This window comes from Odontesthes bonariensis, chromosome 10, assembly GCF_027942865.1.
Source record: "Odontesthes bonariensis isolate fOdoBon6 chromosome 10, fOdoBon6.hap1, whole genome shotgun sequence".
NCBI classification, from domain to species: domain Eukaryota; kingdom Metazoa; phylum Chordata; class Actinopteri; order Atheriniformes; family Atherinopsidae; genus Odontesthes; species Odontesthes bonariensis.
In genome coordinates, this window is record NC_134515.1 from 11,291,846 (window position 1) to 11,363,934 (window position 72,089).

The 72,089-nt window shown below is 38.8% G+C and overlaps 1 protein-coding gene across 1 annotated transcript; it reads left to right on the top strand.

Moving 5' to 3' along the window:
• Window positions 1–463: 463 nt before the first annotated feature.
• Window positions 464–48,363, top strand: tafa5l (TAFA chemokine like family member 5, like). Its single transcript, XM_075476244.1, has 5 exons — window positions 464–1,436; window positions 16,571–16,720; window positions 27,691–27,818; window positions 44,674–44,717; window positions 47,052–48,363. Exons 1-4 carry the CDS (start codon window positions 1,340–1,342, stop codon window positions 44,695–44,697), a joined length of 399 nt encoding a protein of 132 aa, XP_075332359.1. The 5' UTR covers window positions 464–1,339; the 3' UTR covers window positions 44,698–44,717; window positions 47,052–48,363.
• Window positions 48,364–72,089: the final 23,726 nt, after the last annotated feature.

Below are 72,089 nucleotides of genomic sequence, written 5' to 3' on the forward strand. Positions count from 1 at the left end.
TAAATGTTAACTGTCGTCCCACACCATGCAGCCCTTGAGGCTTTTTCCACCCATGAAACAGGGCAGGAAGACATGGAGTAAGGTAACATTTCAGAATGTGGTGGCAGTAGTTGGTACTGCTCCGTGTCCCCATAGGTTGGGATGGGACTTCATGAGTATAAATAAGCATCATCATCTGCAGTTTGGGATTTATTGCCTTGGAGCTAAAAGTTTTTTTCTCACTTTGAGGAAAGAATTAGGACACCGTGTTCGTGTGTGAGACAGTGAGGGAGACAGATTATTTGGACACACTAACTCAAGCCAGCTCAGGATGCTGCCGCGACAGTAACATTTCCTGCCATAAACTGAAAGGGGGGGGGGGGGCATCCTCCTCAGTGCTGCCTGCATGCAAATGGGGTAGATCGGGATGGAATAAGGGAGGTTTAACACATTCAGTTGTGCCCGACACTTGACTTTGAGAGGAGATTTGTAACCCCCCCACCCCTAGTCAAGAGCAGACATCATCACTGCGATTTTTTTTCCAGAACTTCTACAAAACAGCTCACACAGGTGACAATTGTTGCCAACTTCATTGCACAGCTAAGAAGTGCTTTAGATACAGAGGGAGTGAGCAGCGTGAAGCCGCCGCTGCTTCTTTGACGTGACATTTCGCTGCGCCGCTGTGCATATGTGGCCACATGTGACGCATTTGCGTCTTTAGCTGTATTTTCAGGAGCAGGGGGTTTAGGGTGCATTGGACTGTCCCGTTTTCCGACAAGTTTCCGTGCTGGTTGGTAGGTTTGGCATGTCCACCGCAGTCAACTTGCGCGTTTCTCCGTAGCCACTCAGAACCCGGCTCCTCGGTGCAGAAGTTGTTTGGGAATAACAAAAAGAGCAGTGCAGGGCGCAGAGGACGAAAACCATAAGTGAGAGCCGCGTTCAATGGGTGTTGAGCGGCTGAATTTATTACCAGCATCATCAGCATCTCCGTGAGAAGAACAAAAACTGCGGGGGACTGCCGCGGCTGACTCCCCTTCAACTACACACTTCCAGTTTTTTTTTTCTTCGCACAAGCCTGCCAGTGAAATTCTGCTCCACAGTTGCGCAAACTTGGCCAGATCCGGTGACATTTTCGCCTGTGTGTGTGTTGAGCAGCCTGGATGGATATGCGGCTCATCGGGGGAATTTAAAAAGCAAGGGGGGATTACTATCAGTCCCTCTTCTATTATAACCTCAAAATGGATGCCTACGACAGGCTCTGGGGAAGCCACTGGATAAGCCACTCTTCCGCTGATCTGTTTGACATCTGAGCGGCACAAGCGTTCAAAGTTTGGATAATCTAAACGGCTGAAGGTGTAGGATGCAGTCTGGAGCGAAGACACTCTCTGCAGGTGGAGGTGCGTCACTCTGCTGCCTACTTCTCCTCTGGCTCATCTACTCCCATCTGCTTAGAGAGGGTAAGGACGTTAACAGCTTTTTATTACTTTGCCAGCAGCAGCATTGTCGCTGATGGGTTGGGATGCAGCTGCACACAGTGTGGTCAGATCCTGTGATTCTGAGTTAAAATCCTTCCAACATCCAATAAAACAGCCTGTAAGGTATCCATGCTCATCTCTCGGTCTATTTATGGTGACCTCCTTGAACCTTACGGCATTTTTACGATATGATATATTATATCTACAGTAATGTTTCCAACCATTGCATAGAAACTTCATTGTTTTTGTCTGTCTGAGAGCATTTTTAGATGACTAAGAGCTTGAGACCATGTTATACACAATAGTGTATATGAATGCAGATTAAACTTTGATCTGTGATTTGAGAAATAATCATTTCAAAGGTATTTTGAACAGCTGGATATCAGTTCTACTCCTCACTTTTCCCATTCATTATTTTCATTGATCATGCTTTTTGCTACTATGGGGGAGCAAGAATAATATGTGTCCATATCTGAGTGTCAGGTGAAAAAGCAACCCAGTTTGATATTTGCTGTTCCTGCTGCAGTCAGAGAAAGACATGATTTCTACCCTCAGAGTTTTGTCATTTCATTCAGTTTAAGGTTATATTCACCCTCTCTATGCGTTCCCTTTGAATGATACAGCCACTGGTGCAATTACACCTTCATTCTGACACAGACTAGAAAGCAGAAAGATGTTTCCCTGCACTTCATTGGCTGCTTTCCATGACAGACTGTTTTGGATTCAAGTGCCATCAAAGGCAAATAAAGCAGGCTTAAAATACTGGAACTTGTTGGGAGATGTTGTACGCTAAGTTTGTAGATTAGATCTTTTAATCAAGCGTTGGCCAGCAATATAATTACCACTGTGGAGGAGGGATAGTGCCGACATCAATGTCTATGGCAGCCTGCCGGTTAAAGGAGTAGACTCTGATGTGAAAAATGAACTGCCTGTGTGTTAAAATTTGCTTCTTTTCCCTCTATTTCCTTCTAATTTTCCTTGTTTTCTCTCAAAATGCTCCTTTCACCAGTCTCTTAGTTTTGTCCCTGAACTGCCCTCTCAAGCTTCTGCATTTTATCAGAGGAGCCAAAGCAAACCTTTTCTCCCCTCAGCCATTTATTACTGACTCGTTTTCATCTGAAAATGATCTTATTATCACTTTATTTAACATATCTCTCAATCAATCTCTTATGAACCTTTCTATTCTTCATATATTCACAAAATAAATTGACTCTCCAAAGTATGTCCTGACAGTTAAACCTCTAGATATGGTTTGAGGGTTGACACTCCCCATAGGTTGCTCACTACAATTTCCAGTTCTGAGATGAATTTAAAGGATGGAGTGATCTGCACATCTTCAAACCTTACTAAAATCCTCAGTTGAAACTGGCTGCTTTTACCAGTCAGTGAAGCTGTGAAAGCAGTTCTGACCACTAAGGCTTTGTTATTCCATCAGTCTCTGTAAGACTTTACAGTAAACCTTTTACTATTTATCACCACACACCACTGATTTATCCAAAGCCTCCCTTATTTTCCATGCCTTCACAATCTCCATAACTCATCTGTTCTGGTGGCAAGGACAGAAAATCAAAGCACAGCAGCCCCTATCTGTTCATGCCTTTGGGCCAGCACAGGTCACGATGAATGGCATGTCAGCAGCACTCAGCGGTGCCAGATTTAACAAAAAAAAAAAAAAGAAATTGGGAATGTTTGGATTTCCTTCCTGGATCACATGTTGGTTCAGTGGTACAGTTGAAGAATAGCAGCAACTCCTCTCTGATTTGCAATCCTGAAATCTTTGATGTGATGTCAAAAAGGAGGGGAGGTGGAGCCTGGACAGCTTGCCCAGAAGACATTTAAACATTGTTATTGCCAAGAAAACATGTAAATTTAAAGCATCAACATTTAAAAAAATGTTTCAAATGTCCAAATATCACCTGACAGTTTGCTCTCTAACGTCTTGTTTTTGGATTTCCAGCTGAAAATGTTTAGCTTTTTTGATGTTTTCACATAGAATTGAGTTAGGCTATTATGTGACAGAATTGTGGTGACCATTATCATTGCTCCACTGACCTGTTTTATTGCTCTGCTTTTGTTTTCAAGCCCACAAACTCTTTCTTTTCATCAGTTTTACCTCGAGCAGTGGCATGTAATTGTTTTTGGTAGAAAACTCTTGCTTAGACTATTAGAATTAACCATGTGATGACATCATCTCTAAATAACACAGAGAATCTTTTTCCACTTGTGTTTCTTCAGGGTGCATATTAGACAATATATTTTCCACTTAATTGTACTTTTATTTACCAGTATTAGTTGGGCCCTACCACCCACCCAGCATCAGATGGTAGACAAAGTTAGCTATTTTTGATAAAGAAAGTTCAATAATCAAAAGTTATTTGGAGCAACATTTTTGGCATTAATTCAAGGTTAATTAAAGACCCAAATGCAGGATGTATAGGAGAAGACTGGAAACAGGTAGTTGATGAAAATATCTTTATTCTAAATAAACAAAAAGCAGGAATAGTAAAAATGACAAACTGAAATCTAACAAGTAACAAAACTCAGGTGAAAACACTGGTTGGACTTGCGGACAGACAGAGGTCAGCAAGATGATCTGGCACTGAACACAGGAAAACCTGAAGAATATATCCTGAGGGAGGTGATTTCAAACAAAGAGCAGGTGAAGCGATCCGTAATTAAAAACCAGCTATGATACAGGAAGTTAACTAACCAGAAAACACGACTCAATGTAACCAAAGAGCAAGAAGATGAAAAAAACAGGAAAACCAAGAAACCAAAAGACAGCCCTTTTGTTCATCCCTGTTGTTTTAAATAAGCTTTATACATTGGATTGGAAGACAAAGTCAAAACAAAAACACACAAAGTTATAGACCATGGCAGTTTTACTGCAAAACCAACATGTTCCCTTTTCAGCTCATCACATACTGATGCTTGGTCAAGAGCTCTTTGTTTAGATTTTCAGTGCACAGATTACCTCTTTTCTATCACTTTCAGATAACAGGGAACTACTCTCCAGCACATGTTGTGGCTCTAACTGAGTGACTGGCTGTGCAAATGGTAAGCGGCAACAGGAAAGCATCATTCTACAGCTCTGGCATATCAATAAGTAACACACACTGCACATCCAGGTCAGAGGGGAAGAGAGGGATGAGCACCCCGGCTACCAAGAATAGAACTTATGGTCAAGTTCAATCTTGAGATTCCGTATTTCTTTCATATTTCTTCTTTATTTTGACTTCTGATCTTTATTTTGTCTTCTATGCTATACTAATGTACTACTTTGTTACAAATGAAAAGTATTTGCTTAAGGTTAGACGACACAACTAACTGGTCAAGGTTAAAAAGCATAATGTTGTTGATAGTTTCAGAGAAATTTTACATATTGCCATGACAATACATCCTGTGACTGTTACGTTACTAGCTCTAACCCTGCATGTCCAAAAGTAACTCTGAGGGAGTCCTCTGTGTTCAAAATGGATGCAGTGGGCTCCTGACAAAGTGTCAGTATGTAACAGATTGGGAATGAGAATGGGCGTGATGTAGTGTGAAGAATTTTTCCAATAAAAAGCATATGAGCAATGATTATATGAGTCCTGGATAGGGACAGGAGCCACGGAGTCTAGAGACAAGTGGTGACAGTGATAGGAAATGGCTAAGGTGCCCAAGAACACTCACATGTGAGGTGGAAGAAGGAGGTCTGCACAAAAGATGGTCTGAAAGGCAGGGTGACAGAATTATGATAATATTTAAAGAATACTGATTGGTTCAGGGAAGACAGTCAAAACGATTATTGGACGAGAGCAACAGGGGACGGAATTACTTTGACTGTGTGTGAAAGCAGAGTGACAGATATAATTTTACAGCAGGAATAACCCATGTTAACCCCCGAGAAATAGGGGCAGAATGACAGAGATTTTCTTTGTTGAACTTGCAGATAAACTATTTTCGATTCTTTTTTCTCTATAGTGTATGGGGCAAGGAGCTTAAAGAAGAAAGAAACATTTTCTTCAGATATAATGTTGCTTTGTGTCTGCAGAATGTAAAAAAATAGGCAGCTGTTCATGGGACTTCAATGGATAAGAGTCATTGTATTTGAACGCAGCATTATGTGTCTTGCAGTTGGCACTCAGTTGTATGCCTGATCACGTATGATGACATCCTCATTTCCTGCCTAAACTCATAACAAACAAATCATAGTTCGAAAGCTGTCCCATGACTTATGAATAAGCACAGGTGGGGACGGCAATTCTAAAACTCTGGTAACAAACAAATGCGTTTTGTTTTGCACAAAAAAGTTAGCTATTTAACAAAAGAAAAACACATTTCTAACACCATGCTTCAGACAGAAATGGAGATTTTGATATACATATATATGTATATATACAGTACATTTTTAAATTTAGAAAAAAATATGTATCTAAAATGTATGTCTTTCATTGAAAAACATATACCATATTATGTTTTGTAATACTTTGGTAATAATTTGGTCTTTGGCTGTTGAAAATCTTCAGCACAACTGTGTCAAAAGTCATCTGATTAATCTATTTTTTTTGTTAGTAGCCATCCAGTTCTGCATGTCAAGCCTACAACACATTCCTATAAGATGGTAAGGGGGAAATTTAGGGTTAGTAATGAGGTAATAAAAAAATGATGTCAACATTTGAAGGGATTTGACATGGCACAAAAGCAGTATTCACAAAGGTGGAGAGAAAACTTCCAGTTTTTCAACAAATGCATGAGTAAATCATTGAAATATTTAAAAACAGTGTTCCTCAAAGAGAGATTAGAAGATATTTATATACTTCTTATTCTACAGTTCATATTGTTAATACATATTTGAGGAATCTGCAGAAAATTTAGTATGCAAAGGGAAAGGCTATCTCTGATCTCTCAGACGACACTACATCAAGAATCGTCATTCATCTATGGCTGATAAGACGACCTGGGAAAGGAATTACAAAGGGAAACCTTTGTTAAGCACTACAAAACAGAGTTACATTTGCAAAAATGAAACCAGAAGTTAAACTTGTCCAGGGGCAGCATTGATTTCTTTGGGTTTGGAAGCATCTGGGACGGATCATCACACAATAAAACTATGTATTGTGGTCGGACAGAAACATTAGAAAGTGGTTTAAAGCTTTACTGTCCAAAGTTTTCTTTGTAATGTATTGCAGGCTTTAGATGCAAAAATGGATGTTATGATGGCATTCGTTAACTGCACCATGTTTGTTAATTTAGCTCTATCATATATTCTGTATATATTGTTTTCTATTTTTTTATTCAGAAAATCTAGAACTGGTAAACATTGCATCAGCAAATGTATGTAATGAAACATAAGGTGGAAAAAGAAATCACTAGAACTAATCTATGAAAGCATATCCTATATTTGAGGTTGTATCAATGCAACACACAGCAATGCATCTTTTTCCAGCTTTTTTCACGTCATAATTACTGTGTCACTTTGATTTGTTTGAATAATCCAATCACTGCAACAATCTATCCTGTCAGCCCGCTATGCTGCACAAGCTGTCGATGAAAAAGACAGCTCACATTTTATGAAATATGTCTACAGGCTGTGTCACTAAATTTTAAAGTGACTCACTGCAGCCTTACAATCACTAGAGATCCATTGATGACAGACTCACACACTCCAAATGTCTTTCACAAACCAGAGAGATTCCCTTTTGGTAAATTATGCTCTCATGGTTACTTTTCCATTTTTTTTAGCAAACCAGCTCCTTTGTGAAATACGTTGAGTAATTTTGGAACACCAGAAGGATGAATTTAGAAATCCTTGGTTGTCCACCCAAGCATTAAAACTAATCAGAGAACTAGAGAATTACTGATATTTCGAATTGAAAACCATGATTTTCATTCCTTTCTTTTTCAAGACAGAGTTAAGCATGCAAAGGGGAGACTCACTTAGATTATGACCCCGGCTGTAAATCGTAAGCAAATCACAGTGGCCTGCTTCGATAAGGCGGTGGAGCTTTAAAAGTGTGAGCATCTTTATTGAACAAAATGAAAAGAATTTTTACAGCTAAATCAATTTGGCAGCACACAAAGCTCAAATTTCATAGCTCCCTGAAAATGAATTCTTTCTAGCCGTCAGCTTTGACCTCCCTTGTGGTTGAGTATAGCGCACTGCTCAGTATCTTTCTGAGTTGTTATTTTCTCTGCAGAGATCTCTGGGCTTGAAACTGCTCCATCATTGGCAGAGTGGTATAAATGATTTGACTTACGTTCCCTCAGTCTTATGTCCTGCTCTATTTTCTGCCTGATGCTGTGATCATATTTTCTGAGAAGGCTGTGATTGAACTTTAAAGCTGCAATCCATTCTATCACACATTACTGTACAGCACTTATGGAGCCATAATAGTCTGCTGATGCTCACCATTTTCACTGTGTTTGCATTAATGACAGAGGCCATCCTGCAGGGCTTTCTGAGTGAAATTTGAAGTGAGTCACTGTGACTTTACAGTGTTCTCTGCATTACAGTCATCAAAGCTGTTGTTTACTTTTGCAAAGCATATTCCACATTTACTCTTAATGCCTCAAACCGGTATTCATCCAGAACCACTTATCTCATAACTCTACATTATGATATATCTGCAGCTCTGCTGGGTTACTGCAGTAGATATCTACTCAAAGCCACCATCTTCATGTGTTCTCTACCACAGGACAGACCTGAATTACACAGTTTGTCCAGTTAGCAGGGCTTATATGTAAGGGGAATGTTTTCTATTTAAAAGCTGCCCTTGGCAATGTCACACAAGTGTTGCCTACAAACTGTGCAAAATAACTGAGCTGCAAGGATCTAGAAGTCCTGGAAGATGTAACTTTACAGAATGCTCGTTTCTTCCACTGAGAAAAGGAAACAGTCTAAAGCTGTTGAGTCCCTTTTTCTCCCAGGGGTGCACCGTCCCTCTGCTTCTACGCAAAGTTTCAATCTGACATTCCCTGTGGGTGGAATAGTGCAACTACCTGACATGTGAATTAGATTTGTAACAAACAGAGCACAGCGCCAGTGTCCAAGTTGTTTGGGGTGCTGTGCTTCTCTCTCTTTCTGTGCAGCCCAAGTGGGTACTTTTGATTGTATAAACATCATGCTTCATGCAGCTTTAAAGATCGTCAAACTCAGACATAATACTCATTCGAACATGACAGCTTTTTTTTTTTTTTTAGAAAAGAAACTGGCGTGATCGGGATGTGAAAGCTGGAAGTGCTCCTGAGCACAATACGTGGCAGGCTGAGTGCTGTTCAAATAAAGAAGCTTTGTCCTGTATTAATACAAAACATGCCCGTCTTCTGTAGAAGCCCCTCTAGCTGCTCCCACTTTTCCCCCATGCCATTGTTCATCACTAATTTCAGACTGCTTTAGAGTTATTTTTCTACTCAGAGACCATAACACAAGCAGAGTTGTTCACTTGCATATAGATGGGAACACTGTTGTGTATTCAGATGGCATGCAAAATCAAGTGTTGGTATTCCCCAAAAACAAATACATTAATATAACACGCATGATTCGCTCCACTGCTCTGCTGCCCTACTTGCTTAGCTGCAGAAGATCACTGTGATGTTCGGGAGCTTGTAGCATGGGGTCATTCAAACATCTGCCTCTCTCACCTGGTGTCCTAATACATGATACCTACTGCGCCGCACACGTCAAGTGATGTTAAGGTAATGAGATACACTTGGCTGCGGCTGCCTTGACTAGCATATGCTCAGTAACGTAAGATTGCTGTTTGATGTCATCCTGTGTTCCTGTTAACAGACAGAGCTGTGAGATTAGAACAGATGTGAAGAAAAGGTTAAGTCTTAGCCCTACAGTCAAAATGAAAGTGGCAACGTTAGATAAATCATTAGAAACTTACTGAGATTACATTTTTATTTGTGGCTTTGAGTTTATTCATTTTTATAAAGACTAAAACAGCATTAATGGCAGATTGGTGACTATCATAGATTAGGTGTGCTTATGTTTGCCGTGAGTGGTGGAGAAATAATAAACAGAATAATTGTTCATGAAGAGGCAGAAATGGCAGATACGTTTGAAAAGTCAAACAACTCATGAATTTACTATTTCAACTTCAATTCAGCAAAAATTTGCACACAATCAAAAACTGATGACGTTTTTATTTTTTTTTATTCCTATTCCTAATTTCATGAAATAATTCAAAACAACTATGTTGCTCTCCAGCACAAAACAAGTTAAAGAATTGTATTATTACTGTGTTTTTTTCACTCTTTTACCTACAGGTATGTAGCTTAAGTTTCAATATATCAGCACGTCAACATTTACCATCTTCATATGTCTTGCTAAGTCACAAACGCCATCCACGTGTATCTAGTGTTGATTTGGTGGCAAACTCTTGAAAGGATGAAGAAGGGGATGGCAGAAGGCACTAATCTGCAGACCTTCATGCCAAAAATCAATGTATTGAGACTACTCCTGCACATTTTAGACAGTCACTTCACCTGTCTCCATCTTTTCTCACTCACTATTCCTTCCATTCCTAATTTTCTTTCATCATAGATGGTTAGGATTAGATGTAAAAGTACATTTGAATGCTGCCAGACAGAAAACAACAGCCCATAAGGATGGATTGCCATCTCACCATTTACGACCAGGGTTTGTAACACTGTGGACAAAAGTAACTTACATATTTTCTATTAAGACTGGGCTGAGATGTAAGTATAGCAAAATAAGTCAGAAAGAGTTCAAGAGATACGGTAGCTGTTCTGGCTAGATGTTGTAGCCCAGAACCTTACAAAAACCGTCGTCAAACATTCAGTATGAGATGAACAGAGTCTTTCCAATAGGCAATAAAAGCAGAGACTTATGGTGCCATCCATCCGGGCCAACAAAGTTAATCAGATTTATATCAGCAAGCAGGTGTTAGTGAAGAACTTGACCTCCTTGGTGGGTGCTCAGTTTTCGGAAATGAACAACAGAAGGAGAAGAGAGGTGAAATCAAGATAAATAAAAACATATATGCTACAAGTAAGATCAGCAGGATATTGCATCTGTCTATCTTTAGGTCATCTTGTTACAATGCAATTTTCTTTAGGGAAAACCTTCATCCTGGCATTCACTTGGATGTTGCATACATTTTTTGCTGCCTACAGTATCTAAACAGTCTGAGGTGTTCACTTGTCCTCCAACCCTGTTTGATGGGATCTGATGACATCTGTAGAAATCAAGCCCAAAACAAAAAGACCCAAACCCCAAATCCCCAGAGGCCAAAGGGTTTTCTGCTAACATACTGGCACCTAACACTTCAGTACACCGTCAGATGTTCTTTGTCCACACAAGTCAGACTTTGTTTTGTTTGACCTCAGTAAAGTTTTTTAATGTCTGAAATCTTGAAAATACTAAAGAATTTATTCTAAATAAAAGGAAAATGGGGAATAAGACTTATTCTTGAAAACTACTTGTGCTACTTTAGCCCTAATGTTTTTTTCCTTTGGCAGCTGATCAAACGTGATAATTTGCTACTCTTTCACAGCATATCAAGTATTTCTAGTCTTTGGACTTTTGTGGCTGGTGAGATAAAATAAGTTTTCATTATTTTCTGGATTTAGTGTGGACCCTATCTTGATGGGAGGTCATTCATTTGTTGTACACTTTGTAGTTCGCTTTTGTTTCATTCAGGCCACATGTTGACAGTCTTAAGAGAGATGGTTGAACTTTTTTACAGAATTTGTAATTCTGTAAAAGCTAAATTAAAAGCTTGGTGAAGTACTTTGTCTTCAATAGTGCTTCTGATAAAAGTCAATTTAATCCACGATCGTAATATTCATTGGTTGCAGCTCTAACATCAGTCTTTTGAAAAAGCATAAATCTGTTGTAATCAGTGTGAGATGGATGGGTAGGTTTAATATTAATTACTTTTTAAAATTTGATAACTACAGTCTCTACAAATCAATTTTGACTGAGTACCTACTTATGAATATTCAAAAGGTTCCATGCAATGCTTTTAATCTTCCATAAAAGATCTGTTGTCTGAGTTCATATCTGATGTTAGTCCATGTTAATGTGATTGTCATGCTCTCTAAACTAACGCCTCATTGGTGGCACTTATGTCAAATCAAAAACTTACAATGGAGTGAAGATTATCATTCAGACTAAGCGTTGTATGTCAGTGAGTCTGATTAGAAAACTGGTTAGAATCAATGCCAAGATGTTTAAGCCATGCCGACACAATAGGGCTCTGCTCTATAGTTGGGACCATATGGGGAATAAAATACAATACATATTGTAATGAATAATTAACCGCTCTTGCTTCACAAGAAGTGGAATTTTTTAATAAATACGGGGTGACACTATTTTGCAAAAGCTCTCTTTGCAATAAAACATTGTAAAACATAATTTCCATCTTTAGCAGCCCGCAAGTAATTACAATCTATAAAGGAAGATTGTTTTAATATGGAAATGGAATCCATGTCATAGTTCATTCAATGCAGTCTGTCATATAATTTTATGGCAAATTCCCTGAGGAGAAGCAGAGCATTTCACACAAGCTGGCTTCAGTTGGATAAGAGCAGTGCAGACCTGTGTAAAATGTGATTGCCCATTAAATCGGATAACAGGAATTTTATCAGTTACTGCTAACTACTAATGTATCTGCACGGTCTTAATTAAAGAGACAAACCCGAAAACAGATAAACTTGAGTGGGCGGAATACTTCATTGGCTACTACAACTGTCTAAATAAGAAATGGTGAACTGTTGATCGTGGTTATGATAATTGGGGGTTTTATGCATTTAATGCCCGTTTCCAGGGTCTGCAAATGTAATGTGTCTCGAGTTTAATAACCGTATCATGCCCACCAGCTCTGAGACCTGCAGTGACGCACAGTGACTCAGGGGAACATTGTGAAAGGGAGTTAAGACTCCTGGCAGCCTTTTCAGACAGAGATATCAAGATATGTGCACGTTCGTTCTTTGGTGATCTGTAATGTGTCTGATCAAAGCACCGATATGTAGAGCACCGACTCACATCTTTGCTATGAGCTGTGTGCGTTTGGACCCTTGTGTGTGCATGTGCTGTCACATTGCGCTTGTATAGTGTCGTGACTCTGGGATAAGGTCATCATGCTGCCAGTCAGAGCTGAGAGCAAGTCTCTGCGCTCCGTATCAGCGTCTAGTTGTCCTCTATATGTTGTTTTTGACAGGATCCAGAGCCAGGCAGTCGGCAGCTATCTCCATCCTTCACATGCTTCTTGCTGCAGCAGCTATATGTGCATTTCATCATGTGAAATCGAGAAGAAGCCAAGTGTCTTCACACTGCTGAGTGACAGAAACCCCCTGTCACACGAATTAGCTGCTGTATGTATGATGGGGAGTTAGCCATGGCTTTGGGCACTTTACAAAGCGGCTCCTCTCACCCACACACCATGCTGCTCCCCACTTCAACTTCCCCGTTGTCTAACTCTTCTCTTGCTTCAGGCTTATTGCATGAAGCTCATTGTTGAAACACAGCAGAGAGTGCTGATATCTGGTGGCACCTATGTCCTTCAAGCACCCACCAAGTTTGCAGGGACTTGTCTCAGCAAAAAGAGAGTGAAGGGTGGGCTGAGTGGGGATAGTAATGGATGGTTGGAGGCGGCGTGGCGGATGCACCAAAATGAAATTTGCATAGCAGTTTTTTATGAAGGTGATTGTGTTTTATTACTCTCAAGATTGCTTGAGGTGATGATTTTATGTAAAAACAAAAAGTATGTGTGCAACTGAGATCTGCAGCCCATCCATTAATTGAGATGCAGATCTGTTCCGTTAGCAAACATGGTGTCAGGAATGTAATGTGAGAGGGAAAAATACTTCAAAAGACGTCACACTGGTTTGATGATTGAAAAGATAAGATATCTTACAGAATACCCACAGTAATGTTTGCCTGACATTTTAAATGATGATTACTCTCTTGTCAAATCACTAAAATACAAAAAGAATCTGTCTTTTGGAGAGTTTGGGACTGGTTCACAGTTTTTTTCACCAGCTATTTGAAGATGTTAATTCTACTGGTGCCCTTAGTGACTTGTCAAGCAACATGATTATTTTAGCAATTTTAGGAGCACCATAATGTTATATTGCTAGCAAAGCAATGGGGAGATGCTCTCTGTCGAGTATCAAAGCTGTGTAATTCTAAAATAATAGTTTTTTTCTCAGTTCTACAGGTAAATATGCATATACAGTTGATCACCTTAAAACCAAACATCATTTGTATCCTCAAAAAATCAACCCCTTCCTGGCAAAGCTGGAACTTAGTATTTGTAGATATACATTACAGCATTAAGTTTAATTCGTTATTTTCCATTTATATACTCAGCTGCCACCTTTTAGGACATCCCGGAAGTGTCTTGCTGGCTGTATGCAGCTTGTACAGACAGAGCCTTACTTTGTTTAAATTGCATCATTTTGTAGACCAGTGAAATAATGATTTTGGATAAATACATTCGTACTACAGTTTAATTCACAACTGAACAAATCAACAAGATGATTTTGTTGATTTCTGTGTGTGTTTGTCATGTTTATGTTATAATTGAATTGTTTCTCTGGTTGAAAAATGAGTGGTAAAGGTTACCGACATTCAGACCACAAATCAGTCAGTTTTTTAACCAGAAATCCTGGCTGAAAAAATCCTTTTACATGGATGGGGAAAAAGGGTGGATTGTTAAACAACCTGATATTTAAACCAGGCGATGCTGTGAATGGAAAGGTCACAGAGTCACCATAAATCTTTTCCTGAAACGTAGCCGTGTCTGAAACTTGGATGCATCAGCTCTGGCTCGGGTAATTTTATGAGTCATTTGTGTTGATCAACAACCCTTTCAACCTTTGCCATCATTGCTCTCATTTCATGCTCACTTAATGAAAGTTTGAGAGTGTTTTAGAGTGACTAGAAGCAGCAGAATGAAGGGGAGATGGTTGGTTAATGCTAAGGATTGACCTTAAGTGAACTGCAGCTCAATCTCTATTCTGCCTTCCCTGATCTTATTGTAGTTCATTTCACTGTCAGTCTGAATTGCTTTCACTGGCACTTTCTTTTCATTTTCTAAAGGAAGAAGACACTTTGTTACTTTTCCCAGATCATTACAAAGATGATGGAAGCCTGCACTTTCATCTGGGCTTTAATGTTCAACCTTGAGCAGATACATTGTGATACTCTGCAAACTATAATTGTATGGACATTCATGTGAAGAGTTGAATCAGAATTTTTGTTCTCACACATATTTGGACTGTCCAAATGCAGTCCTTTGGTGTATTGATTTGTTCTCTCAGCTCTCATCTGAGACTTCACTTGGCTGTGTATTTGAAATGACAGTTGCAATATAGGAAATGAGTCATCTACAAATGTATTATTTCAAAGCACCGGATGCCCCGAGCACTGTATTGTGATTAAAGCTTGTTTGCCAATAAAACACAAGACAATTAACACTTAATAACTCCCTCAAACATACCAGGAAGGCCTAAATTAAAAATTTTTTAAAAAAAAGCAAAACAAAGAACAATTATGTTACCTTGGGTTTCCAAATAAATTACAGAAATATAACTGCTGCCTCAGGAACTGTTCAGTGAAACTGCTACAAAAGGCCAAACACAGTTTTCTTTTTTTTTTAGATAAATGTAAAGATTGAAAATCCCTCACTTTTGTTTGCTTATAGTTATTGGAAAGTTTTCACTGTAGATCATCCCTAATGATCGTCTGAGCCATGCATGAGTACAGCTGCACAAAGCTCTGCATTTCATCTTGAGAATAGTTTTGTAGAGGTCTATGTTTGAGCACTTCGGGGCTGTTGCTGCTTGAGATTCATGTCATGCTATTAATAGCATTTACTTGAATGTGTTTAATATTTTAATGAACATGAATTGTATTAGAAATACCTTAAGTTCATTATGCAGTTTAACAAGTAAAAAAGCTTTAAAAAGGTTTTATTGACACTGTTAAAAACCCTGACATGAAAAAGATGAGACTATAGAGATGTACTTCTGTATTAAGGATTGAAGGCATAAGACTCCACCATTTACTGCCAACAACATCCATCCAACATGTAACTGAATCAGAGATTACATTTTATCTGGTCAGTCAGTTATCCAGTAGTTTGAAGTGCTTGAAGAATTATCTGTGCTCTGATAGAATTATGATAGAAGGTTAGACATACTGCAGATAGTTCGGAGGAAGGTAACCATCGTTCTGAGACATTCTGTCAATTTGCTGTCTCAGTAGAGCTTGGCTTGGGTTGAAAATTGGTCTGTCTGTCATAGAAGCGTAGTGCCCAGCAGCCTATTCTCTGTCAACCAGAGTCGCTATTATTTCTGCCTGTGGTACGTCTTCCCTAACCTCATTTCAATAATCAAATAAAGAAAAAAATCCAAGCAGTGCACTTCCAATATTTTAAAATATTGTGCTGCCCCTAGGGCAAATGTGAAATTGAAATTCATAACACAGGCAATACAGGTCTCAAAAACTATGTGGGGATACTGTGTTAACCAGAAAGAGGTAAAGCTCTGATTTTCCTTTTGATTATTTCCCTTACCTTTCACATCCACCTCTTTCACCCAACACTACTGCTCCTTGTTGTGCTATAATGCTATTTCATCTTTGGGTACAGATCAACAAAAGTTTTAAATCATCAACTGCAAGTGGTCTTTCTCAGGTATACATTTGAAGTTTGAACCAACCTGAGTCAATTTTTTGATGATGTATTATTTATTGAGCTCATTCTTTGATAATTGCTGAAAAACTATCTTTTTATTGTTACTTCTTGTCATGGAGATGCTGACTTTTAAGTTTCTTTTCTTGCGGTTTTGATTTCCTAAATGAAGGCTGTTCTTTTAATGTTTTATTTTTACCACTTGATCACTACATCACCAAATTGCATTGTATTAAAACTGAAGCAGACATCTGACCTTCTGCCTTGAAAGCATTAATTATCACTTCTCCATTTTCCTTTTTGAGATTTTAAGTCAGGTTTCTAAAGTAAAAATACTTTAATGCAAACAACAGCATTTTAGTTTTTATTTTTCCTTCAAACACCAGTTGCTGCTCTGTAACATGTTCATTACAGTCTCGTTATGCTAATCTGATATTTTTTGCTCCTCGCTGCTGTGTTTGGCAGGCCAGTTGGCGGTGGGAACCTGCGAAATAGTGATGCTCAACAGAGACAGCAGTGTTCCCAGACGGACCATCGCCAGGCAGACTGCTCGCTGCGCCTGCCGGAGAGGCCAGATCGCTGGCACCACCAGGGCGAGGCCAGCCTGTGTAGACGGTGAGTTGTATGACCTGTTTAACTCAGGGGGGGTGGGCAGATGTTCAAGATTTAAGTCAACATAACAGGCCAAGTCATTAAAAAAGTTAGATGTCCTCTGAAAAGAGAAAATCATTGCCGTAGTCCCCTTTAAACAACAAGTTTTTCAAAAAGGATCATTTGGTGAGAAAATGACAAAGCGTTCCTCAGCGTTCCTCAGCGTTCCTCAGCTGGTCCTTGGGAATGTGAGCTTGTTTAATTAAACTCACGGGAACGTGTGATTCATTGAATAAACCACTAGTACTATTCTATGAAAGACGCCTGTGTTTAAAACTATTGTTGCCTAGTTAGATTTCGTTTTGTTTGGCCAAAAATGGTCAGATCTCGTGGAGAGGAGAAGAAAAGAGATGGAGAAAGAAAACAGAAGAAAGAAGATGGACCATACCAGGGGTAATTGAATTACATCGCTGAACTAAAAATTTGCTAATTAACAAGCTGGTGTTGTGCAGAAATCTGATCCCTCATAAAATGTGATTCCCAACTTTAAGTTAGTGAATTATAACACTGCCTAATAGATTCAGCAATGCATTTATTATATTAAGTCATGGGTTGTGGATTTTTAGGAATTGTTATATTGATAATAAAGATGTGTTTTGATAATTAAACTCATGCAAAATATTATTTTACTTTCAATTTTTTTACTGGCTTTGGACAGATATGTCCCAGTTACGTGCATACAAAAGAACCTCAGTACAAGCAAGAAATATAGCGTCCAAATAAACTGATGCCTGAAGTCAACTTTGCCTTATCTAATAGGTCTCCAACAGCTATGTTTGTGGTTGTAATTATTGTTGGCCAGCAAGACTAGAAATGTGCTATACAAATGCTGCAAATTTAGCATTTACAAGCCACAAAAACACAGCTAAATGGCTGTGTTTTTGTGGCTTGTAAATGCTAAATTCGAAGGCAGTTAAAAGTGAGCTAACTACTTGTTAGCAATCTACAACAAAGAAGATGAAGATGTGAAGAATTCCCTTGTGTCATGAAAACAATCATGTTTGAGAATCAAGCAATTCTCTTATTAAAAAATCTACTAGAACCAACTCTGTCACACAATCATTTGCAGCTGTAAATTCAATCCTTCTTAAGCATATTACGTGAGCATTACACACTGGTAACTGCCTCCGGTCTGCAGGAGCTGTCTTGTTTTATTAAAATACAGACTACTCTTGTAAAAAGATTACAAAAGTATCCAATACAGAATATGATATTGCAAAGATACAGCAATAATGTGTGAAAAATACAGTGGGATAATTAACTCCACAGACTTGTTCACTGCGGACACTTTGACATAACAAGAACATCATGAAAAATCACATCTGGAAAAGCACAGCACAGGTGTAACAATAAGCATTAATGATGTCTCTGTTCCATCATGGCTCCCATTTCAGCGAGGCAGCATGCACAGTACCCATGCTTTACATCTTACACACATCTTTCTTGTTAATTTCGCCTTTTACTTAAACAGAATTATAACTGTGTAAGAAAAGCTAAAAGCAAAGCTTAATTCAAAATCTTTCTTTCTACCGGAAATTATGTGACGCAGTTAGAGAAAAAACTGTTTCATTGTCATGTACATTTATTTGTGGTCCTGGAGCTTTTAGACATATAACCTTGTCTTTCTCATTACATACATCACATCTGATCCATTTTGCCCCGATCCTGAGGTTCAGTCTGCCCATAGTCCATCTAATAAGGATTAATAAGGATTCAATTATCAAATTTGGGATAATATGGAAGTTGTTATCTCAAAATGAAAACCCTAATTTAAAGCAGTATCAACACCCTATGGCATTGGATGGAAAGTCAGTCTTGAACAATAGCACTAGAGCACAGCCTCCCCTAAGAAAACCTTGGTGAACAAAATGTATGGGATTTCTTCTTTCTCCATTAAAAGTAAGTGCCAATGTAATTTGGTTGTTTAACCAGCCAATCAATAATCGCTTGGCATGTCTCCCTTTTTGATACCTTTTGGACCATTTGACTCCTAACTGTGTGATTGGTTCCCTGTATTTTGCTTTCTCCTGTCAGCCACTACATCAGCAAATTCACTATGCATCAGGTTGAATTTTCCTTTCTTCCTGTTTTTTAATATGTTCCATTTTGATAAAGATCCTGGTAATGGAGCTTGTGCAGCATTCATCCACTTTTTAGGTAAGAATTTCTACTTCTAGAGTCCTCTCTGTGTTACTGGATAGTATCTGGTTAAGGGTGATAAGAAAGATGAAAGGATTGGAGGGGGCAGGATCTGATTGGATCTCACAGTATCACAATCACACGCATCAGATGTGCCATTAGTTCCATCACGCAATGACTCATGTTAGCCTTAATCTAATAGCCTTGACATACGACCACAGTCCCACAGCCTGTGTCTCTCACACACACGCAGACACACACAACCCTCTCTACAATGCTTTTAACCACCTCTCCCTCTCTGCTGACATCTCTCTGTAACACCCCACAGATGCTGATTAATTTACAGAGAACTATGATTACAGCAGCAGGAAATTAATTATTACTGGCTTCCTGCCACACCACACCCTATACGCTCCATTAACAGTTAGTGCATTAAAGACAGGACTTGTTGCTTGCAGGGTCATAATACTATTTCATGCGGACACAGGAATTGATGTCCATCATTACTTGGATTTAAACTACTATTTCTATATTTAGTGTAAGAACACAATGCTGCCATTCTCCAGGTGTCCTCGCCAACCTTTGTTCAGAAACTATTCGGTTTCATCCACTTTTGATATGAATTCTCATTAGCTTTGCATTTAAACTATTCACTAACAGGTTTATTAGTGTGTATCTCACACAGAGAATATTCCAGTTTGGTTTTGTAACACAGCAAGGACTTACCGTCCTCAAGATTGATTTATAGAACCATTTCACAGCCTCAGGAAGGGATCACTGCCTTTTAATAGTGACTTTTAATGAAAGCAGAGCCATCGGTGACCAACTGCAGAGACTAAACAAAGGCGAGGAAACTGCACAATTCAAATTGTTATTTAAAAACATCTGAAAAAGTCTTACTTTGCTAAAAAAAAAAAAGGATCCATGTGCAAAGAAAAAACTGCACAAATGTTATTTATTGCTCCCCAAATGAATAAAACTTTCTAACAAGTGAACACACAAAAAGAGGAATTCTAATTTAAAGGGCATTTCTAACCGAACTATAATAAAGTGAATAATGTCACGAAATCTAGTTCCATGGTTAGATGTCTCCAAAAGGCTTTGTATCATTAAAAAATACATGCATAATATGCCAGGAAATATGATAATCAGTAAAGGCAGCCTTCTGACTATCCTTCTCACTTAATGACAGCCCAGATTTTAAGAAAATTTGTCGCTATTTCTGGAAACTAGAAAGTTGTGTGATGTGCATTTGAACATGTAAATATATATGTTTATTAAATGGATGAGACAGTGTCTACATGACTGAATTCATTGTGAAGGGACCAGTTATTGATGCAGTGCTGTATTTTTTTTTTACCCCTCCTCAGCTCACTGCCAAATAAATCTCTGTTTGTGTGTCCCAAAAGTGAAATGATAAAAAAAATAAACATAAAGTATGCACATAAGGCATGTGGACATGGTGTAAATCTAAACAAGCAAACAGACAAACAAAAACAAAAATAATGTATAGATAAATGTAGACATTTAACATGTTTTTAATCTCAAGATAAGTGAAATGGCAGTGTTTTCCACCAAAGACGGCCCAGAGATCAGGACCATGGACAGCAGTCAAAAATGTTTTTCTTTTTTTTTCTTTTTTTTACTGCTCCATAATTCTGGCTACATCCTGCCCTTTAATATCCTACCCTGCCATTTGGTAAAGCACATTTTTCAGTGACTATGCTGTTCCCTATTTAAAATATGTGGAAGTAAACTGCCTGAGACATCTATACCACTCGGTTAAGGTTTGTTACCCTAAAAGTGAGTATATGTTTTACCATAACATTTTTTTTCAATTTTGATAGTTTTTTCATACTGAGCCATCTCAGCTATTTGTTTAGAAAACACTGATTCCTATTAATTCCATCCCAAGAAACTGTGAAAATGCAAATAAATATTTAGGACACATTAAGGACATTAAAATAGTTAAGTATGAAGTGGAATATGCATAGAAGAATCTGTCTTTTAATATTGTGGTTTATAGCCACTTAATTAAGGAAGGTCTTGGTTATTTTTCCCCTCATTTTTTTGGAGAATAGGAGGGTTATTGACGTAAACATCATTAAATGATGTAGGTTGCTATTGTGAAAATCAAATTGACTAGATTTTATTTTTAACTTGTAGAAATGGTGTATCTTAGTGCAGTGTTCAAGAAGCACTGCTGTCAATTAGAGTGACTGGCGTATTGGTAATGGGGATTACATATTAGAATAGAGACTAGAATAGACACCTCTTCCGACCCTGCAGGTTTGGCTGATCAACTTACCCAGCTATTCTTGCATTGTAAACATACTTTAAATATGCTTTTGCTAGATAGATTTTTTATTTTGAATTCCAAACAACAAAGATTAGTGGTTGTCAGTGGTAAAACAACATTTCACACCATACACTTACCAAGCAAACTGTTTAAAGTTTGGTTTAACCATATCGGCAGCTGCCCTCCCTGAGTTTATGTGCGCAACATTATACAGAGAGTTCAGATTGGAGAAACTCATCTACACAGCTACAATCACCATCCAAAGCTAATTTTACATTTGTCTGCAGCTGGTGGCTTAAAGGAGACAATTGGAATACTGTTTTAAGCTCCCTTGCCATAATGCTGGTATTCCCACTTCCATAATTAGATGCCAACAAGCTTTCCTAATCCTCAAAATGAATATAGTATATTTTAGTGTGCATAAATCGACTTTACTAGCTAAATGGCCCAGATGTTGTCTACATCGCTCCTGCAGTATGACATGTTTACTTTGTTATTCTTCGTTTGCATTTATACACTAAACAGTTTCCTGCATTGCAGCAACTGCAGTATGTTTTTCTTCAAAGTGAATCCTTTTGTTAGTCTTTTTTGGGACATATTTCAAGCTTTTTTGCCCTCTCTTTGTGCTGCTGCATGTCACTGTGGTGCAGGTCTGGTCTGCACACTGTACACAGGAGGATTATGTGCTTTTCCCCGCTTGTCTCCTTGCTCTCACTCTAATCTGCTCACAGAGTCTCTCCCGCTGCCTGTCTCTGCCCGGCCTGTTGTTGCCATGCCACCGCATCACACTGTGATCATATCAAGCTTGATGGCTTCCATGATAAGAGTCTGGAGGCTGTAGCGAGGCTGTTTAAATGTTGGAAGTAACTTGAGACCTTCAGACAGAATCGTGGCTTTAAAACCAGATAAATTAAATAATAATTCCACTTTCATCTGACTTCAGTTTGATTCTGATACTTTTTGCTCCCAATTTGAACACTTATTCTAATTTTAAGTTTTAGGTTTCTCTACAGCAGAAACTTTCTCAGTCACAAATGTTTTCAGTTCTTTTTTTCCCTTTCTAAACTGCCATTGATATACTGTCAAAAGACTTTGTGCTTTGATGATTACGTTAAAAGCCCTTCAGGGGTTGAAAGGATAAAAACACTACTTTTCATTCAAGATTTTATTTTCAACACATTTTAGTTAATGGTAGCTATACAGCAATTAAAACAAATGGAAAAGTGACAGCTATCAAAAAAAGTTATCCTCAGCCACCTCAGCCGTATACTCGTTTTACACACACACACGCATCCATGGCACCTACATTTCTCTTCCCTGTTACCAACAGCAAACAACCAAGGAATTCATTATTTTTAGAAAACGCTTGCGATATTTTGTGGAGACACACTGTTTTGCTTTGATAAAATTGTCTTTTTTCTTTCAAGGGCAGTTCTGGCCCAGTGATTAGAATCAGTCTTCCAATAATCAGAAGGTTGGCAGGTTCGATTCCCACTCTTGTCACTCAAAAAAAATGGTGGAACTGACAGCTGGAGGGGTGTCAGGTCCACCTCCTTGTCACAGCTGAGGTGCCCTTGAGCAAGGCACCGTACCCCCATGCTCCCCAGTTGCTGTGAATGGCTGCCCACCGCTCCAGGTTGGCATCTGTCTCTATGAGTGTGTGACCCTGTGCATGTGCATGTCAACAGGTGCCAACCTGGATGGGTTAAAAGGGGAGGACAAATTTCGTGTGTATGCATGACAAATAAATGATCTTAATCTTCAAAGAATTTTAAGTCAGTCATGAATTAAATAAACATGAATGAAATCTTGGAATTTAAAAAATTCAATTTAATAATTTTTTTTTGCCAATTTTGAACCTCACCCACAGAACTAACTCTAGAGGATGATTTGTAGATTTTAAGTGTTGATATATAGAAGCTGCCAAATAGTTCACACTTCCTGTTTTTAATCCCTAAAATTTCCAACAAGGACTAAATCTATCAGAAACACTAAAAAGTAAACAAACATATTTGTTATTTTTTTGTTTTTGTTATCACAAACATATTTTTGGACTCAAACGAGTCCAAAAATATATGTTCAGTGTTTTCAGGTGAAATATGGATATATGTTTAGTTAGGCAAATGATTGTGTTTAATGATATTATTTATTTATTTATTTTTTAACTGTTATAATTTATAACAAAAGAAGATGAGGCTGGTCACAGAGTGGAGGACTAGTCTGCACTGATTTGAATATTGTATTAAATTACAAACCATGTCGTGCCATTAAAATGCATTTATAATGATTTTTTTGCATGTCAGTTTACGCAATGTACTGTGAAGGGTTGACACCTTGCATCCTGGTTTTGTGAAATAGTGTAATTAAAAAAGCCAAGTCATGTTCATAATGTTATTACTTCTCATCCTTTTCTTTCCTTTTTTTATGTAATTTCCCTTTGTCAAGTCGCACGATGACAGTCTCTGCTCTGTACCTTTACCCTAACTGTAATCACTTGGCATATCATTTTAACAGTGTAAAATGGCATATAAAAAGCTTTGAATGCATGTAAATGAGAGCCAAAAGTATGCCTGAGATGGCATGTTATTTATATGCATTGCCGAGAGCCATGTTGCAAAGTGATCTGTCATTGAAGCTTAATTAACAGCAGCTAGTGAGATATTTCTACAAACCTGTTCAGAGTGTTTCTGGTTCACAGCTAACCTAGTTAGCTAATAGTTTTGGGTGCTTACTGTTGTAAACTATGGATTTTGACTTGCTCCATTGCTGAATTAGTCTTAGAGTCAGTAAAAAAAAAAAAAAAAAAAAAAAAAAAAAAAGGAAAAAAATTATTTTCATGTCATAATGTTCAATGTTCTGCTTTTGTCTAAAAGTCTTAGATTGTTTTTTTTTTATCAATTTATTTTTGCAGTGGCAGAATTGAATCATATCAACAGTGTGTCTGGTTTTGCACTGTTTTGCCTCCTGCCCTGCTTTGAGTCTCGTCTGGCAGTGCCGTGTTGGGCAGGGCTTGGCACTAATGCACGGGAGTACAGATGGTCTTACGTGTGATCTAGTTGGAGGTCCAGAGCCATACCCCAGCAGGGACCTTGGCAGTTAACAAGCTTGGCTCGACATCCGTGGTCCCTGGATGGGACTCTGACAGTAGCAACAGGACGGGCCACCCAGGTGTCAGCCAGACAGGCTCTCTATCTCTCTTCCAACCTCCACAGCCAGCTGTTTCAGAACTGCTGCTGCACACTGCAACCATCAGAAATAGGAAAACAGAGCTCAGGAGACCCCGAATCATCTACAATTCTGACACAAAGCAGATTCTTAGTGTTATAACTTCATAATGCCAAAGTTTTTCTCAGCTATTTGCACCAGTTTAGTGATCCAACAATGAGCCAGGTTTTTTATATACCCATTATGGAGCATATATTCCGAAGTGAAATATTGTTGAAAAGAGATAAACAACGACAGCTTCAGTACAGAAGTTTCAAGACTCTGGATACTGATCATGTGAGTTGGTGTTTGCACTGTATAAGCTTGTTAATGTGACTACAGACGCATGTTCCAGAATATTGAAGACAGGCTAAAGCCAAACTGCAACGGTTTTGTCACTGTTTTATTCATGATGCTGTTGCTGGAGCTGTTACAGCACGACCTTTCCACATCTTTCGTCACCTCCAGATTCATTTAGTCATCATAGATCTGTTCACACTTTCATGATGGCACTAAAAGGGCAAGGTACTGAAGGCCTGGCTACTGTGGCAAAAACAGAAAAATGCATTTATTTTAGCCAGCCTCCACCACTCTTGGCTCGCTGGGTTGATGCACTCCACGGTTAGTCAGCACTCCCTCCGCTTTGCCAACTCAGCTGTTATTCCTTGCCCTGGAAATTGAGTTTTGCTGGCCCTGTAATGCACTCAAAACTACATCTGCAAACTGACTGATAAATCTACGCTTTGTTGCACCTGACAGATGGCTGTGAAAATGAAAATTCACCACGGCATGTTGCTGTGTCAGGAGGAAGGTCACTTCAGATTTCCCCACTTGTCCACTCGGGGTGAAGCCATAATGACCATTCTGTCGAAGAATCTAGTTGTGGAGCTTTGATATTTTCTTAAGCTTATTCTGCTTATTGAGGTGACAGGTTTCTAGATTTTTTTGATCCCCATCTGCATCTCCCAGCTGCAGGGCAACACTGAGAGCAGGACAGATCTTTATGGCAGAATAGCAGTCAGGGTCTGACACTCCAAAGAGCAATTTCAGCTGGTTAACAAGGCCTGGACCAGGAATACCTTACAGAAAAATGTCACAAGGCCTCCTTTTCCACGCCTCTTTACTCTTTCCCCTCTCTGTTCCACCCTCAGCTCTCCTGTGGACATTCAGCGAATTGTGGTTCCTCTCTTTCAATTTGCCAACCATGTTACCGCACTCCACAATGTGCTGCCCCTGGGGATCGTATCTGGGCAGGAGCAGCAGCCCTGGTCAGGTCCAGGGAGAGCCGATAACCTTTCGGTGTTGCTTTAGCACACTGTGTAAAGAACAATCAGTGCTTATCAGTGTCGACTACAGGCGAATGCTAATTCAATGTCATACAGTCAGACTGCAGTCGGAGAATGAGAATATCACCAGCTCACTCTGACAGCTTGACATCAGCTGCCAACAAATAACTTCAAGACTGGAGACAGGCTTTTTATTGCCTCTCTGGTCCATAATCCTACACCTAATCTATGTTTTGGAATTTAACTGGAACCTTATTTCGGTTTTATCGTGCAGCTATCTTACGCAGCATCACAATTGTGTAAAATAAGGAAATGTATATTCCAACAGCTTTACTGTACTGATGTAAATGGATTAATTCAATATACACAGTCGTAAAACAAAATACACAATGGCTAGCTTGCCACAAACACAAGGGGCAATTATCACTGACCAGATATTTACACATGAGTGTACTCTACTACTACCAAGCTATGCTGTTGTAATGGATGCAGTATGCAATTTAGTATTGTCTTGCCGATATATCCAAAACATAGCCAATCCCTAATCAGTTACAAAAGTAACAAGCTGGTCTTAGAGACATTAAGGCCTGGATGACCTATATTTTTCTACTTTTGAATTATAGCTAAACTGAGGTATTTGTCTTTGGCCCAATAACCTCATAGTTACTCTGGATAGAATAACCTTGGCTTCCAGTGAGGAACCTTGGACTTATTTTTGACCAGGATCTGTGTTTTAGTTCTCATATTAAACATGTCTCTAAATTGACTTTCTTTCATCTGTCTAATATTGCCATATTCAGGCTTCTCAAATCGGTGCTGAAAAACTAGTCCATGCATTCATCACATCTGAGCTAGACCACTGTAATTTAATTTTACTGCAATTAATTCACTTGAAGTCTTTCAGCTGATCTAGACGCTGCAGCAAGAGTACTGACCTGTATCACCATGAGATCACATTTCTCCTGTGTTAGCCTCACTACACTGGCACCCTGTAAAATTTAAGATAGAAGTGAAAATCCATCTTATCAAATACAAAGCTCCTGACTCCAACTTATCTGAAAGATTTGGATGGACGCATTGGTTGCTTTAAGACCTGTATATACCTTTCAGCACTGATGGTGCCTTCTCAGATGTACAAATTCCCAGTTCAATAGTCACTAATGCACCCCAAACCATCAGAAATGCAGGCTTTTGAACTGACTGGATGATACATCTCCTCTCTAGTCCAGAGAACGTAGACAAGCACAGAGACAAACAACCCCTCGGAGATTTTAGAATAACCATGTAGCCAAACATGCATGTATTTGCAGTGTAGGAGGATACAGGAATACTGGGAGAGAGCCCATGCATGCAGCATGCAGCAGCCATTGTGCAGTCTCAAATAAAGGTTATTCATAGAAAACAGCTTCAATAGTAACATAAACATCCATTATTGTTGCACAACCCTGAGTAGCCATGACCACCAAAAAACAAAACCAGTATTTAGTTTTATCACTTTTCTGAAAATTTTGGTAAACCCTGTGCAAAAAATTTAGCTGAATTTGTTATGACAGAGGTATTTCTATATAAGGGGTTGGTTATTGCACAGTGCAAGTTTCAGAAAAAAATTACACAGTTTACCTTGAAATTAAACTTAACAGTATTGCGCAATGAAATGAACTTTTCCAGAGATAAGCAGAACAGTTTCAGGGGCAATGTTTGTGGCAAAATGTCAAAAGGAGAAAGCTATCTATCTTCGCAGCTGTACTGAACACTAGCCTCAGCAACAGAATAATTTATGGAATGCCATCTGGTCTGTAAAGGTTAGTACCACAGGCAATTCAGACATGCTAGTTCAACAAGAACTTTATTAGAATCCTGCAGGATTTGGGACACATCAGCATCTGTGGAAGCTCAGAAATGACAGTTTAGTTTGTTCCAGAAAAAGTTGGCATTTGGAAGTTTTGCTCTGGCTATGTCAGTCTGTCTAATTTTCCTCTTTGCCCTCTTGTCTCTCACCCTCCCAGCGCGAATCGTGCGGAGCCGTCAGTGGTGTGAGATGACTCCCTGTCTGGAGGGGGAGGTGTGCAGCCCTCTGTTCAACAGATCCGGCTGGACCTGCACCAGGGGCAGTGGTCGCATCAAGACCGTCACGGTAATTTACACGACGTGACATTAATACACGCCATATGCACTTACAACGTCACACTGTCATTATCAGCATGAGTTGCCCCCATGAGCTGGGTCCTTTGTCATGTCAGGCCTCAGCCCTGGGATACAGGGAGCATGGTTCAGTCGAACAGCAGGTCAGTATCCAAGTTTAAAATGCTGCTTCATAACTGAGGGCACAAAACTAATGTTGCACTACTCTCTGAGACTTTCTCAAACTGACTGATGATGTTACAGGAGTTTATAAGCACCGTAATTACACTATTGGAACATATCACAGAACCCAGAGTCAATCTCATAATGTTCATAATGTTAAAAGGATATATGAGATGCATAAGGAGCAATAGGGAGTCTTATTTCTGGAAGCTGAATTCGTGCTTTAGCATAAGATCAACTGTAAGTGTTCCCTATATCATAGCAAACACTGTAACTTCCTCTTTAGACATGCTCCTCTCCAGAATTCTAAGTAAGTGTTTCAATCATTAATAACTGTGACTGCTCCACTTATTATTTTTTACACGCTGTACTACCTTTCTCAAATATTTGGAACTGTATCATGCTTGCTCACATAACACAATAACCAGTTTTCTGCCTGCAGCTGTTTCTTATTTTCATAACTCTACCAGTCCACATAAAGACTGCGCTCAGTGGCTGTACACACTGTGTCCTTGAACACCTGCCTTTCTTGTTGTGTTGCAGTAATTTCAGTAAAAACTGACCACTGTTTAAAGCAGCACAATGGAAACCCCACTGCCAACCATGAGCACATTGCAGAGGAACAAACTAAAAGTGGCATAGGTCACTTATGCAAACTCCACGATCGGTATGCTTTCTGATTTATCAGGTGATAGATACCCCTGACGGTGACAATCTTTGATACATCACTGAAGCCCAAAATACATAATGCAGATCAGAAGAAACTTCTTGGATACTGCGTTACCAGAACAGTTTAATGTAGCCTTTCTTTTGAAAGAAAGCCTGAAAGCAGCAATCGTTACACTAAAGATATTAGTAGATATGCTGCAATTCCTGTTCAGTTGGATTTCATGTGTTCAAATACTTCTATTTAGTAACATGGAACACTTTATTTTCAGATTTCAAGAGCCTGAGAGAAAATGTCATGTAACCTGGTACAGTTTTAGGAAAATAAAAGTTGTTCAAAGTCACGTGTTTGTATTAGGAACACATCTGAGCTACTCAGGTCAGACAAAATAGGAATCAGCAGGTCAAACCTTTACCATACACCTTTAACATAATTTCTCAGCATGCAAAGTATCCTGATATACTTCTTTAAAAGTCCCTAAATGTCTGAAGAACATACCCCATTGCTGTAGTCAGGTGTTCTCTATGGGTTACACCACTGTTCCAGGACTCATTGCAGTGGTAGCGAATAAAAAGGACAAGACATTTATTGCATAAGGGAGAGGTGTTCCTTCTAAAATGCAATTTGTTGGTATTTGAACACCCTCACCCTCAGGTTTGTTAAATTACTACCCTGCATGTCACACATGCAACCACTGACAATGAAGGATTACCCAGTGCATTTGAATTTTAAGACAAGGTTGACTTACCAAACTGTTCTCTGATCCCGAAGCTGACTTTGGTGGATTTTAACCCTTTTTCCAAGCAAGACAACAAAACTAGGAATGTCTTAAAATACCAATGCAGTGCTGGAAAGATAATGATAGCGACCTCCCACTGACTTTGGCGCGATGTAAATGAATAATCATGTTAAATTTTTTAAACCTGCAATATGGTGTCATCTGGCCTTCTGTGGCCTCCATAACAACCCAACATGCATCCCGTGCCTCATGGCTGCCAATGCTGCAGTACTAAATAGGCATTTTATTCAATAATGAGACAATACGGGAAGCACGAAGACACTATTCTTCCCAGTGTGCTTGTGAGTTAATATCTTTTCTTTTTATTTTAATAGTAGAAATGAAACATCATTATAAATGAAAGCCAAGAGTTAAGAGAAAAAAATCAGAGGGAAAACCAATAATCGCTCTCCAGGCTCTACTGCTTGCCTACCAAGTAGTTGTCGCCATGGCTACAGGTCTCCCTGTCACTGTGTGTACTTCTCACAATGCCACTTGGCAATTTCACAATGTGCAGCTTTAGGCTCAATTGAGATAGGGCTTTTAACTATTCAGGCTTGTTCTCTCACCAGGTGATCTTTAACCAATTATTTTTGAAGGTGTGTATACAGTAGATCATCTGTGTTCAGCCAAGATTTAAAAATCTTCCTAAAATGGGTCCACCAAAGTTGTGGACAATTTCACTTTTTTTGATTTACAGGTTCTCTCATGAGCTGCTGGTTGCTTATATCTGAAAACAATTCAAAGTTTAAAAACGGACCATATCACTTTTGCGTCAAGTCAAAAAACAACCTGACTTCTTTGCTTTCCTCAATAATCTAGAAAATCACAAAGAATTTGTAGTTTCTGTTCAAAGAATACATGGCCTCTAGTGGTCGTGAGAACAATTGCATATTAAGGATGAAAATAGCATCCATGATGGTACAGTCATGTTGAAAAAGGAGCGTTTTTACCCCTAACTGTGGTTATTTCTAACCCTAACCAGGTGGCGTTTTGTTCCAAAGCCAAACAGAAAGTGACTAATTTTGCATTTACATGTAACCAAGGCAACCAGACAAAATGGGGCCCATGATGGTAGTATTGACTTGTAAAAATGATGTATTTTAGATCTAACAATGATATATTTCTTATCCTTGCTTAGTGATTTTATTACCGAAATCCAATCATGTGGTTAGAAAAGCGTTTTAGTAAAGTTGTTTGTTATAGACTGAACATATGTTGGTCTCGATCTCATGTCACACAAAGGTCCATGATTGAAAGTACAGCACTGAGCTGCTCAATTCAACCACTCCTTGTTCCTTCTTATAAGGACTTTGTGCCTTCATAAACAAAAGACTTGAGAATGACGTTTGTTCTGTTGTGGAAACCGTCATATGAGTGATATTTCCCTTCTGCCGCCTGTAGGGCTTCACTGGTGGCTTTACTAATTGTGTCCTTGTACTTTACTGGTCCCCATTATGAGCAATATTGAGTATAAAGAAACAACTAATACGACTGTTTCAGTTGGAGGACTTGTTGAGCAAACTATAGTCCCTATCAAGGACTGTTTAACTCTCCACGTGGTTAGAATAGGTTCTACCTGAAATATAGTAAGAGAGAGCTACTAGAGACATAATAGAATGTGTTTTTAGGTTAAATGATTACACATATATCTCACAAGATCTGATTAGCAAAAAAAAGGTACAATGCGATAATATCCTGTCAGCAGATAAAAAGCTGCGTTGGGAAATATCTGTTTCTTGAGCAGAGTGCTTCACACTATTCACCAGCTTGTTGCTAACTTTGTCCGTCAACTGTTTGATGCTGGGCACGTAGCACATGCAGCTATAGGTTGTGGATGAAACAATGAGCTGAAAGACATTATAAAGTCATAGAGTTGAAATGACCTGTAGGATCGTGTGATAACATTTGTTGGTTCAATGAAATGAGTAACTCCCTTTCACATGCATAAGAGTAAATGTATGCAAATTTCACTCGCTTTGGATAAAAGCATCTGCAAAATGACCGTAATGTAATTAAAAACCAATAAAACACTTAACATTGTCAGGACTCAGTACCCTGGAACTTCAAGGGTGACTTAGTTCCAAGGCTGAATGAAGAAAAGGGAAAAATGAACAAGACTTTGAATGTATAAATGGCAAATTGGATTCTCAAAATAAAATGTACGGTTGCTAAGGTCACTACATTCCTGATTGGTCAGATTTTGTTCATGCTTGCAGATGATGCTCATTTGCTATAAAACTCTAGATGTGGTAAATGACATTACTGAGTGAATACGCTGACTTCACAACAGTGTTGCACATATGGTTATCATCTTGCCTGGAACATAATATGCTTCTTTCAAAGATGTGAATCCGTCCGAGTGTTAGCAGATTTGCAGAAATGAGCCTTAGGTATGAAGTGAAGAGAGGAAGACTAAAGAAAGGAGGAGAGGTATGTAACTTAGAGACAGCACAAGTGACTGTAAAATACAGCTTGTTGATGTCAGCCAGAGAGATGGTGAGATGGACAGAGCAGCAGAGACATCTGTCCTTGTCGTCAGGTACACAATGCCAGAGGTCAGCCTACAAACCAGGTCAGTTGATTTTATCTCTGGCTTATCTCTCCCACTTGATGTCTCTTCATCTTCCTCGTTCTTTCATCCACTTTTTCAAGCAGCCCTGGGCAGATGTGGCAAATTTCACACTGTGTTGTATAATGTACTCTGACAACACACTTGAGTTAGTGCTTTGCCTATATACAGACATTAACAAAAATGCATATTACATGTTTCACTGCATTTTCTTCATGAGCTGTTTTTTTTTTTGAGAAAGCTTATCACAAGAGATAATCGTGTTTTGGTTTTTTTTAGCTGAGGAGGCAGGGATAGGGCAGACTTGCCTGTAGAAGTGAGGAGGTATCCAGATGTATTCATTATAAGACCTGAAAGGGGAGGAAAGGGCTTTCTGGGGGATAAATGAAAATGAGAAATCTATACAGAGGATTGATCAGGCTTGAGTGGAGGGAAGGATGGAGATGTAGGGAACAGGAGTTGCTGTCTGTCCTTATGTTTGTGCAAGTATCTGCAAGGAAGAGAGGGCAGAGAAGGAGTTATAATTGTGAAGAAAATCTGTCTTTTCGTGGTCATGATCATTTCACAAAGTGGTTAATTCACTGTGAGTGTGCGGGTGTCTGAGAGATGACAATGGCTGTGCTCATTATTTATGCTGTGGTGCACATGTTTGCTGGAGGGGAAGTTAGCAGATAAAACAAAGTGACAAATGTACCTGATGGTGGCATATTGTGAACAAAACATGCATCTAACAAAATACAATGTACTATTCATATCAGTTCTTTATAGAATGTTGATAATGTTTGATTATGTCTAAATCTGATATCAAATCACTTACAGAATATTCTTTCTAATTACAGTACGATAACAATAATCCCATTCATATGCTTAAATCATTAACACAATCTATTATCACAGAATATCTGTTTCATTATCTTTTTTCCTCAGTAAACTATCCTCTATTGCCTTTCATAAAAGTAAAACCACTGATGGAAGATTACAACTTCTTCCCCAATCACTTTTGGAGAGAAAAAGACGTCTAAATTATTACTGGATAGCTTACGATGTGATTTGGTTAAATTCGGGGATGAAAACCCATTATATCACTCCTTTCATCTTTCATTTTTAACACCACTCTGACACTGCTGTAGAATTTCTCTGTGAATCCAAAACTTTAAACTTTTAAAAACTCCTCTTTTTGTCATAAAGATAAGAAATAACCTCACAGGCAGACTGTAGGGAAATTTACTTTCTCCTCAGAGAAGAAACTATCTGCATTATGGATAAAATCTTCCTTCAAGATATAATAAACCTTTACACATTATAAATCTTTTAATCAGACGTTATTGATTTGACAAAGCTCTATCCTGCCGCAGGCAAAATTTCTCAGATTTTCACAAACTTTCATCTGTTGTTCTAACTTGTCATTTTTAGGCCAAATGTAGCTAAATTAGCAGTGTGTTTGGCAATCTGTCCAGTATCAGTTTTAACCCTGTATACCCCACTTCTCTACAGGTTTGATGTTAACAATATGAAGGACTACACTGACAGCAGGTCCACATAAATCGTGTAATCATGCATTTGAACATTTAGTATAGTATAGTTGTACAAGAATGCAATGCTGTAAAAATAATTACATACACACATTCTGAATACTTTTGTGGAAGTCTTGCTGGTTTGTGATCTGTCCTGCACAAAGATTTCAAGAATCATTGTACTTTTCCACATCAATCCCACTAATGAAATTAATGTACATGGTTAGTCAACATGTTCCAAAATACATGGTTCGACAGGTACAAAAGTCTTCATGGCTCCAATTTAAAATTTTGATATTCATGCATCACATGAACGTTGCTCTACAGAAAACACCCGTGGCATATGTTACTATCTTGCAGGTTACCAACCCAATTCCCCAAAAGTTGGGACACTGTAAAAGATGTAAATGTAAAAAACAATGCAACGTTTCTCATATCTCACAAACTAATGTTTTATTCACAGTAGAACATGATGGATGACTGATTAATACAAAAGGTGCGGTCCAAGCTAACAATGCAATCAGGTCCAGACACTGTCCCAGACTAAGCAAGCTTTCACTTTTCCAGATGAGTAATTGTATAGCCTGATATACCTTATGAAGAATGTCATTGTAGTGCCAACTTCGTGTCTCAAAATGCCCTGTCATAAAACTAATCTCTTAAAACTACACAGAGAGAATGAATATAAATATAAGGATTTGCCTGTATGCCGACTTTTTTTTCTCTAAAGGCACTGAATGACATTCTCTGACAGAGACTGTGTTGCCTTTGGAACTCGAGGGACCTCAGTCTACTTTTTTATTGGTGTGAATGCACAATCTTTTCCTGCTCTTGGCAACGGACTGTGATCCCCTTGGAATTTTGAACAATTTCCATCCATCTTTTTAGGCGATTGGTAAAGTTTACCTTGGAATCTTATTATCCTACCTTTTAATTATCTTGTTGCCTCGTAATCTCTGTTTAAGGATCTCGACTCTGCCAAACAAATCGAATTGAGTGTCGCTTTTTGACCCTTAGTTGCACATCCACCTCTGTAATGACATTGCACATAAACCCATCTATACCTTTCAGTACTAATGGTGCCTTTCTAGATGTTCAATTGCCAGTTCTATATGTGCTAATGCACCCCGATACCATCAGAGATACAGGCCCTTTTAACTGATAGCAATTGGATGGTCCTTCTCCTCTTTAGTCCAGAGAATCCAGTCTCCCTGATTTCTAAAAAGAATTTCAAATTTTGATTTTTATAATTGCCACTCTATTTTTGATTCAATTTGGCCAAGAGAAAACAGCAGTGTTTCTGGATCATGTTCACTTATGTCTTCTTCTTTGCATGATAGAGGTGTTCGTGACTTCTGGAAGTGTTCCTGAGCCCATGCAGGGATTTCCATGACAAAATCATGTCTTTTTTTTAATACAATGCCACCTGATGGCCCAAAGATCATGGGCATCAAATTCAGATTGTTGACCATCCTTTGTCTCCAACCTATCACAGCTACCACTGGAAAGGAGGCCGAGTACACACTTTTTACACATTCGCCCATCTTTTTTTTAACTGAGGCTGTATATTGTGACAATACTATGGTTAGAGAAATGGACAACCATGCTTATTACATGTTTACTGATGAGATTGATGATTTATAGAGATTTATAGTATGGTGATGAATCAACTGGATGAAAGTTATTGATTATTTGTGCATGAGCCTTCACTACAGGAGTTACAGGACATAAGTACCTATCTGCATATTACTATATTATTTTTTATTAACTTTGGGCAGCGGTGTTACCAATGAAATACAAAAAAAATCTTCAAACATATTTGTTTAGAACAAACTTATGCATCACTCCGCTCAGGTTAAAGGTCTTGCTCCTGTCTCATGGGTTCTTGTTAATGTTTAAACATCTGAATAAAACGCTATCCTCAGGTTGATATGTTGATAAAGAGTGCCCAATGATGTAACTGCATTACACATTCATATTACCCACGTCCTCTGCACCTGCAACTCTTTCTAAACTCATTGCACTCAGCCTCCTCCTCGCCACCCGCCCTCTCGTGTGTGCATCTCACAGTGGCACTGCCAGGTCACACACTTAAGCCTTACCTGCTAATGGAGTTTGCATATGCAGCACGCTCTCCATTGCCAGATAGCCATTAAAATGAATCACTCTCTGGACAACCCCTTCCCCGACTGGCTAGCAATTTGTCTTCACTAGGAGGACTGAGAATAAATGTTATGAGTTTGTTTTCATTTACTTGACATGGGGATATAGATGTGAATTGCAAGGTTAGACAACCTATGTGTAACCTTGCTGTTACACATCAAATATGTATGAATGTACAAAGGTTGGATATAGTTGTCAAATGAAAAACTGACAAGACAATCAGGCAGAATTTAGGACATTAAAATATTTAGTTTTACTGTTAAGTAAGAGGATTGTGCGATTGTATTATTTGCTCTGATTGATAAGAGCTCCGTTGTTAGCGCTGCAAAGCTCTAACATCAGCATTGCAGGCTTAGATCGAAACTATAGATACCAAAAGTGCTTCATCATTGCAGCATAGAAGCAGACTTTTTTCCCCAAATGTGTTTGACAAGCTAGATGATTGCTGTAATAATTAACTGTAAGTACTAGAAAGCTTGATTTTATCACAATCAGACTGTAGTTTCACAAGCATTTTGTCCCACGGAAAATACTAAACAGAAGCTTAGGAAAAAAATCTTCCTACACCCACACAACAAATGTCACTGCGATCCAGAGTGTTGCCTGAAGGAAAGCTAACTTTGTTTAGTTGGGCATTTCTTGCCAAACAAAGGATAGCTGCAAAATGTACAGCTTATACACACACACACACACACACAGATGCAGAGACTCTGTGACCCAGTAGGTCAGAGAGACTTGCTTCATTTTTTTAAGCGTTTGCCTTTTTTTTCTGTTTCTAGTGGCCTTCCTCCAGCTATGTACTCTTTGTTCCAGCATCAGTCAGGGCAAAAAGCTGGTGGAATGTGTGTAGTCCTGCCAGTGTTGCTGTAAACATGAAGACTTTATAGCCAGTTAACACTGCAGGCTTTTTGAAAGAATGCCCTGTGACACAAAAAAGCTTGTTTTGCTCTAGAAAAGATAAGTAAAAGGTATATCCTTATTAAAAATAAATATAACGAAAAAGGACTTTGACTCGTAAATGTTTCAAATATGATAAAGTGGTATGATAAAAACTAACATAAATAATTAATTTATGGCCCCAAGTCAATACAAATGTTCCAGTCCAGTCATGAAGGAGTTATGAAAATCTCACCTCTGATAGAAGAGGTGAGAAAATTACATGGAGAGATGATGTAGTTGGAGAGTGCTGTTATATAACACTTTGTAGCACCTCAGTCATAAAAGCCTGCTTCTCCAACAAACCACCAGGCAGCCAAGACATGTGTCGCCATGGTCACTGCTGTTCTGGCAGCCCAATTTAGTTTTATTTTTTAGGTGGAGAAAACTGACATTGTGACATCTTTCTGTTGCAGTTGGGTGGACTTTTTTTAACTGTACAAGAAGCAGGTGGAATTATCTCAGTCTTGCAGTCAACATAATACACAATATGAATCATCTGATAAAGAACACCACCAATTAATCTATCATACTAATAAGTGAAGACTCGTGTTTTTAAGTTTCACTGTGACGAGAGCTCCGCAGTTGTTCAAAAAGTATTAAAAAGACATCTATGAGATGAAACCTTAGATCATGATGAAAAAAAAACTGAAACAAAAAATTATATAACAATCGCATTCACGTCCACAAGTCTCATTATCACTTCAGACATAAATAGAAGAGCCAGAAGCCATGTTCTGTGCCTTAGTTCTACTATATTTTTCTTTAATAAGCAGTTTTTCTCATGCTACTCATGCAACTCAAAGAGTTTGGTCCAACCATGTTGTTAGTAAACCAGGATAACAGACGTTTTTAATCTTTACACTGTCCCTCCTTTAAAAAAAATGAAATATTTGTACTTTTTAAAATTGTGTGATATTGAAGCTTCAGTCCAGTTGCTACAGTAACATGTTTTAACATAGTGATGCTTTGTGAGAAAGATGCAGGTTTTTTAAAAACTGTATTTTAGGCCAAACCATGATCTTTTCCTCAATCTTACAAAGTCATTTTACAGCCAAAATCTAATCGAATGTCAAACAAAGAGAAAAATGAATGGCCTTACACCAAAGTGAAAGGTCCACAACACATTTCTCCCCCGACCATCTCCACTCCCATTGTAGACCTATTTGTTGGTTGCTAGGCATTCACATGTGTTACTGGAGTGTTTTCTAACAAACCTAGTCACAGTTATTTGTGGCAATGTTTTACTCTGGGAATTGTCCTGTAAACTTTCAAACTACATGTAGGGATTTATGCTTATCTTGCACAGGCTAATGTAATCTAAGTATATTTTGAGTGTCACCTGTGACAAATGAAAATACTGCTGAAAAGGTTGTCAAAGAAAAGCAAATGTTGAAAAGTTTTAATGCTGCTGGCTGTGAGGGGTCAGATCAGCAGCTATGCTTTTGGCTACAAAACTGATTTTATTTTGCTCAGTATATTTTTTGAAAATATTTTTCTAAACAGCTCATTACTGAGAATAAAAGCTCCTCTCAGAAAATCCTTCAGTGCTCTTTTGGACCCCAGTCTTATTTGTGGTTTCATGACTGTGTTTGTGACCTTGAACTTATCTTCGAATGATTTAAGTCTTTTTTTTTTGGCTTCCATAAATTGTTGCCTGTTGCTCTTTTTCGGCTCTTGCATTTGTCACCTGCGGAATCTCTTGCAAAAATATCTGCATTCCCAGTGGGATTTCATCTTTAGATAAAGATTGCGTATGATGTTTAAACCACTTTCATTAGATGACTACCAGCATGCATTAAGCCTAAACAAAATGCATACTGAGAGAAGTAAACTACATTGCTTCTTGAATAATATCTCCTTGTACCGAAGCTTCTGAAGGATACATACATTAAAAATGTGCCCTGAGTAAGAGGAAGTGAATAAATTCTCTTGTTTCAATTACAGCATCAGAAAATGAGTGTGGAAGTAAGAGCTGCAGGTCATTAGAAAATCGTTTGCATCTGTGAAATGTCTTGAAAAATCCGAGCGAAAGATTTTCAAATATTAGATATAAGCCTGCTGTGCACCATGTCTTTCAGTGCTCTGCTGGCTTTCTGTCTCATTCACAGTTGAAGTTATTAAATTCGGTGCAATCATGCAAGTCTATCAAAATCTATTCCACTATGGTTAAAAGAAGCAAACTCCATTAAAAAGATTTGTTTTCTTAGCATTTTCATGATAAATACTAATCTATGATTTAATGACCATTGTTTCTTTAATTTACTGATAATCAGATGACTCGAATGCATCACCTTGCTCTCTTTGATACAAGCGTCAGACAAAACAGGGTTTCAGCTTTTATGTTTCACTGGCTCACCTCCAGGCTTTCGTACACATGTCTGCTTGTGAACTGACAGTCCTCTTGTCATACTCAATCTGACAGCCTCTCTCTGGTTCCTTGGGGATAACATATTGTAGCCAGGCTGCTTTGCCTTTGGATGTAGGCCTACATTAAAAAAAATGACTGATGTTCAAACAACATGCATGCCCCTGTCAAGCATACGTACTGTACATAGAAGTTACGCTTGATAAGCAAATATACTCTTTACTCCAGTTTCATTTGCAGGTCTTTTATTTGTCAAACTCAAGAGAAAAATGTGTTTCTGTGGTTTCTCCTCATCTGTTTGTCAGATGCTGTGGCATGGTCATCAGTCTTGAGGAGATAGCGTGTGGAGCGATGCAGAAAATATATTGAAATATGTTAGATTGATAGAGATGTTTACCAAAGAGAGAAACAACTCACACAAGCCCCCAATTCCATTTCACTTTTTCATATATATTACCATAGGTGTTACATTATTGTCCGGACATACTGCTGTAAGTCTTGTGATTACATTTTCAGTCTTTAATATCTCTGCTGGCATTCATGCATGTGGTATGAAAAAACAACACATTGCGTTTGTTCTGTTTTTTTTTTCCTCTTGTACTGCCACTGTTTATTAAAAGAGTTCTTTTGTCAAATTTGTTTCACCAGACATAAGTTACCAACCCCCCAACCTCTCTCTCTTTTCTAAGTCTGAGACCCAGAGTGATTGTTGCCCCTTCTGCTGTCACTGTCAACACACTCTATCCAGCTCTCCTATTTGAAGTTCTGTCATTGCCAGGCTTTGAACTGCCACTTGTGTTTTACCCTGCATGCTGCTTGTCTCCGGAGTTTTGTCTGGTGTGAAATTGTCTAAGCCATAGGCCACATTTCAACACAGGGTTTTTGTGATAATTAATTCAGAAAGCCCTTCCATGTACTGTGCATAGTGAGGCATGCTCAGAAGCACCCTGTCTCAAAACTCTAATGCTTTTGAGCCCTTTAGATCTTTTGTTTGTGTGTTTTTGATAAATTGTGCATTGTGGCTGTGCTGTTATACAGCCAGCTGCAAGCTAGCATCCGAAAGTGTGAATTCTGTCCATTACAAGCCACCCTATAAACATAAGAAGACTTACCAGTGGCGGAAAACCTATTCATACAAATACTCAAATGCTGACTTACTTCAATGTATAATTCTGAAGATTTTTTTCTTAAATATATCAGCTTTCAGAGAAACATGTTCCTCTTTTTACTGCACAGTATCTATTTGACTTGTACTGGTTAAGATTAAACCTGATGAAAACCACTCAGTATAATCAGAGAGCTTTATAGTTTCTTACATGTTGTCGATGATATTTGAATTCAAAGGGAAATTTTTAGCAAAATTAGAAACATCCCAGCTGACCCTTCATTTCAGTCTATGTTAGGTTCCCCTTAATTTCCTTACAGCGTTAAAGGGGAACTCCGGGGCATTTGAAGCGCATTTCCATTGCTAGAGGTTGTCAAATAACGGTAGGACACAGACCGGTGCAAATCGGCGCTCCCTGTGCTGCGATTGCGCTATACATGCCCAATATTACTGGGCATGTATTGTTGTAATGTTTTAAATACTTGAACGCAGTTTTTCTAGAGAAGATAATTGTTTTGTATATGGGATTATCGTCCATTGACTCTTTTGGGCTTTCACATGCGCGTGCCTACCGACAGGAGGTAAGTGAGATGCTGTTTATAAACAGGGCTCTCAAGTCTCACGCAATGAGCGTGAGACACACGCATTTCAACAAGTTCACACGCTCACACGCCACACATGCCATTTCTCACGCTGAGAAATGGTCAGCTTCGTCGCACAGAAATTCTAATGGCCGATACTATAAACGAGTCAATGGCAGGTTACTGTGCACTTGTACAGCTCAGAACTATAGCTCTGGTACAGCTGTCTTGATTTAGCAACCCATCGGCAAATCACAAAATAGAATTTCTCAGCCAATCAGAAAACAGAATTTCTTGTTGCCGGGTGTGAAATAGCTTTCAGCTGCAAGCACGCGTCCCATGAATGCACAGCGGACATAGCCTATTATGCTCTGAATGCGTGCAGAAGTTGTAGACGAGCTGGAGGTGGAAGAGGACCGTCAGGATCATCAGCAGGTCATATCTTCATTTATTTGAATCTTTTATTAGTTACTATAGTTTTCCTACTCCTTGTAAAAGACCAATACCTGCCGATTAAAGTGTTCGTTGGAGTAGTAGGCCTAAATATTCAGCACACACCCTTTGACATGAGCAACTTAATGAAAAAGGAAAAATATGTAGGAGTGTAATTAGGCTTCCGTGGTAAATTTTTTTCAAAGGTGACTGGTATGAACAGATTCCCAATAAGGCTATCTACAATTGCCAAACTGGTATTAGTTCTGCCACACTGAAATGCTGATGCAGAGAGGGTTTTTTCCATGGTGGGGCTCAATAAAACCAAGACCAGGAACACGTTGGCTCTGAATGGAACTCTGTCATCCATCATGACTGTGAAAATGACTGACATTGAGCCACAGTGCTTTAAATGGGAGCCCCCAATATCAGTCATCAAGCATCAAAATCTGCCACAAACACTTACAACACTCATAAACAAACACACACAGAGAGGGACTGCTCAAGGGGCCCATTTGGGGTTATGTTTGTTTTTCTTAAAAGTGAAGATTTGTGATTTTGGGATAAATAAAACAATTTCTTTGTTCTTTAAGTAGCTAGTTTATGGCGATGGGATACTGCAAGGGACCCCCCCCAAAAAAAAATCCGAAAGAAACCCCCCCACGCACAAGGCCCGGCCCCTGCCCTGCCCGAATCTCACTCCAAGCAAACTTGAAAACTTGAGAGCCCTGTTATAAAGTTGTTTTGTAACGTCCCCATGCCAGTAATGTGAGAACCATGCATATGGTTTTGATGGTAAGGCTTGTGACTTTATTGTCGGATGGTTTATAAAGTGGTGTGACGTTTCTGCAGTGAGCAAGTTGTTGTTTTACGTGGAAGGTTTAGCTCTTGCCCCTTAGCCACCACGTATTTGGCTAGCATGACAGGCTGCGCAAACAGCGCAATCGCAGCACAGGGAGCGCCGATTTGCACCAGTCTGTGTCCTACTATCAGTATTTGACAACCTCTAGCAATGGAAATGCGCTTCAAATGCCCCGGAGTTCTCCTTTAAATCAATATGAGGGGTATTGAAACTTTGTGTTATTTGTCACTGAGAATACAAAGTCTGTATTCATTTTGGCCATGGAGCAGACTTATTGTTTAAGAAATCTTCTTCCATGTCTGTTGGATACGTAGCCAATGCAACCTTCTATAATCAACATATTTTCCATAACAACTTAGTTATTTATCAGTCTGTAATATGTTGCCCTAAAGTGCAAAGCAAATAGGTGCAGCTTTAAAGGGCTACAACGGTTTTTATTATATTCATGCAGTATTTTCTCATAATGTGCTGCCCTTCTCTGTTGCTGCCCCACCAGAAAAAAAGCAGCAAACACAACCAGATGCTTTGTAACTAATCTGCTTTTGTTCCTCAGAGACAGCTCCGGGTCTGATGCTTTGATGCTTTTGTACATAAGGCTTATACTCTGAGCATGAAGTATCTACTCTAGGTCTTCAGTAAGCTTTAGCTTTGCTTGTTAGCCTAACAACAACAGCAGCTCTTGAGGCCGGTAATCACTGCAACGTCTATGAAGCTCCAGCTGATGAAACCAGCCACATCCTGTGCAGGACCTCACTTGTTAGGGGCGACCACTGTGGAGAGATTTTTAGTCACTGCAGTGATGATACAGTGTCTGTCTCCTTAATGGCAGGGTGGGCTGCTGGTGAATCTTTTGCAGCTTGAGGTGACACCAGAAATGCGGTCTCTGCTTTCCCCTGAGCACCAAGCAAACAAGCTGCTTTGCCTGCAGTGGCCTTTCTTCTCAGCTACAAAGATTTCCAAAAGTTATGAAGTTTCAGACCTTGTTTGTGTAATTTGACGCATATTGTATGATAAGTGTACTTTGATCATGAAATATGTTGTGGTGTACATAAGAAAGGAAATTAATTGAAGCCCCAAATATTTTTTGCCAGTCTCTACTGGCGTGCTCTCAAAGATCCATGCAGTGCATCTCATTCACACTGTGAAACTTTATGATTTATGCAGCATGCTCAGTGTTTACAAGTGATGATGAAATGAGGGCACCCCAAGCTCAGAGACAAGGTCCAAATGTTTCAATTTCACTGCAACACAGGCAATTAGCAAAGCACTTGCTCTCTCTCCTTATCTGAGAATCTCATCTGTCGTGCCAGCGGGAGATGAATATGTCTTGGATGTCCTTGGATTTCTGTCTTGTAAACACCATAGGCGATGAGTGCTGTTTACAAGTGTGTATGGCAGGAAAACAGCAGTCTTCCTTTCTCGCACAGTTGGTCCCGTGGGGCTAAACTCACCTTGTTACCCTTTTAATTAGTAGGAGCAGTTAATAGTGCTGGCCGCTTCTGCCACCTCAGCACTCTGCTCCGACTTTAAGAATCGCAGCGATCAATAGCTAAGACTTGGACTGAGACAGCGAGACAAGGGAAAGGCTGGAACTCCCTATTGTGGGAGCACTTATGATGATTTCTGGAGTGAGATCAAACAACATATTTTCTTTAAAGAAACCCATGGGGAAGATGTAACAATGGCCATCCCTTCCCTTTTTTCTCCTTGTACATTTTAAGAGATAATAGGGTCTGTGGGTTCTTGACGCACATCCCTCTCTCTCAGTTTCTCCTCTCCCGCATCCTCAAAAATGAATATAATCAAAAAGCTAAGGGTTTGCTCTGCAGATTCTATTGTGCCCTTATAAGCCTTTATCCCTTCCAACCACTCGCCTCCAGTGCTCATTTCTTTTCTTGTTTTGATTTAAAGATGCAGTGGAAGTACTTAGCATTTAGATGACATGCTGCTGGAGAGGTGTGATGGATCAGCGCCTCTTCAGAGGACTGGATTTCTTCAATAGTGCTGGGGCCAGTCTGCCGGCAGGACAGACAGGGCGACAGATCACAGAACGACAGGCCAGGCGGGCAGCGGAATACCAAGTCCGCCTTGCTGCTGCAGAAAGAGCCTGGCACAGTCGAGGGGAGCTGCAGGGAATGCCAATGTGCTAACCAGACAGCCGCCTCGCTTTGGCTCTTCTGATTGGCTAAACACTCCATTAGCTTTCTGATTATGATTAGCCGAGTCATTATCTACACAAAAGCAGCTCATTCACTAGTATTAAGAAGGCAAGGAAGCAGTTTGCTTCCTGTGGTCAAAGGGAAAACAGCAGGCTGTTGTGTCCTCCTTAAGATGAATGCAGGAGAAGAACTCACAGAGAAACAAAGTGGAATGTTTTTTATAACCTGCCTTACAGCTAATGTGATAAAATTTTGATGCCTTTGATAAAAAAAAAAAAGTGAGGTCCCTCACTTGTTAATGCAGATGATGAGGGGGCCATTACCCGGTCGTATATTATGGTTAAGCAGAAAGGCTGCGTCCTCAGAGGTCATAAAAACTGGTCGACATAACATAACCGTCAGCATCTTTCTCTTCTCCTTAGATATGATTTGAAGATGTGCCATCTGTGTTTTGAAATGGACATACGCTGCTCCATGTCCAAGACCAATATATATCATTTAAGGCTGATTCTATTTCCGCTTTCTGACCATCAACTTTTCTCTTCCAGCCTTTGCCCAAGGAGCCATCGTAGGATGCAGAGGAAAACAGCAAGTAGGATTTTTTTTTCACTTAAATAACTATTTTATACACATTTGCATGCTGAGAGCTTAACCTTGATTCAAATCACCTAAATCTTAGAGGAAGCAGAAATGATATATTTTAAATGAAACAGTAACAGAAAAGCTGTGTTTCAGATTCAAAGAGCTGCACGCTGCAGAAGGTTCATTGTTGCTCAGACCTGGAATGAATCGGCCACTACAGCCTCTTCATCAAGTATATTCTAGTACCACATTCCACACTGAGCTTAACTGCTCAAGCCCTGGGCTATTTATTGAAATCTCCATCTGAAATCATCCTCAGATTTATTCAGTAACAGCTCTGTGACTGTAAGGCCAAACTAAGCATTTGGGTCCATGAATTAAATGCTTGGGAGAATTCTGAAATGCGCCAAGTCTCCTTGTCTTAACACCGAGCAAGAGTTATAGTTAAGGAGCTCCTGCATTATCTGACATTTCTATGTTTGCCAAATCAAAGCTGTAAATCTTAGAATAAATAACAGCCTCAGAAAGATTTCAGCTGCGGGTTTGAGAAAATTTGATGCGACAGAAATAGAAATGACCGTAGCCCTTCAGTGGATGAGGTTAGATAAAGTTCATCCAGGATGAGGAGAAAAGGAATCCATTGTTCGGGATTTAGTTGCTTTGCTGTATCAGTATGGGAAAATTGGGGAAGTTATTTGCAGTTTTAGAATACATAAGAACTGAGGCTAAAAAGCCCCGCTGTGGTTTCATCAAAGGCAGAAACAGGGTTTTTTTCCCCAAGACAAACCCAGACTGATTGTAAGGGAGATGTTTTTACACTGTAAAATCCAATTAGTTTACCTTGCAAAGTGATTGCCTTGAAAAACTGAGTGAAGTGGAATAGAAATTCTATGATGTGCCAACAAATGCAATTAGCTCTAACTTCATAAAAGCTAGTTAGGAGTAAAAATGCTAATTACCAAGTGAAACAATCTAAATTAATCTAAGTCAGTGAAATAAAAGCAAGGGAAAGGAGTTTTTTTTTTTTTTATATATATCATTTGATAAATAACAAGGTATTTAATTGTCAAGATTATGTTGCCTGCCTTACATTCCTCAAAGTCAATTTCTTCTTATTAAAAGTAATCCATACTCTCTTGGCATGTAAGCTTCACTTCCAGAAACTTTTTCCCGAAAAACAAGGACATGTCATAAAGCTTAAAGTGAATTCCTCCCCCGAGAACATTGACTGAGTATCTATGAAGCTTTTATGTTCCTAAAAAAAAACCACAGGCATTTGGAATCTGCATGCTTTATGTCTCCTAGCCAATATTCTAAGATTGATTTTCCCTCCTCCACCGAGAAAACAAAATGAATCACGCACAATTACCAAGGACAGAGAGAAATGGAGAATTGGGGGCGTCATAAATATTTATTTGCCAGCCCTGGGAATTTGTGCAATTCTGTGTGGATTTACCAACACATATTTAAGTGTCTGAATGATTTATATGGGCAGTCCTGCAGTGTCACATTTGTCCACTGTCAACCTGAATCATTTATGTATGACCATTTATGGATTTATCCATATAACATATTCATGGCGGAATTCTATTATCATGCAGGGGTTTTTCCTGATCGAGTGATCAGTTTGATTAAGTCATTAAATGCAGGATTTCACTGAAGGTGACTATGTCCCACATAAAATGGGCTTTAGTGCTCTTCTTTTTTTTGTTACAAAACTAGATGATGCCTTGTTGTCAGACATCTCTGAAATATTTTGTATTTAGGAACAGCATTTAACTTTGAATCCATGTATATATTTTTCATCAGCTTATATAATACTGTTAGCATTTTATGATTTATCCAACTAGTTTAACGTTTAATTAATATATATATATATATATATATATATATATATATATATATATATATATATATATATATATATATATACATATATATATATATATATATATTTCTCTAAAAAGTCAATTTAGGGTGCTTTGTACATTTTTTAAGTGAAAAGTAGCATCTGTTAAGAGTGGCAACATGATTAGTTTTATGTATGCACATTTAATTTATCCAGTTTAAATGAATAAATGTTTTACATTGTTCTCAAAAGGTTGTAGACATACACACACACTAACACAACCTTAATTTGTGCTTCTGTAGGCTTTACATTAATGTGACTTCACGCAGCTGGGATTAGTGTTGCAGAGAAGAAAAGACCAAACAATAGCCAGGGTGCAAAATTGTCAATATATTTCCATAGCGAGGTGTGTGGCTGAAAGGGTTTTCTGAAACCAGTTTCATTACTTGTGTTTTATCTTGATTTATCTGTTTTTCTTGCTATTTTCAACTGCAGGTTTGATGGCAAATACGTTACAAAAGGAACTGAGGCCAGTCACTACACCTGAACATTGTGTCCATTCACCAACGAGGCTCCCAAACTGCACACCAGGCTTGACCACCCATAGAAATAAAAAGAAAAAAAAAAGCCACCACAGCGAAAGCCCCTTCTGAAAACCTTGAGAAGCATCAAGTGAGCAGCAGTTCACCATCGGCATTGAACTTTCACCGCAGCAAAATTCATGGTCTCATCATCATCAAAGAGCAAAATCCCTCGAGGAGCAACCGTCAACGAAGCAGGCAGTGGAATATTCATTGAAGTACTTGGCCATTTGTGTTTTTATTTATTTTTCAGCCACTGCCTGCTCTCTAGAAAAAGGCTCCTTGAAGATTTTTTTTTTATTTTTATTTTTTGTACTTTTGTGACTTGATTTACACTTGTGAGAAGGTCTTTCAGAAGTCAGCCCCTTCATCTTCTTTACTATCACTCCTATGAAGCCGCCTGGGCTTATAACCCAGCCAAGTTTCTTTAATGACAGTTTGCTGCTAAAGAGTTGTGACTTTACTGAGGTTGAGCCAGATTGTGTTGTCTATGGGATTCTAGCCTTTAATACCTTTCTCTTATTTGACTGGGTGAAACTTTACAAGGCTGAGGCCACCAAAATCTCTGCAAACGTACATGGGACAGTCTTTGTGAAGAAGCATGAAAGTCACAGAGGAGATGACAGAAATAAGCTGTTTTTTTCTGTGAATAAGGATCATGACGGTAAAATAAGGACATTTTGGATGACGTAGCTTATATTTTATGTTTCTTATGTGGTGCCAACATAGACTAGAAAAGTAGTTTTTGTCAATGAACCTCACACATCTTGTACACATCACTAGGAGCAATTAGCAGAGGACCCCTGGCTCATTTTAATGGTCTGCTTGTGTGTGTGTGTGAGGGTGTGTGTTTGCATCTGTCAATGTGTGAAGATGTGCGTGTATGCTTTTCTGTTTGTGTGGGAGCGTGTGTGTGCGTGGACATCCAGAGATACACTGTGAAGTTATACCCAATGCATTATTCATACTCTTGTATGTTTTTGGGACATGCCCAGACCAGAGCTCACCATCTGGCAAAAAGAAGCATTTGGGATTTTACAGATGTTTGATCTTATTTGAATCCTTGGTTTACCTTTGCTTTTCTTGTTTTCCTTTCCTTTAGTATGTAGAGATATTTATATTGGGGGAAAATATGTTCAGAACTGGGGGGAAAAGATCACAGTATGTCACATAAGTTAAATTCTGTAATTAAACTCAATTCATGTGTGATTAAATGTATTTCTGAATCCTTGTCTGAACTGACTATATTTTGGTGTGAACTGTTTTGGCCAGCTATTTGCTGATTTGATTGACAGTGTGGCATATACAGTAAAAAATAATGTACATATACATACATATACACCAGCTTGTGTATTTTATGGTCTGTGAGTCTCATGATTCTAAGTTATTGCGAAAGGGATTATTCAATGAGGAACGGGAACCCTTGTGACACAATAAAAGCTAACAACAAGCAGCGGGCTGAAAGATGACTTAACATTTCTGTGCTGCAACAAAATACCATTATTTATGCGGGGAGAAATACATCACTTGCTTTAGTATATAGAAGGGTCCCTCTAAAAATATCGACTCCCTTTTAAAATTTCTTTATATTAAAAAAACCTGCACATTTCCACCTCAGTGTCAACATTTAAGCTTATGAAAACAGCATCTTTCCCTGGAAGCTTTAGAGGATGTACTTGCTGTGTGTGTGTTTATACCTTTTTGTACTACATTTGTAGGGTCCGGATGCTTGGCCTTCACTAAACTTATTATGTCAGATAAGTTTGTAGGGACCAAAGTGCTAGACTTCACACGGCTTTTGGAGAATCAAAATGTGGTTTTGGGGTCAGGGTTAGGTATTCATTTGTGATGGTCTGGTGTAGGATGAGGGGCTAGGTAATGCATAATGTCAAAAAAAAGATGCCTGTGCTTGTATGTGCATGTGCGTGTGTTTTCCAGGTCCTCTATGGTCTGTGTAGTGAGAAAATACCAAAATCCACCTGATCCCATATCTTTTATTTCATGCTGTCTTTATTCAGCATAAATAAATTGTCCCTTTGATTTGACTCATTGTCAGTGCAATCACAGTCATTGAGGCCGTGTAAAGCTAGATTTCAGTAAGATTCAGAAACTAATAACTTTACCTCCTCCTCTAGTTTTTAAGTGGCCAGTATCCGAAAAATGTTATAGTAGTCATTGATGACGGCACATACTATCTACTAAAACCTGACTGTCCTCCCACTGAGCCTGTGACTCTAAAGGTAAAGGAGTGTCCATGAATTGCGAGGCCTAAGAATTAATTTTGTTGCCCTCGAATATTTATGTTTATGTAGATATTTTATACTTTTATTTCAGATTGATTTTGTTTTAGAAGAGGCGTGGGTTTAAAAAAAATACTGAAAAGATATAGATTACACAATGTATTCCCCAAGCATGACAGAACAGTGAGTCAAATTAAAAGCTTTTTTTAAAAAAAAAACGTTTCCTTGTGAAGACTAAAAAGACACAATGTAACACAACAAACAAATGTGAAAATTAATGTGGAAGTGGCGTGTGGGCAAAAAACACAAAGTACTTGTATCACATCATACATTATGAAGTGCTTGTATATATTTCAATGGGTACACCATGACTATTCCCAGTGACTTTCTTACACACAAATATTTTATTTCTAGTCAAATATCTCATTTGCTTGTAAGCATTTTACCAATTTTGCTTAAAGGTTTGTGAAAATAAAAGTCCTTGATAGCTCCTGGTTCTTTCCAAGAAACCCTAAAGTAAATGTTAAATAAGGAAATATGGAGGGCCATAAAACGCTTTGACTGACTGACAGTTTTTTTTATTTCTGCCACAGCGCACCTGATTCAGGAAATATCTGCAGTGAGAACAGTCGACATTATTCCAGTTGGCTGCTAAAACTCCGAGACGTGTGGTTTCTACGGTTGCTTTCGAGCCAAGTGTTCCCACTCAACTCCCACTCAGCAAGAGATGTTCTTTCAACGAGGCGCTGCTGCTGCTTCCTTCCATTTTCTGTCTGACTTGTTGTCTCTGAGTTTTGGATGTGGGCTGCTGTAAGGATCAATTAATGGTACAACTGGAGTATTCTTCTTTTGTGTTATAGGGTAGAGTGTTTGCTGGATATCAGAAAACCTTTTTTTTTAATCAACAAGAAGCTGTCATGGAGTTGCTATGATAGAATTGAAGAAGACTTGGATTTAATACGAGTAAATGTACTTTGTTGGTATGTGTGTCATAATAAATCACATAGATTTTGATCAGAAAATGATTACAGTTGAATTTACATAGCGGAATAACAGCAACATGGGAACAGGTGTCACCATGTGTTATAAAATAGCTTCTGTTTGTGTTTGTGTCAGTCCCAGACAGCAGCAACATTGATGCCACACAGTGATACATGTAATTTGATATGCTGTTGTCTTACAGGCTTCTTTCTTCTCTTTCATAAAAGTAACTGTATGTGAACTTAGGGGATGTGCACGTGCACGCTGCAGGCCATTGATATTGTTTTGCTGGTGAGTTGTCCCCATCCACAATATATCCCTGGCTAAGCCTAATGAGACACAAACACACCCCTGAGGTTAAGACTGACTGGCTAAACACAGCATCGTTGAACAGTGCCACAGTGTTGCAAATTAGCATTTATCCCCACATAAAAATCCATTTACTGATCCATTAGCTTAGCATAGTGCTAATGAGTTGCCAGTGATGACTCGCGTGGGACTTTGATATGCAAGCAAATTGTCATTAAGGGTAGACTCTTACTAAGCAACATTTTCACACATGTAAAGAGCACTTTTGGAGCTATGGAATATTATGTATGTTTAGTCACATTTTATTATTAGAACTGGCTCATTTTTTCATCTTTTCTCAAGTTCTTTTCAGACACCAGTGTGTTCAGCTTGTCGACAATTGGGATGCTGCCGTCTTATCAAATCTATTTAACCATCCTTCTAACTAACAAAGAGGAAGATGGCTGCACTCAACATTTACAGTTTGTCCCAGATAAGCAACGGAGCACTGGCTTCAGAAAACTGTTCACGTGGGGAGGTTAAAAGTAGAATACAATCAAAGGAATCGAGGGAAGGAACTCTGAGTTTAGATCACCGAAGAGATGTCTTCAAAATTTCTCAATTTGACAACAAAATTTCTCTTTTGACAACAAATTCTTCAACGTCAAACACTCACCTGCTTCCTGGAGGTGAAAGAACAGGCAGCTGAGCATCACACTGTACCCACTAATACCCATATTGATGAATATAAATAACAGGCATGGAGCTGAATTAAAATGTCATTCACACAGCTGAGTGATTTCCAATGAGGAGAAAAGAAGGTAAAATGACTTGGGCAACATTTGAAGACCTTTTTCTTTCTGCTGAAACCTCTCCGTCCATGCATCCACTGTGGTGCTTCCAGACTAGAAAGGAGTAATTTGCAGAAGAGAGAGGGTGAAGGTATAAAATGGTCGTTTTGCTAGAGCAACACAAGCTAATTTATCACTCTCCTGGGGTCAGGCGACACTCCCTTGGTCGTGAATTTTAATGTTGTTTTTTATGGGTCTTAATAAACTCTATTTTGCTGCAAGCATTTATGCAGAAGAGCACAACATCCGTCACTCGGCTCATTTAGTAAGTCAAGGAGAAAGGGGCCAGAGCTAAATCTACCCGAAAGAGTCATCAGTTTCTCATGCTATAGGGTGAGGTGAAATATTATTGTTTTGGAAAAGGTATGGGAGTCTCCTGTGTATTGTGATTATCAGATGGTGGATGGCTCAGAGGAGTAAAACCATTTTTTCACTTCAAGCAAAATCTTTCTGCAAACAGTATGAAAAAGAATTAGGCTACAATCCATTTAACTGTCATTTTAAAAGTGTTATATCCACCAAGTCAGTAAAAAAAATATGCTTGTTTGTTCTCTCTTTATTGTATTTTTTATTATATGTACGCGCCAAGGCACTTCCTTCGTTTTATAGAATTAGATACCTTGTTAGGTATTACAAAATAAAATGCCTGGTTAAGTTAGAAATTTAAATCCCTGGTTATGGTTATGAAATAAAACTCCTGGTTAGGGTCAAAAAGAAGAAAATGTAGGCTTGAGTTAAAGTGTTAAGTGTACCCTTACATAGCTTACAAGTTCTTCATAAACTGTTGAAACTATAGACTTCTTTGGTTGAGAAATGTACATATAATACATAATTATGGTCTCCGGACATAATTCTCAGGGGACTGGGCTGTTAATTTAATTTTGAAGCCTGGTGTTTCAAAAATTTTTTAACCTGCTACAAAACAAGCACCCTCTTCTGCAGTTTTAGAGAAAGAACAAAAGTTGATGGACTCCTCCTTTTTCTATCCTTTGCCTCTCCATCAAGTTTATTCAATCTGTCTTGTAGTTTCTGTGTATTTCTATCAAACTGACGAACATGAATATAAAACTAAAACAATGAAAGAGGGATGAATTAACTTTTGAGCAGACCATAGTCCACAGAAGATGAGTTTTAAAAACATGTGATTTTCTTCTATTTCATTCAGCTCTATTATCAGACTGATATTTTGGCTTTTAGTGAAACAGCAAAAACAATGTTTATGTGTGCTAGGCTATATTTATCTTGGATGAATTGTTTGATTTGAGGCACGGTGGTGTAGTGGTTATCACTGTCGCCCCACAGCAAGTGAGCAGAAAGTGAGGTGACGGCGTTTTCTCTCCCAAGAATTATTCGTTCTAACCATCCCTAAATCCTGTACTGAATTGGGAAAAAAGACATTACATTCTGCCTCCTCTGCTTGGAATCAGCTGCAGAAACACCTGAATCTGAGGGAGCTGATTTTATTAACAAATTCAAAGACGTGTTTACAGTTTGGAGGCAGATTTTATGGTTGATTATATTTTCCCTATTTTGACCCATGATGATTGATGACGATCTTTTCTGATTGGTCTCAGTAATTCCATATAATACAAATATCGGGTATGCATATTGTTGTATGTAAGTGTGCATTCTTGTAACTTGGCCAGGCAGTCTCGTAAGAGAAATTTTACCTTTTATCTCAAGAGTTCTGGTTAGATAAAGTTTGGATAAAATGAAAAAATATTTTGTCCAGTACTTTGATCTTTGTGATTATATTCCTTCAAAACTAACATTGTATGTGTACTGCTACTTGTAAAGTAATAACACACTAAACTGATACGATGAACATGGTAAATTGAGACAGTATGTTAGCTGAGCCAGTTAGGCCTGTTTATGCCTTTAATACATTATATGTGTCTGTTGACGACATTATAAAGTTGCAAGTATTTTTATAGGTAATAGATAGCACTGTAATGCTGTAGTTTCAATATTAGAGTTCAAGACTTTTATGTAGCATATCATCAAAGCTAACTGGTGGTTAACATAAGAGCAATATAAAATGAAAACGTTGTTTCTAAATTGTCTATATATTTCATTTAGCAATTTATCACTAGAAAATTAATCAGTTTTACTGTAATTTCCAAAAGTCAACCCTAAAACCATTGCAGGACTATAATATACAATATTTATGGTGGCTGGTAAATGTCAGGCCCGCCTCTTGGACCATGCTAAGAAAAAAGGCAGGGGTCACATTTTGACACTGACCCATTTACGGAGTAGGAAATTCACCCTGATGAGTGTGTGGAACTCCACACAGGCCCACTGGCTTGCTTATCGAATTTTAAAAGGTTGAGTGACACCATTTAACACTCGGGTCAATTCATCCCATGATTGCTTCCTGCCACATCTGTCTCACTGATCCTCTGCCCTGCATGGCGACAATTAACATGGATACTGCGGAGGACTCAGCTGTTTATTGCCTTTGTACTCAACAGCGGCCACTTGTCTCTGAGCACCAGACAAACAGAACATCCATATGTCACAGAAGATGCTCATTACTCATTCAAGGAGATGAACCAATGTACATTTTATTTGAGAAAGAGCAAGGAAACTAAAAACTTAAAGTCAAGTGCAAAGCCTCCTTTGAATTGCAGAGCTGGAACGCAATGTATTTCATTGAAGTATGGGATTCAGTCAGCTGTATTTTATTTTGATGGAATAAAACACAATAGGTATTATGAATGTTATGACAAATAAAAATAGATCTGTTGCAGCATTGCATTGATTGTTTGATTATAGTATTCACAGAGGAAGAGAATGGCAAACATCCTTAGAAGATAAGAAATGGTCTACAGTATATTTCAATTTCCCATATAAAGATTAAAATCAAAACTAAATTATCCATTTCTGACAGGTGTTGTTTGCATTGCTTCAGTCTAACATTTCTTATTCCACACCTAACATTATTACATTTTAAAATCTTTCTTCAAAATCTCACGTGCATCTTGCAGGGGCAAAAACTGTTTGCTCTATGGTGATGAAGCAAAGACAACAATAAGTCTCCTAAGATTTAAGGAATTTAATACAGAATGATAAATCAAACTAGAATGAACAACCAGCAATAGTCAGCAATAATCATCAAACAGTCAGAGACCATTCGGCCGAATAGGGGGCTGCTTCTTTCAACCACGGGGGTTTCAAGAGTCTGGTGCTTTTATACAGTGTTGACCACGTACACATATTTGTCCAGACAGTTCAAATTCTATCTTAAGTACAGAGCATGTTGGAAAACCAACCATATGCCACAAAATAACCTAATCTCCCATTACACATCTCTTTTTAGTTACATATAGAAACATATTATTTAATATTTTGTTATGGACAGGCAAGTCTTAATGATTTTAACTAAATGTTCTATCATCATAATCTTTTTTACCTTTAAATAGTCATAATGTTGACTTGCTGTGATAGTAATAAGTAAATATGGATGTATAACCTGAAGTTGTCCTTCCATTCAGACTTGAGTGTCTCCTATGACAGTGATGAACCACAATTGATACCTGTCAACCAAGACAAACTCCCTTTTCCATGCCTCTACACAAAGCAAAGCAAGATATCCTCAACTGCGAAATATGTAAGTGGAAAAGAAAAATGTCTGTCATTGCAGGCAGTATGTCATTGCCAGTCTTGATTAGCTCAAACTTTGCTGAGTTCAAAGTACTGTCTCGACCCTCCTGACTCAAAGGCGAGGTCCTCTAGATTTTCTGCTATGACAGATTGTGAGTGTCAGGAGGGACTCCCGAGGGTGTGTGTTCATGCAGGTTTGCATGGCAGTGAGTGTGTTTGTGCATGTGTGGCACAACCATTCAAGTATGTGTGCGCATGCATTTACCTTTGCGAATCAGTGCATGATCTCGATGTGTACATTTCTGCGACCAGCGTGCATTTACTGTTAGTGTGAGAGCATGCACGAGCTGTCCTAAATGTGTGTATACGATTGTAGTTAGAGGCCAAGTGTACCATGGCCAAGATCTCATCTGTGCATCACATCAGTCTGACAGCATTAAGTCAAGCTAAATCAATACCCCGAGGGCCTCCAACTCCTGCAACTGAATGACAGAGACAGAGACAGACACTCTAGATAGTGATTGAGAGAGGGTGAGAAGGGTTGACAATGAGAGTGTATTGGAGAAATGACTTATAGAATGATTGATAACATTGCAAACCTACATTTACTTTGCAGCTGAAGTGTCCCTGTCTGATTTCTGCTCTTGTATTTGACTTGTAAAGATCATGCGAAATGTAAGTCTTCACAGCAAAAAACACGTTTTATTAAGAGACTAATCATTTAGCAGAGGGACTGTGGTAAACACACAAATAAACAAGGCTAGGTGTAGAAGTCGATTTCACTGAATAAAACAAATCAGAACGATAATAATCATAGGACGGTGGTCACAGTGGGCACACATTGTTTAACTTTGGTGAACTTCTGAAAAGTTAAAGGTTAAATTGATGATACCACAGCTATCAAGGAACAACAAACTGAAAAAAAACCAGAGAAAATGGCCGAAAAAAAATGACATATGTATATATGTAGAGACAGAATTTTCTATTCAACAGTCTTGCACAAACATTAACTCCCTCACTCACAAGAGGTTGATAAAAGACCCCCAAAACCACCCTTGGTAGGAGCAGTAATGGACTGTTGTAGAGTGTTACTGATGCAACACTTTTCATCAGAAGACCCAAGTATTATTCTTGCATAAACCTGCTATCAAACCAACCTCAACATGTATGCAAAAACCATCTCAGTCATTTTTCATTTATGGAGGTTTCCAGTGCAGAACACATTGGTGCATTCACCAAAAATGTTTAAGGGGAAAGTTTGCAACAATTACTGATATGTAGCAGTGAAGTTAGAGAACCATCTCAGATTGTTTTCTTCCTACTATCTAGCAGCAATCTGCTTCTATAATGGCAGGCTACATTTTCTGTAGAAGATGAAACAAACTACGATGTCACTCTGAAGACTTTTGTTCTTCATCAGTTATTTCCATATGTAAAAAAAAAGCCACTGTAATGTTTATTATTTTTTTCTGCCTTTACTTATTCTGAATTTGCTTTGTCTCTTCATGTTTTGATGAGGTTGATTTATACGCTGTTGCCTGCTCTTGCATCAAATAATAAGCATGATCCGACATTTCTCAAATGTGTACCCTCAAACTTCTCACATAACAGCATCAAAAACCACTGATTCTTCCATTTTTTTCTCCTATGTCACCCTCTTAACTGTACTCTTCTTTTTCATGGTGTGCTTTTTATGGCTGGCATATGGACATTCTCTTGTGTAGAACGACCCGCTGCACATAGATATAATTGGTTCATTATAAGGTAATGAGAAAATTAACAATTCATTCAGCAAAGTAATTGAATACTAATAGAAACAGTTTTTAATAATATGATACATTTTGTCTCATAGATCTTTATCATTGTACACACTGTAACTTTAACCAGGCTTTACATTATTAGCTATTAGCAATTAGCAATCTTGCAATCTTGCAAAACCCTCAAGTGGACATAGTCATTAAGGTGGGAGCAAGAACTTTATGATATAAAAAGGTGGATGCCACCCACTGGTTTGTGGACTACTATTCGAAACTGATTGTCACAAATGAGTGGTAGATCTGAGGGAACTGTACACCAGCATGGGGTTGTTATTTTCCAAGCCAGATTCATGGTAGCCACGTCAGTGTGAACCAGCTGACTGGGAATCTATAAAGTCAGATCTCTTTATTCTACAATTTAGGCCAGCTGTGCCGAAGCTAAACATGCATGAATTTGAATCAGACTACAGTCCTTCTAATCATTCGGTGAAGCATTATCGAGGTGCGGGCAACATCGATTTGCCTGCTGCGTCTCTTCTCTGAACAACCATCCATGTTGCTGTCATTTTGCTACATATACTTTGGACTGTCTCTTTTTTCTTTTGAATGAGAACTATAAGTGTTTGGCCCGCACACAGTCAACTGCAAAGGTAACTGGTGGCTCCTTATAGACTACTGTAGATGACACAATTTATGTCACACAGGCTCATGCATGAACCCTTAGGGTGAGAGGACTTGGTAACTATGAATTCAGCTTTGGTCATAAAAGCATATTGAACTTTATCGTGTATTTTACTCTAAAGGGGACCATAACCTAAAAATGAACACCACACTCGTAAAAAAGGTGTGAAAGAAGAATATGAGAGAATTACCTCACAGGGAAAATGGCTGCTGAGGTATTGAATCACTTGACAGTTAGAAGATATTTTCTAGACTGTATATGAATGGGAGAAAAATAGGAAGTCTTAAGTATTGAGGTGGATCGATGCGCCAAAAAACTATGAATTTTAATACGAGGGAAGATTTTTTGTTCTCTGTTTTAAACTTTTCAATTGGCATGTCTTTACGTCTTTATTTTTCATTTATGATCATGCCATAACAGTCACTGTAACCAAGATGAAAAAAATTGCCAAGTAGTTGCAACAGTGCTGTGAGCCAGTCAGAAAACCAATCTACACGCAATTGTACACATGGGATGACTGTTTTGTATGATCCATTCAAAAAGAAACAGCTTGAACTGAGAAATAAGTCACCACTGACATGTACTATTGGTGCATTTTCCAATCGATGAATAGAAAGATAGACAGATAAAATATGAGTGGGAGAGAAAGCCGGACTGATTCAGCATGTTTTGCACTCTGTCCCCCGGGGACTTCCATGTCCAGATGGCTCATCGGAAAGTATCCTCCCCCTCCATCCACAAGAGTCCCATCTCTCATAGAACACAAACGGCTTGTTATTCCTCACTGTTCTTCCACTCTACAGTCTGTGGTTTTTAATCTACAGGTATAGGAGCCTTCATTTATTTTGGGCATCCTTCAGCTCTCTGCTCTGAGCTTGCATCCGTTGATGTGTTTCTTATTAAGTCTCTGCTTAATAAGAGCAGAGTGCTGATTTGTGAAATAGTATGTTAAAGTAAGTCAATCCTCACAAAAGCTGCCACGAAAAACACATATTTGTGCAAATGTTTAAAAATCTGCACAGATAATAAGTGTGAATATTCATAATTTGCTTAATAAATAGCTGAATAACTTATTTAATTTACTATTAGTAAGTACATGCTTGTGATGCAAAAAAAAAAGGTTTTAAGTCAGCAGTATTGCTTTTCATAGGGGTTTTTAATTCAAACTTCTTCGCTATGCAAATCAATGAGTTAGCAAAGTGACAATTGGAATTCCACACATGTGAGCATTTGATCGGAATTTGCACCAAAATCCATGAGGCAAGTCGATCAAGGGTAATTCACTATGAAATATCCAGGGTTACGCTTCAGTGGGCACATCTGGCCCCCGCCATTCATTTTGTTTAGCTTTTCCAATGTGGCAATCAAAATGAATTAGCATGACAATTTTCTGAAAAGGCTTAGGGCGGCCCATTTTTATTGATGAATTTCAATGTGGACTTGACAAAAGGTTCTTTGAAATTGACTGCCCCTCCTTCCGCTTGACCTTGAGGTATCTGTGTCTCCTCAGTGTATGAATGTGGGCACTGTAAATGTCCAAATCAGCTGTAATCATCTTTATCACCATCCGGGGCTGTATTAGTGTGGGTTTGAAAAGGTAACTACTCGAGGTGATGCAAAGGTCTGAATAGATGATGATTATGGCCATAAATCTCCCAATTTTTCCATGGGTTTAATATGTTGTAATCTGAATGATGAATTGGTTTGATACGCTATTAAACGTTATATCGATATTCAGAAAATCAGTTGTCATTAAACTGTAAGCTACCATATCATTCATGCAAATATAAGGCGCAATATGTGAAAGGATTTGTGTGAAAGAAAATACACAGCTGACAAATGTAGTCAGTGACTTGAAAATATATTTTCTTATGTTTTGGAACCACATATAAACACTAAGCAGTTTAAAACTCTAGTTTATAGTTGTCAAACAATATCAAAGACAGCTGTTTTTATACTAAATCATTTTCAGGGGTTTTTTGTGGACAAAATCAATCAAAGAGGTAAAGATTGTACGAGCATATTGTCAGAAGATTTAGCAAAAACTCAGCGTGGAAACATGATCACCTTGAAAATGCAGCTGTATTGTTTGTTGATGGCTTCATCGAACAACTAGTATGTCTTTTTTCAGGTAATAGCCATTTGGTCTTACTCTAAAAGCCTGACATGCCTAAATTCACAGCTTTACCTACCTGCTCAGCTTTTACCAAACTTAAAGGCAACCATTCAAACTGACCCCCCCCCCGTCTGATGGTTGATATTTTAAGATTAGACGAGTGATTAGTCACAGTTGATTGGCAATAAGATGTGTTTGGCAGCCACTGTGTATACAATGATGAGGAAAACTATGAACGTTCCTTGGCTGAGAATAGAAAATAGTAATTAACGTTCTGATGCAAAAATGATGCTGTGTTCATGCGTTCATAATGTTACAGTGTTTGCTCGAACTGCTTTGGAATTTTTGAGGTTTGAGTTAATCAGGATTCCTAAAATAATTTTTTTTCTCCAATGCAGGGGAGATGAGCTACTTGTCATAAATGGTTTATATAGACCAGAACTAATGTTGATGGTTTACGACAGTTTTACGACAGTGATGTTTACTGCTGTGACACGTTTTCAGGCTGAGAGAAAAAAACATGCAAAAGCTGTATGTTCTCACAAGAAACTGCATGTTGAAGCTGAGAAATAAAGCCGAACGTAAAAGGAGAAAAGCCGATCCACGATCATTCTACAATACTCACAGCTTGTAAGTAGTTAATACAGGTGAAAATACATATGTATGTACGTGTGTATCTATATATATATTAAGGCTGGGCGAGTTAACTCGTTATTATCGCGTTAACTCGTTAATAATTTAACGCCGATAAATATTTTATCGTGCATTTACGTTTTGTTTTTTTTGGGGGCTTTTGTGCCTTTAATGGATAGGAAAGTTCAGAGAGAAAGGAAGCAGGGGGCAGAGAGAGGGGGAACGACACGCAGCACAGGGCCGTCCAATGCGGGACTCAGACTGGGGCCAGCTGCAGCGAGGACTATAGCCTCTCGTACATGGGGCGCCTGCTCAACCCACTATGCCACAGACCACTCCTGTTTTATTATTTACTATTATTATTATTGTCTGTTGCTCACAGGCTTTTATTTTGTAAAAGTCTGTTGCTGTTTCATTTTAAAGTTCTTCCAGACGGGGGAGTTGACAGAACCAAAGTCATCTGTAAACACTGCCAAGTTGAATTGTCTTCTCACCGTAGTAGTTCCAGTCTAAAATATCACTTAAGGCAAAACACACAACTGATACCAGCAAGTCATCTGATGTTAAAAGTGTGTTTGCACAACAAATGTTATGGCACTTTCATTCATATGGCAGCACATTCAAAATAAAACTAAATGCTAAAAGCTATACACTACTTTTGAATTAATTTTTGGATTTTGCATACAAATGCGATTAATCGTGATTAATCAGGGAAATCATGTGATTAATTAGATTAAAGATTTTAATCGTTGCCCAGCACCTAATATATTCATGTCCGACTACTCACTTTAGCACTTTGAGACAATGTTCAGGTTAACAGTGGAAGTGCCTTACACATGTTTTCCTTCTAAGGCTTAATGTAACTGTTATATGCTCACTGCTGCAGTGCTGTTCATTATACATGCTGCCCATGACACTTTACATAAATACTGCATGTACGGAATATCAAACAGACCAACTGGGGATTTACAGAGCTTGATATATTCAAATGGTAGGATGTTAACGTGTTAGCCTGTGGATATTACTGATGATTGCTGCTGCCTGCTGACTTTGGCAAGACTGCCTATGGCAGTTTGGTTAAATGACACAACTTCTAATGCCTCCTACTGTAGACCTGAAGTCCCTGAAGTTATTATAATTCATCCCAATGATAAGAGTTGGAACCAAATTATTTCCCAATCCATCCCATGGTTGTACAAACACTTTTCTCAAAAATGTCATTTTCACCTTTATGTTTATGACAGTCAGTAGGTAAATTCTATGTATAAACTTTCCTCACGGGCAGTAAATATCGATCCATCCAGTTGTTGTTTCTTAGGCATTTCAGCCTGTACCAGAGTGGTGGATTTACTCACTGACCAACTGACATTGCAATCCTTAATGTTGTAAATAAAAAATAAATGAACAAAGAAATAAATGCATCATCATGATTATCTTAATCATCAAAATATTTAGTTTTAGCCAATTATCAATTGTTATCGGTCAGAACAACCTATAAATCCTAATTTAAATCAGTCAAGTGTATGTGCTTGAAAGTGATTGTTTCACACAATAACAGACTTTCCAGAATTAATCTGATCTTCGCTTTCAGAGCTTTTAGAGCTTTCAGGCATTGGCCCAGACTCTGTCACTCATTAAGTACTACATGGTTCTTGGCACCACCACCCACATCACAGTGTACCCCTGCACAGCAGCTCCTTGAAGCTAAGCAGCCCACAAAATTTACCCCCACACCTTGCATCACCCCAGCCAGGCGGGCATTATTTATAGAACCTCCTGCTGGGAGCCATGACCAGTCTAACTGCAGGCCTGCTGCTACAGGTTGTAAGGGTTTTCCATTGAAACACCAAAGGGGATCCAATGCCCAGGGTTCCTTTGCACTACCTCCATCTCTGCTATCATCAAAGAGCAGGTGGTGTTTGATCTGGCCTGTATCAAAAGGTGAAGGACAGAGATGTCCTGTAGAGCTATAAGAGAGAAAGATATGTCATGCAGAAAGAGCTGGAGACTGTACAGAGGGAGCTCTACAGTGCCAAGCAGAGCCTGGTATAATTGAGACCAAGGGGAGTCCATCTTGGGTCCCAGGAGGATATCTGAGACAGCCTAATCTGAGCTTCTTCAAAGGCAACAGCTTCATGTCACTCTGCTCACAGATCTTTATCCTCCTCATGCCTTTAGTCCAATAGAGATACAAGTAGAATCACATCATTATCATAGTGATATAAAGAATACGGAAAGGGTGGAAGCTCTAACAAGTTGGCACCAACTCTCATTGGTTTTCCACAAGAGGGTTCTAAACCGACTTCAGAGTACAGATTTCTTTTTTCAATCTTAGCCCTATTTGTGTCCTAGTGGCTTTGTTCTATTGATGTTCGATGGCCGAGGAAGTAGCTTTTGGCCCTAATCATTTGAAAGCACATCATCTCCTTCCCAAAGGTGCATTCTCATCAGCTTCAAAAGTGCATCAAAGAAAACAAAGTCAAGACCAAGTGAAAGAAAGGAAGAAAGGGACTGAGAAAAAGATGGAGAGGGGGAGGGAGATCTGGTTGGTCTCACCATTTATCATCATCCATCTGTCTTAAAGGCTTGGCTTAGATCCCACCTAGTAAAATATGTTGATGAAGGAGAAAGAAACGGCATCAGGGGAGATGGAAGGAAGGATTGATTAGCAGAGTGAAAGGAGGAGAGGAGGAGGGGCATTGGATGAAAGAGGGAGAAAGTAAATGAAGCATGAGGAAAGGAGGACAGATGGATGAGGAAAGACGGTGAGTAAGAGGAAGACAATGTTCTCCATCAGATCAATGTTGCATCTTGGAGGCCGCTGCAGCAGCCCTTAGTGCAGATGTTGCCTATAGTCAATCAGACGAGGTGCTTCACCTCCCCCTGTCAGACGCTGGTTAGAGCCCCCAGCAGTCATGACAGGTCCTCCTCATCCTCCAGACTCATACAAGCCTCCTATTGCTCTACGCTTTTGTTTACATGAAATATGTTATGTGTGTGTGTTTGTAATTCAAGTTGCATGATAGTGTGAGCACAACCTTCATGTCTGTGTGAACTGTATCTATCAGTGAAGGGAAAGTTACCTGATTAGTGTCGTCATTTACTCCTTAATACTTTACTATTTACTCTGAAACATTGCTCTCCAAGTTATACCTCAATAGAATTTAACTGCACTGTATATGCAGTAGTTTGATATGATGGTTTGATCAATAAACAACCCCTTTGTAACAACCCCAATATGCTCTTAGCCCCAGACAGTTGTACTGATACAGGCTAATCAATACAATTGTGATCATTTTGTAGACTCAGTCACAATTATCTTGGATAGCAATGATTATGTGATCAATCGTTAATCATGACAAGCCTGACTGAGTGTGTGGTTTGTGAACACATTTTGCAAGGCAACCAACTAAATTCAAAGATCACGACCCTCTAAATGCAGCTGCTCTTGAATGAAAAAAACATGCCTTAAGGAAACTGCCTGGGAAGAATGCACTTGATAAACCTGATGGCCATACTCAGACTGAACACAACATGCATTGCCTTTGCTGCAGGGCTTAGCACACAGGTCAGTGGAGTCATGGGGTACAGAGCAAAAGTGATGGAGTTTTTTAAACTTAAGCTGCATCTTGGGGCAGGTGGGAGCTCCCATTTTTTATGCAGTGTATATGTTACTAGCAAAGAAGATGTGCCTGTGCCGTGCTTAATAAAGTCAACAAGTGTTAGCATTACTCTGCCAGTGAGAAGAAGAGTGCCCTGAGTATGCAAACTGCTGCGCTCTCAGATGGTTGTCTTGTAGGGACAGGAGACATCACCACCAAACTGTGTCTACAATTTAGGGAATACACACACACGATGACAGCTTTTTCTCCATTTTTCATTCTGTGCCTGGATGGATGTCTTGTGTCTGTTGACTGAATGCGTATTCATCACGGCACACTGCACATTACTTTATTCGTCTAGCTACTTGCTGCACGTGCACCTTGCTTGCAGTGACAAACCATCACTGCACAGTGCAAGCCATTAGAATTAATGGGTCTCAAACGACAACAGTGCCATCATCGCATTTGGTCTGAAAGGGCCATGAGTGGTGAAACTGATATTGGTGTGAATGTAATTAAATATTTTAACGAAGATGTCGAGCTTGCAAGTTCACATATAGATAATTGAAAACACAGGCAGAGGGACGCTTCCAGCAAAACACTTGTTACAATTCAAGCTGAAAGGCTTTATACCTTTTGTGTCTTAACTGACTGAATTAATGATTTTGATATACGTGGCAAAATTTTGCTGAGACTTTTACATTTTTACAAAAACATTAACATTACAAATTTAGGAAAATTTAATTTTAGTACTCAATACAAGGCATAATTCCAAACTAAAATGGTCATTTTTGTTGCACATTTTCAATTCTATTTTTAGCACAAGTAGTCACCAGATAGTAGAGTGAGCTGTGGGGAGGACATGTGATTGATTGAGAGGATGACGGAGTCTGACTGAGTTTGAGGGAGTATGTGCACACCAGTAGCCTCTAAGTATTAACAGGACAAGCAATTTGCTTCTTTGCTCAACTCCTTGGCATGAAAAGGACTTTTACAATAATGAGAGAAGCAGAAGAGGCATTTGAAATGAACTCTTATCTCAACTAAAAGAGAAAAGGAGAGAGACTTAAATAGCATAATATATCAGTGTAGCACAGAGGGGTGTGGGGGGGTAAATAAAGACAGAGAGGAAAGGCTGATTATTCACACATTAGCCCTTTTAACCTGTGGTTAGGATGAGCCAGTTATACTGCAGAAACACCTTTGTAACAGTGCATTGCAGAGGCGTAGCTAATCTATTAGATCCACATTACATTTCATTATTACACTCACAATAAAACAAGTTTCAAGAAGACAAGTACATTGAAATATATGAGTTTATTCCTTATATGACAACACATAAATTGAAAAGTGTGGACATTAAAATTTGATGTGATCACAATCAAAATATAAAAAAGTTTAAAACTGAGAGCGTCAGAGAGAAAGTTAAGAGATCATTAAAGTCAGGTTATCTGCACTGTAACAAATTGTCTTGTATATTTACAGTAAATTACTGGCAGCAGGGTTGCCAGCAATTTACTGTTATTTTAAGGTACTCCTACTGTTATCATATTTACAGTATGTTACTGTTTAAACTGAATTTGGTGAATTACAGCGTATTACTGTATTTTCTTGCAGTTACAGTAGGTTACTGGCAGCTGGGTTGCCAGTAATTTACCATTTATTTACAGCATACTTACTGTAACCTTTGACAGTTTATTACTGTTAAAATGCAATATACTAAAATTAGGAGGTGAACCGACAAGTTAGGTGAAATACCCTGCATTTGACCTGGAAAAGATTAAAATGATGTATCTGCAAACAATATAATCATGTGACTGACATGTGTCTTCCCAGATATAATATAAGAGCCCAGATCTTCCCAGAGATAGAAGAAAGCAATTCCTGAAGAAGTGTTCTCTCCATTTTTCTCTTGTTAATGTCCAGCACACTTGTTGCTGTTGCTTTTCTATTCCTCAAGGTTTGTTTCTGGTTGTTACTTCTTCACAATTAAAGCCACTTGCAGCAGAACCTTGAGTTGCCCACCAACTATGCAGCCTAGTTTGAAATGAATGAAAACTTGCCTGATTCACATTTCAGAACACCAGACTGACAGCTAGTGTCCAACTTTGAGTTATGAACGCAGAGGAACATTTGGCAAGTTGGGGTTGTGGACTAATGATAAAGAGGCACCCAGTGTATTGAAATTTGACACAAAGGGTTCTTGACCAAGCACCAGCATCCATGTGATGAGCTAGGAGTAAGAGTGTGTTGACCAATCAGATGATACTTCCATTCAGAGCTATTGGCATAGGCAGAAGTAAGGGTTGTAGTAGTTGAATTGATTGCCTCTGACCATAACTGAACGTTCTGGATTTTAACTTTAATAGAATATCTCTATCCACAAAAATCTCTTGTCTTTTGCTGTTCATGTCAAACTTATGACCCCCTTATGATCCCTGATCTCTCACAGGAAAAGCTAATTTCTTTTCTCACATTTTGTCTGTGCCCTCTGCTTAAAATTTCGATGCATTGAGGGACTTTACAGTGGACGAAGGCTTGGACTATAAAACAAACACTGGAAGGGAATCAGACGAGCTGGATTCCAGCCTGGCCTCGATAATTGAAGACCACAGGCCTCCTCCAGCAGCCTTCGCACCAGGTACTGAGAAACTGGCACTGCTGGAAGCCATGGAGGAGGGAAGGAAAGTTTTGTCCTTTCTGTAAATCCAACATTTTCTTTTAAATGTGCCATAGCTATTAGGTGCTTTTTGTTTTGCTTGCAGGTGATTGTGTGTTTAGGCTTTTAGGCTAGTGTTTATTCAAAAAACAGTGGCTATATATTTGATTAGAATGCTTATTAAACTATTTAAGTTACCTGCTGCTTTCTCTCAAGTACATCTAATTTGATTTTGTGTAACTCATTTAGAACTTTGGTTAATCTGCAGGTAAATTGTGTTTTATGAGTTTCATTTTCAAATGTAATGTCCGGTATGGTTTGTGTCTTATTCTTGTTAGAACGGAAAAAAAAAACTCTATATCATTCAGGGTATATTATTGTCAACAATTTACCATTCCCTAATTAAACAAATGCATAAGACAGTCTGTATCTTATCAGTTGTGGGCTTCAGTGTCTAGCAGGTATCTCTCAGTCCATCTGGGAGGCATATATTAGCTCCACACTGATGCTGCACATCCCTTTGGAACTTTTTTGCATCAAATAACTTTTTCATTTACTGTCAAATTAAATCTTTGAAAGTCATAATGATTAAGGATGAAAAGTATGAGCTGCCTGTGAGATTGTGTATCCATGCAATATTCTATTGAATCTACTTTATTGTTGATTGTGAAGCTGAGGATGAATGAGGGAAGCTGGCAAAGAAAGGTCATTTTTCATGTCACTCTTTATCCTGTTCCTTCTCTCACTTCTTTCCTGTGTTTCTTTCTATCCATTCTCCTTCTTCTCCCAGCTTTGCAGACATAAGTCTCTCATTTTCTCCCCATCACTCCTCCTCTGTTCTTTTCTCATCTCCTCCTGCTTCTCTTCCTTCCTTCCTCCTCTCATCTCCCTATCTCTGTCATCACCTCGCCTCTCCTGCACCATCTCTCCTCCCTGTCTCCCCTCCCTCCCCTCTTTCCTTTTCTTTCTCGGTGTGAAATGTGCAGCTCATTAGTTTGCTCGCCACACCGTCTCACGTCAGTCTGTCCTTCACATCTCGCTGCACTGCTAAGAAGTCATTTACGCTGCTGTGTAGCTCCCCAAACCCCCACCTCCCCATCCCCAACCATCTCCCCATTTCCCTCCCTGCAAACCTCACTACCACAACCCTCCATATGGTTTCATCATCATTTTGCAGTTGCACTAGAAAAGACATCCCAGCCCCTCAAAAGTCCCCTACCCCCACCTCCTCCAACTTTGAACATGGTGTAAAACAGAAGAATTTGAAGGGTGAGTCTTGAGACTCTAAGGAGGAGGGAGGGGCAAGCGGATCGGGATCATCCCAAACGTAATGATACCACACTTTGATTGAGCAGAGTGGGAAAGGCAGAATGGTGGAGGACTAAAGCTCGAGCTGCTCCTGAAAACCATGTAAATGCAGAGATAATAAAGGAGCTGCTTGGCATTCATGGGAGTGGGTGGCGCATCAGTGGGGAGAAATCTCAGTGAGAATGTTTACGAATGCCAGCTCTCTCTCTTCCCTGCTTCAGAGCCAGCAGGGTGTCTGGGTACTTTCAAGGAGGCGGTTGGCAGAGGAAGGGGGGTGGAGGATTTTAGGATAGAGACCTGGGAGACACCTGGCATGAAAGCAAATCTGCCCTGTGATGAGTTAAAGTTGCAACATGCAACTTGTACTTTAGAATCCTAACTCCATATTTACTACAGTGAATCAGGTACTATCATGTTATGCCACTTCTTTTGTTATATAATATTATTAACACCCGTTCTTGCCATTACATTCATAACAATTCAAGGACAAATGAACAAAAGGTCTAACATGAAAGATATGTCATGGCAAACTTGCTCAAATTCTTTTGAAGTTATGCATATGACCAATCAACGAGTAAAACTCAGTTATTCAAGAGCTATCTAGTTTTTTTTAGGTCATTAGCTAACAAAAGATCAATGACAGTTTACCTTCTGCTGCTGGAAGGAAGCAGTGGCACCAGACGGTTTACCTTTTATTTATTTTCTTATTTTTCATTTTTCATTTTCTGATCTTATAAACTCATTTAACAACAATTAATCTATTGAAGAGGCTACACAGTCTAAATGTTACACTTTAGACCCAATACTCTCATCTTCAAGGTCCCTGAAGTGTCCAACAAGTCCTCCAACAGAAATGGTCACATATGTTATTTGTTCATACCCTTAAATATGACTCTTAATGTAACCCCTTGTTAAAGTTTAGAAAAATCTCACAGTTATGGCTACAATATATTTTTTTAGGGTGCGACTGTCACCATCCACGATGCCATTTTTCCCTTCACATTTGCTTGTTCTCACGACCATGCCTGGCCGGATATTCCATCCATGCATTTTCTATACCCGCTTAATCCAATCCAGAGTTGCGGGGGGGCTGAAGCCTATCCCAACTGCTATTGGGTGAGACCCAGGTACACCCTGGAGAAGTCCCCAGTCCATCACAGGGCCACACAGAGACAAACGAGACAAACAACCACACACGATTACACCAACTCCTACTGTCAATATAGAATCACTAATTAACCAAACATGCATGTTTTTGGACTGTGGGAGGAAGCCAGATTACCTGGAGTGAACCCAGGCATGCATGGGGAGAACAGGCAAACTCCCCACACAACGCCCTAGCCAACATTCAAACCAGGAATCCTCTTGCTGTGCGTGGAAAAATGCCACATGGGCACATTTTGAGAAGGAGGACAGTTTCCAAGTGTCAAGCCTCTTTGGTCCAGTAATTTACGATAAAGCTGTTGTTCATAAAGTTCCACCTCTGTTCTTTATTCCCAGTCCCTATTGTACAAAACACTCTTGCTTTGTCAATGCTCATACTGCAGCTGTCATGGGACAATGTTTTACGTCATGTTTGGTTTTTAGTTCATGTCTTAGTTTAGATCTTTTCTCATGTTTTAGGTTCAGGTCTTGTGTTTAGTTTCATGTCATGCCACCCTCTCCTGCCCTGCCATCAGCCTCACTCCCTCACCTCTGTTTTCCCCATCAGCTGCACTCAATCCCTAATCACCCTCCACAGTATTTAGTTTCCAGGTTCCCTTTTGGTTTTTGTGAGATCCTTCCCCGTCACCATCCATGCTACGCCACGCCACAGATAAGTCTATTTTCCATGCTATACCAAGTGTTTTGTTATATATTTTTAGGTTTTTGACTCCGGCTCAGCCGCGCCTTTGTTTGTTACTTTGTTTTGTAAAATAAATCTACTTTGCTTTTTTGAATATCCGTGTCCTTCTCAAACCCACCCCATTACTGACAGCAGCTACATTCTGTGAAGCTTTTAATTCATCATCCTTTAATTCCATTGCAGCTCCTCTTAGTTACATTTGTTTAACAGTCCTATCTGTACTCTAGCAAACTGAACCATTAAAAACAAAAAGCTGACAGCTTCTGACAGCCAGCGAGATGACAAACAACACTGGCTATCGAGCTATAGAGCTTATGACAACTGTTGGACTCACCAATGTGCTTTCTTTAATAAACACTTTATGACAAATTTACACGTTAAACTATCAGTATTTTAAAGACAAAAAATCACAGATCATGATTTCAGGGGAGATCATGAAAGGCTGGTTTGCTGTGTTTAGTGTTCACTTTTTTGTGCCCAAGAATGAAATGAAACATGTCAAAGTTGAACTTTTAATCATGTAAAATATGGGCTTGAATACATTTTTCTGCATCTATGATATCACACAGGCTCTCTATATTTCTTATGTTTTCAGCATTTTAATGTTCTTATGCTTCGGCTCCTTAGGCTTTGACATATTTAGCCCTGTTATTACTAATTTCTCACTGATTCTGAACATACTTTTCTTTAATATTGATTGCTCTCTGATTGTTATTTAGCTTGTGATTTTTCGTTTTTAAAAGTAGTAAATCATCTCATGACTGATGTATTGTGTATGCATTTGAATTCTGTTTTTCATGTATAAAATAATTTCATTATGTGCATGAACATGTACAGTATATGTGTGCTAATATTTCTTTAAATCAAACGAAAATAGCTGAGTGGTTGAGTCTTTCACCTAACATTGAAAGAAATAAATCTTTTGCTCCATTCGTGCTGGAAAAACAAATATCGATAATAGATTTATGTGGAGCATGAAAGCAAATTTGGATAATTTCTGTTTATCATTTACTGCTCTGTACATAAAAACGTCTTCTAATCTTCTTTCCCTAATTAAAAGCATTAAGAAAAAACATCTCCAATCCCCTGAACAAAGAAAGGCAGACGAGTCTAGAACTGAGTGTGACCACAAGGCATTTTTGAGCACTTAAAGACGATGACTCACACTCTGCTATTTCCAGCATGCAGACATTGAAGTGCAATAGTTAGTTTCAGAGGTCACAAAACTATTTTGGTGTATGTATTGCTAGGGTTAGTATAAAAGGATCAGCGTATGATTTGTACATTTTATCTTCTCTCCATCTTCATGTTCTGGCAGGAGTGTATAAACTGCCCAAAGGTTCCAGCTATGAACACCACAAAATATTGGAAAGCCTAAGTAATACAGATAAAGTGCAGTGTGTCTAAAGAATGATAGACCTCCCCTTCTAGTCAGAGATTCTGGATGATAGGGATTACATTTATGAGTTTATACAGTCATGTGAAAAATAAAGAATACTCTCTTTCAATGCTGAAGTTTATCATATGAGGTTATAATTTAGAAAAGAACTGGTCCTTACCAGGTCTTGAAATTAAGCAAACACAACCTCATATGAATATCCAAACATAAATGATTACACTCTGTTACCATCTATTAAACAAAGTCAAGATACAAAAGCAGTGCATAAAAAACTATATACAATCTATGGTTAAATATCTTGTAAAATGTCCCACAAAATAGAATTCTGAACTTACAATAAGAAAAAGTCAATTACAATCAGATTGACTTAATTAAGGCCATATATGTATAATATGTATATTAATGTATATGAATATATATATATGTGCAGATAGTTAGTTTCCCTAACAGACTTCTTAAATCGGATATAGAGGAACAAGAAATACATATCATGGTATATAAGTATGCACATTGCTTAACGTCTCGACCCTGTCTGCATGCTTCACTTCTCATTCATGGGAGGCTCTCTTTCTAGAATGGAGCATTACTCTGAATCATGAGGCGCACCTCTTAAAAGGGCCACAGTGTGTAGCAAAATGTCAAGGGCAAGTTCGCCTTAATGTGAAGCTGAGTTAGCTTTGTGCAGGCATTGTGAAGTTGACATTTCAGTGGAAAAAGGCAGCGGTCAATCTCAAATACATCCCTTTCACTCTTTAACCAGTGCCAGGGTCCATCCACATGTAGGATTATTTTACTTTCTCATTAATTTCAACATTTATTTCATGTCTTGAATGGTTTAATATATTCAATGCCAAGAAATGATTGGCCAAGGAAAACAGACACAGCATATCCGTACTCCAAGTACATTTTTCTCCTTGTTTTCCAAGCAACCTTGAATTTTAGACATGTCAAAAAGCTCATCTAGAGTGCTCAATCTATTGCTAA

Bases quoted from the DNA above. Each gene is read 5' to 3' on its own strand.
- tafa5l (XM_075476244.1), top strand. From the start codon at position 1,340: ATGCAGTCTGGAGCGAAGACACTCTCTGCAGGTGGAGGTGCGTCACTC. The intron at 1,437-16,570 runs GTAAGGACGTTA...TGTGTTTGGCAG, and splicing joins CTCCCATCTGCTTAGAGAGG to GCCAGTTGGCGGTGGGAACC. The intron at 27,819-44,673 runs GTAATTTACACG...TTTCTCTTCCAG, and splicing joins GTCGCATCAAGACCGTCACG to CCTTTGCCCAAGGAGCCATC.